Source organism: Populus trichocarpa, chromosome 19, assembly GCF_000002775.5.
Source record: "Populus trichocarpa isolate Nisqually-1 chromosome 19, P.trichocarpa_v4.1, whole genome shotgun sequence".
NCBI lineage: Eukaryota > Viridiplantae > Streptophyta > Magnoliopsida > Malpighiales > Salicaceae > Populus > Populus trichocarpa.
This window is the reverse complement of record NC_037303.2, coordinates 3,378,343-3,450,431: the sequence shown is the minus strand read 5'-3', so window position 1 is coordinate 3,450,431 and position 72,089 is coordinate 3,378,343. Positions and strand designations below refer to the sequence as shown.

Here is a 72,089-nt window from a genome sequence, read left to right as displayed (position 1 = left end):
ATTTTTTTATTCCCTACTCTAGCAGTGAATAAATAAATAAAAATAAATTTATTTTTAAGCATGCACATATTTTTTTTATTTTTCTAGCTAAATAAAATAATATAACGAATAAAAAAAATATAAATTTAAACCGGTATTTTATTCCTGACTCTGGCGTCAGTGAATAAACCAATAAATTTACATTATTTTTATTCATGCATACACATTTTTTATTTTTTAATTTTTTATTTATGTAGCCCGGTCTCAAAAACTTAAAATAAAGGGGTCGGGTCACTAGTCCAAACCAGAACCAGTGACCCGGTTTGGCCACTGTTGCATGCATGCGTGAGTCATGCATGCATGCAACAGTAACAGGGTAATTAATTTGACAAAAACAGGGAAGGATGAAGAACTTACCTGGCGAGGTTGCGGATGGAGGCGAAGTTGAAGGAGACGGTCATGCACTGCTCGCGGTTGAAGACCCGGTCTGCTGTTCACGACGGAGACATGATTTCTGTCATGAAAGAGGGTTTCCCAACGTTGCTATCATGGAAGACGAGAGGAGCACAGTGCAGCTTGCCTGTGCTATTTGCTGTTGCTGTACTGTGATGCTGGTGTTGCTCCATCTGCTGGACCGAAAGGAAGGCTGTTGCTGGACATGCAGGGGCGCGCATCTGATGCCGGTGGCTTCTGCTCTAGGAGGGGAGGAAAGGACATAAGGGTTCCCTCTGCTGCAACTGCTGGCTTGTGTTAGCTCCCGGTTGCTGGAACGAAAGGAAGACTTCTTACTGGTTCTGCCACTTGCTGGGGGAAAGTGCGGCTGAGGAGCACCTGTTGTCGCTGGTCTAGAAGGTAACCTTCTGCTGCTCACGATGGCAACTTGCTGAGAAGAGGATGCTCACAGTAGCAGTCTGTTGAGAGGAGCTGCTGGCGTTTGTTGCTGATGGTGTTTGAACAACAAGTTGCTGAAACCAGTGCCGCAGCTATATCAGAGGAGGGGGAATCATGGCAGCAATCGGAGTAGGAGAGCCGGTGTTTCGGTGATGAGGAAAGGAGGAGCGACTCCACTGTTGTCTGGGCTTCTCTGCCGCTACTGCTGCTGGTAAGAAGGGATGTCCATGGTGCAACTTTCCTGGTCTCGAGGTTTAGTGATATCCTGCTTTGAGGAGGACCAGGTTTGATAAGTTAACAGCATGCAGTAGAGTTCAACCGAAGGAGGGGTTACCGGGATAAGAAGATGAAGCTGATTTCTCTTTTCTTGGTGTTGGTGGCAGAGATATTTACAAAGAGAGGGTACTGGCTGGCATTGGTATTGATTGATTCTAAATATTAAAAAAAAGGCAGGGGATGGCGGCTGGTCTCAGCAGGTGGTTCGCCGCCCCTTTTTTTTTTTTGTAAATATCTTTTTTAATTTTTTTTTAAGTTTTTGGTAATGGTCTTCTGGGTCTCTCTGTTTTTAGGATTTCTCTCTAATTGTCTTCTCCTTTTTTTCATACCTTGAGATCTGTATTTATAGTGTCAGAGTTCTTTCGCGTGTGAGAAACCAAGTTTCAATCAAACTCATTCTCTTCTTTGAAGTTTGAATTTGATTAAGAATCAAATTTGAAAGCGGATAACTATCATTATCTTAAAGATAAGGATTATCTCAAAGATAAAGATGATCTTGAAGATAGGGATTATCTTGAAGATAAAGATAGAATGACAAAAGCACATTGTAGTCCTTAATTTTCATGGAAGTTTGACAAATCACACTTTTCATTGAAATAAATCTCTGATCTTTTAATATTTCATTTTAAACCCTGTAAAAATTAAATTAAAAGCCAAAGGGTCAAAATTGAGTTATGACAGTTGCCCCCTCTTTATAATATTTACGATGCAAAGATATTGAAAAATTTCATTTTCTTTGGCTTTGTGTAGTAAATTTATAAAGAAAAGTAGATACAGAAAGAATTTCTTTTTTTTTAGAGTCTTGAAAACTTCGAAAACAGTAGATTGACATATGACTTTTACAAAGAGAACAAGTTATTTGGAAGACGACCCTTTTTTTTTTTTGAAATGGATCAAATTGTTTTGGGCAACCTGCCCAATGATAAAAGAAAAGTGAAGAATTTCGCGTGGTCTAATTGTTCCAGGCGACCTACCCAATGATTGAAAAATACGAGGATTTTTTTTTGTGATGGTATATTGTAATGGGTTACCGGCCCAGATGGTCACATTGTAATGAGTTACCTGCCCAGTATAGGATGATATATTGTAATGGGTTACTGGCCCAGATGGTCACATTATAATGGGTTACCGGCCCAGTATAGGATGGTATATTGTAATGGGTTACCGGCCCAGATGGTCACATTGTAATGGGTTACCAGCCCAGTTGGTCACATTGTAATGGGTTACTGGCCTAGTATAGGATGGTATATTGTAATGGGTTACCGGCCCAGATGGTGACATTGTAATCATGAGTTACCTGCCCAGTTGGTCACATTGTAATGGGTTACCTGCCCAGTGGTTATATTGTAATGGGTTACCAGCCCAGATGGTCACATTGTAATGGGTTACCAGCCCAGTTGGTCACATTGTAATGGGTTACCTGCCCAGTGGAAAAATACGAGGAATTTTTTTTTTAATAAGACATGATAGGGCTCGAAGGCGTATTATTCAATAGATGGAAGCTCGAAGGAAATGAGGGCTTGAAGGCGCACTCAAAAGAAGATAGGATAGGAAATGCACTACCTTTGATGGTCGAGGGCTCGAAGGCGAACTCGAAAAGAAATAAGACGAGGGCTCGAAGGCGCGCTCGAATGTAGATAAGATGAGGGCTCGAAGGCGCGCTCGAATGAAGGTAGGATAGGAAATGCACTACCTTTGATGGTCGAGGGCTCGAAAGCGCGCTCGAAAAGAAATAAGACAAGGGCTCGAAGGCGCGCTCGAATTGAGGTAGGATAGGAAATGCACTACCTTTGATGGTCGAGGGCTCGAAGGCGCGCTCGAATAGAGGTAGGATAGGAAATGCACTACCTATGATGGTCGAGGGCTCGAAGGCGCGCTCGAAAAGAAATAAGACAAGGGCTCGAAGGCGCGCTCGAATGGAGGTAGGATAGGAAATGCACTCCTATGATGGTCGAGGGCTCGAAGGCGCGCTCGAAAAGAACTCAAAAGGAGGTAGGATAGGAAATGCACTACCTCAGGAGTGGAAATTGAAAGGTGGAAAAATAGAGAGATTTTTCAGGTGGCCTAATTCTCATGGGCGGTCTGCCCAGGTTGAAAAATTCTCAAGAGTGAAAATTTTTCAAAAGCAATTTCAATGTTCGCTATTTCAAGTTGGCCTTCCACTTGATGGATTCCGTTTAGAATTTTCTCTTATGAAATTTGCAAAACTCATTGTACAATGTCTCAAAGTTTAAATGATATGCATGCATCTTTACCTGATTTGAAATATAGCCCCCCCATTTCTTCTTAGTCTTCTCGTTGCTTGGTTGGTGAGATCTTGCTATCTGATTTGAGTCATCTTTGTCGTTTGGCTTTCTAGCCCACTCGAGTTAGCCCATGTAAGACTTTTTTCAGATTTGTTTGCACAACTCAGCCTTTGTGGTACCCATCGTGACCCACATGCTTGCTAAAGATTTTCGGACTCGTCAAATAATTTGAGAGGATCATTCATTACCCCTCGTCTCACTGCTAAAAACATTCGGTGTCACTAGCTGAAAGGATCAAACTGTCTTTTGTAAATCAAAATGCCAACTTGTCTTGTTGTAAAGGATGATAGATTTTCCTTAAACACAATGTTGCTTGTACTGGTCATTGCCCCCAAGTGTGCTATGTCACTGACTTAGATGAATAATGGTTTTAAGAGGCCATTCTCTCATTTGGTGAAGGAATATGGGTCTAGAATGAATCTTGAAATCTTGATCTTGCCTTTTGACAACAAAAATTGTTTTGATATGAATTTAAAACAATTTGCTTTTGAAATCTTGCAACTCTTTGGTTATTATCTTTCTTGGAAAAGAGATTATTTGCTCTTGTGTTTGGCAATGAGGTCTTTGATGAAAATACATCATGAGATGACCTTTTGTTTCAAAGTGAAGGGGTTGAGCAAAAGCTCGAGGTTTTGTACAAGAAAAAAACTTGTCTTTTTTTTTAACATTTATTTTTATCAACATGAATAATAATGAGTAGTTCTTTCTTGATGTCATGAATCCTATGAAAAAAATATTCTTTGCATTTTGAGAGCATTGTTTATTGTTCTAGGTTGCTTGCTTGCTTGATTAGAAAGGACTTCTATAGGCACGTAACGTAGGCTGTGGTTTTTTGCTATGAAAGAAAAGGATTCATAAGGCTCAAAGAGTGTTTCAGGGTTTCAAAGACTGAAGATCACGATTAATAGTTTGACTTTTGACGTCATTCATATTTTCTTTTGCCGCTCTTCTTTGATTTGCCCCCTTTTTTCTTTTTCATTGCTTTGCTAGAGCATACTCACTTTATCTTGGTTATCACTTTTTCTTGTGATTTGGGCATGCCCCCTAGCATTTGAATTTCTTGGGCTCTTTTGCCTTTTGGCTTTCTCACGGCTTTATCATTTTTCTTGATCATTGAAATTTCACTTGCCCCTTACTTTTTTTCTTGTGATTTGGGCATGCTCCCTAGCATTTGAGTTTCTTAGGCTCTTTTGCCTTTTGGCTTTCTCACGGCTTTATCATCTTTCTTGATCATTGAAATTTCACTTGCCCCTAGTGTAGGGTGTGATCTTAGTCGGGATTTTTTATGAAAGAAAAATTATTCAGGCTAAAAAAGGGATCGCAAGGGACGTACTTATTTCAGAACGTGAAAGGAATAACAAAGATGGCATTTCCTCATTTTAAGCGCAAGCAGCTATGATCAATAAACTTTGACCTCATCTAGTGTGATGGTTTAGTCTTTGCAAAGATGTATTTCATGAGTTATGAGCAACAAGTTCACTACATACCATTATTCATACATTTAAAAAAACATTATTCAAGAGTAATAGGGTATTTATTCATTTCTTTTTTTTTTTTTTAGAGTTTGGTCATCTCTATGAATGAGTTGCTTGATTCACTTGTCATTCTACAGGTAGAATGTCAAAAATATTATTTTTGAATAAACATCAAATTATTTTTGAAATCAAAATGCCAGATCAATTTTTCAAAACTCCAACAGGGAAACTGATTTTGGTAAAAGAGATGAATTATGTCTATGAGATTGTGCAAGGCTTCAAAGATGTGTTTGTGAGTCTTTATAAGAAAGTTCTCTCAGAAAAATGAATAAAGCTTAATCGTAAACACGATTGAATGACAAACTCATTATTTTCATTGAAACTTTGGAAAATAAATTCAACAACAAAGAACTTATGACAATATCTTGGGCTATGAATATTGGCATGATAACATATAAAGGGGCTAAACATTTAGCGATCATTGATTGGAATTTCTAGAATCTTTCAATCATTCATTCTTCTCGACAAGGGCATCTTTTCAACAGTCAATTGAAATCATATGTAGATCATTCTCGACCTAATATCACTATAGCTTTATCTTCAAGATAGTTGATTTCTAGGAGTCAATGTGAAGCAATTAGCTATAGGAACGATAAGTGCCTTGGCAACCACCTTCAGTGAAACCATTCTTCTCAGTTGGGTTAGCAATCTTACCTAACCCAATGGCTTGTTCAATCCTCTCAGCTATAACAACCAGGTCAGTGAAATGTTGTGCAGAGCTTCTAACCAAGTATTCAAAGTACGGAGCTTTAAAGCTGTTGGAAAATAAACTGATCATCTCTTTTTCCAACATAGGAGGGTTAACTTGTGCAACTACCTCCCTCCATCTTCAAGCGTATTTCCTTATGGACTCCTTGTTTTCCTTCTCCATAGCTTGCATGTTTAAACGATCAGGGTCCACGTCTATATTGAACTTAAATTGCCTCATGAAGGCATCAACTAAATCCTTCCATTTTTTAACTTTAGTATTGTCCAACTGCATATACCAAGTGAGGGCACCATCACTCAAGCTATCTTGAAAGAAATGAATCAGCAGTTTCTCATCATCAACCATCTTAGCCATTTTGTTGCAGTATGCTTTGAGATGAGTTATAGGGCATTGAGTTCCTGTATATTTAACAAATTCTGGCACTCTAAAATTTTTGGGAATGACAACGTTGGGCACCAAACTCATCTCAACAGCCTTTATAGGATCATATAGGCGAATTCCCTCAAATGCCCTCATCCTTTGCTCTAGGGCAAAGAATTTGTTCAGATCATCTTCTTTTACCATCTTGCCTTTTTAAGATTCCTTCTCGTTTGCCCCCAGATTCTGTGGAGTGAAGGGATTTACGAGCATAGGTTCAGGTTGAGCTATATGTGTTGCTTTTCCGGATTTCTCTCTCAAAGCTTGTTCGAGTATACTAGTAAGCCTTGCGACATCTTCTTTAAGATTGTCCACCTCTTTTTGGTGTTGGGCTTCCAACTGGGCTCTTTCTTCATTTTTCATTTGTCTTTTTCTCAAATGATTGTTATAGGTAGGTTTCAATGGGGGACCTATATTTCACCTGGAGTGCGGTATTATGACAGGTTATAATTATATGTTCCAACATGCATGAAGATTAATACAACATATTGGGTATGGATTCGCCTTGTGGGGGGTGACATAACGATTGCTATTCTTTAAATGTGTGGTCAGATCCGAATCCGATATTCATTGCAATGCCGAGAGGAGATCTATTTAGCGGTTTGTCATCTGAGCTTTCAGCCACATTCTTGGTGTCTTTTACTATGCATCTAATGTCTTTGAGTAGCGGTATCTCACCGACATCCAGTTTAAGGCAGTCTCCTCGGTCATTTGCAAGGATTCAGAATCGAATCCATACTCAACAGTTGTTATCTTAGGAATATCGGTCATTATGTCACCCAAAAGCACGTTTAAGCTTATCTCAATGAATTTACGCAGGGATTTAACCTAAATGATATGTTCTAGTCATTAAATGCATCAGGGTAGTTTTGCTATCTAGTCTCAACGGTCTTTCACATGCTTAGTGATCACCCTCGAAAGGTTGATATGAGGTTTACAAGCAGCGTGAAGATAGAGGCCCTGAGTAATATCAGTTTGGCGAGGTTGCGGATGGAGACGAAGTTGAAGGAGACGGTCATGCACTGCTCGCGGTTGAAGACCCGGTCTGCTGTTCACGACGGAGACATGATTTCTGTCATGAAAGAGGGTTTCCCAACGTTGCTTTCATGGAAGACGAGAGGAGCACAATGCAGCTTGCCTGTGCTATTTGCTGTTGCTGTACTGTGATGCTGGTGTGGCTCCATCTGCTGGACCGAAAGGAAGGCTGTTGCTGGACATGCGGGGCGCGCATCTGATGCCAGTGGCTTCTGCTCTAGGAGGGGAGGAAAGGACATAAGGGTTCCCTCTGCTGCAACTGCTGGCTTGTGTTAGCTCCCGGTTGCTGGAACGAAAGGAAGACTTCTTACTAGTTCTGCCACTTGCTGGGGGAAAGTGCGGCTGAGGAGCACCTGTTGTCACTGGTCTAGAAGGTAACCTTCTGCTGCTCACGATGGCAGCTTGCTGAGAAGAGGATGCTCACAGTAGCAGTTTGTTGAGAGGAGCTGCTGGCGTTTGTTGCTGATGGTGTTTGAACAACAAGTTGCTGAAACCAGTGCCGCAGCTATATCAGAGGAGGGGGAATCATGGCAGCAATCGGAGTAGGAGAGCCGGTGTTTCGGTGATGAGGAAAGGAGGAGCGACTCCACTGTTGTCTGGGCTTCTCTGCCGCTACTGCTGCTGGTAAGAAGGGATGTCCATGGTGCAACTTTCCTGGTCTCGAGGTTTAGTGATATCCTGCTTTGAGGAGGACCAGGTTTGATAAGTTAACAGCATGCAGTAGAGTTCAACCGAAGGAGGGGTTACCGGGATAAGAAGATGAAGCTGATTTCTCTTTTCTTGGTGTTGGCGGCAGAGATATTTACAAAGAGAGGGTACTGGCTGGCATTGATATTGATTGATTCTAAATATATAAAAAAGGCAGGGGACGGCGGCTGGTCTCAGCAGGTGGTTCGCCGCCCCCTTTTTTTTTGTAAATATCTTTTTTAATTTTTTTTTAAGTTTTTGGTAATGGTCTTCTGGGTCTCTCCGTTTTTAGGGTTTCTCTCTAATTGTCTTTTTTTTTTTCATACCTTGAGATCTGTATTTATAGTGTCAGAGTTCTTTCGCGTGTGAGAAACCAAGTTTCAATCAAACTCATTCTCTTCTTGGAAGTTTGAATTTGATTAAGAATCAAATTTGAAAGCAGATAACTATCATTATCTTAAAAGACAAGGATTATCTCGAAGATAAAGATGATCTTGAAGATAGGGATTATCTTGAAGATAAAGATAAAATGACAAAAGCACATTGTAGTCCTTAATTTTCATGGAAGTTTGACAAATCACACTTTTCATCGAAATAAATCTTTGATCTTTTAATTTTTTATTTTAAACCCTGTAAAAATTAAATTAAAAGCCAAAGGGTCAAAATTAGGTTATGACAACGCGAAAAGTACTTTTAAAAAATACCTTATACTACAATATTAAACACATTCTAAATCTAATTTCTACACTATTTTTACCTTCAAACACATTAAAATCATCTTTAAAATATTCTAATACTATTTTGAACTTCAAAGAGAGAGATGGTTGCTAATGACCTTTATTATGTGTTCAAGATAGCGTTGCTAGTATTTTTAATGAAATAAACCTAACTTGTAAGGCAATATCTCAAACATAAATACCCATAATACTAAAGAAATAAACAATTAAGCCTTTCCATTAGTTTTTATTATCTTCTTTTTAATATATTAATACATTTTAAAGACTATGAAATTGAAATTGATAAAATTTTAAAAAATGGAAGACAATAAAATCTTAAAAAAAAAATTATTATCTTCTTTTTAATATATTAATACATATAAGATTGTAACTCAAATGTAGATTCTTAAAAAAAAAATTCAATTTGGAAGATTGTAACTTAATTTTAACTATATTTCATATTAGTATTAATTAATAGGAATGACAATAAAATCTAAACTCAAACCAATTTAAATGGTTAGATTTTTCGAATAGTACTTACCATGGGTAATGAATAAGATATTTTAAAAAAGAATTAAGAATATTTTTTTTCAAATTAATTTTTTTTAGTTATATCATTTTAATATATTAATGTTAAAAATCAATTTTAAAAACTAAAACATATTTTAATATATTATTAAATAAAAAAAAATTTAAAAAATAACTAATAATTATTAAAAAAAATACTACAATTTTGTGAGTTGCATCATCATTTGCGGTTTGCATGTCACATTCAACGTATGCAACTTGAGACAATATGACAATAGCAACTTGCCAAAGAAAATCATATATGACAATATACAATAGTGACTTGTCTAAGAAATGTGTTCAAGGCATTTTTTCCAGACTCTCTACGCTAAAAAAATAAATATAACTACACAATTCATAACCCAACTTTAAAATTATGAAACATAATTTACGATTCATCATCTTACCAACAAGATTAAAAGATCAACCCACTTCACAATTCATTAAAATTAACAAGAAAAATTACATTTTATTAATTTTAAACTAAATGCTTAATTCTTATAATATTAAATCATATAATTTAACTATATCTAAAAACATCACAGCATGTGAACAGGCCTGAAGCGCTTGTGGACGGGCCTGAAGTACCATGACATTCTTAATCACCACATGTCTATATAATATAATACATAACTTAGTGTGAATTTCAATTACATATTGACAAAGCAAATCTAAAAATCAACTCCAAATACTAATCGTTTCTTCTTCAACAATAGCAAAACATAATAGATAAAACTCATTATTCATATCATAAGCAACTGCAATTAACAACTTTACCTTGTACTTACCATACATATGAGTGTCATCAATGATAATTAAAGAACAATAATATTGGAACCTATCAATTGAAGCACCAAATTCCCTCCCAAATGTTTCTTTATATCAACCATTTTATGATCTCAATCGACAACCGTTCCTAGATTTGAATTTCTTATGACTGTTATAGAATGTATAAAATGTGTGTGTGTGTGTGTAGGAATTACTGTACGATTATTTCAATGTTGTGATTCCTATAGTTACTGTAGTGTACTGTCGCATACATATAAATAGAAAAAGTTGGCTAAGAAATAACTCAAGTCATTCTATTATTCTCAACTTGGTATCAGAGCCATAAACAAATTAAAACACTTTCTCTTCTCCTCTTCAATGGCCTCTTCTTCTCAGCCGCCCGTTGCCGCCCTCTCTACAACACTGCCAGTGCCGGTTTCTTCCTCTGTCGTAGCACCAGTCTCCTTTTCTGCTTCTATTCTACTGTGGCCACAACCAACAGATGGTGGTCACGCTCTTTTCAACCCAAACAACACTCCTCTGTTGCAGCCTTCCTCTGCCGCTGCCATTGTCTCCCTCTCCCACACTTACCAAGTCATCTCTCTCAAATTAACAAATACCAATTATCTATATTGGCAAATGCAGATGAAGCCGTATCTCCTAGGCAAAGGAGTTATGCTGCGACTCTGATTATATTTTTTTAACATAATATATAGACTTTATTAACATGTTTTCTAATAGAAAATGATCTTAATCATTGATTCAAATGGGATGAAATTTTTTTAAAAAAAACTATTGAGACGACAATATACTGGATGATCCGGGTTAACTATGGTTAACTTGTCAGACCTGAAATTCAGGTCATAAGACAATGATAACTACATGAAAAGTAAATTGAAAAACAATCATGAAACTCAACTCCCGATCAACCAAATGTTAAAGAAAAAATAAAAAAATATTCAGTTCAAGCAACGTACAAAGAAAAAATCTGAGTGAACCCGAATTAACTTGCCAAATCGATCTGTGATTTGGGTCATGCACCTCACTAGGTTTAATAACTTTTTTATTTAATTATATGACAATAAAAATAGACACTATCAAAATTAAGTATCAACTGAATTCTGGGATTTTTGTCCAAAACCTTGAGAACCCCACAAAGAACAAACTAAAATAAATAAAAAATGCCAATTCAAAATAATCAAATGTTGCAGGATGGAATTGATAAAAAAAAAAGTCAATAAAAGAATTAATAAAATTCATGATATTGAAAAATATCAATTAAAAAATTCAAACAAAAAAAGAAAAAAGAAAACAAAGGGAAAGCATGTAAGCCAGGTGGCCCAGCACACAAAAACATCAATAAAAAAAATATAAAAGAGCATAAAAAAGGCCAGATGCATGGCTTGAGTGGCTTAAGGCGTATGTTCCTTTAAAAAACAACCAAAATGCATGGGCTTGCAAGCCCAGCCTGCGTGTCGTTTTCGGAGGAAGAAGACAATGAATAGCAATTGATGAGCGGTGTCGTTCTGGGTTGGAAATGGCAATCTCTCAATTTGGTCCTGCAATTTTCAACATTTTTTAATCAGGCCCCTAGATAGAATTTCTGTGCTTTTTACAAAATGGTCCCTGGACCTTAATCACTTGTAATTTTGTCCTTAATTAACTTAGAAATTTAATATTTATTCAATTATGCCCCTGATTTCATTAATTAAACTAATTCTAAGCCTAATTAAGTCCTCAAACTTATCCATTCTTCAATCAAATTCTCGATATCATTAATTAAACCCACTTAAAGTTTAATTGGAACCCCATACTAGTTAATTCTTTCAATTTCTTTCAAAATTAACTTCCAAAGTCATAAATCCAACATGATTAACCCCTAAAAGCTTTCCATTAGTGTTGCCCTGATCCAAACCTTAATTTTTCATTCATTTCATTTTTCCAATTTTTTTGAATTTTCTGTTATAAAAAATTAGGTTATGACAATTTTTCTAAATGAAAACTTTGACATTTATTTAAAAAAAATAAAAAAAAATTAGAATAATAAAAAAATTATTCATTTTAAAATTCCTCTATGTAGCCTGAATATCTAATTTTTGCATATTTTTGGCAGATTTGAGTCCTGATTCCAAACATGTCGCTTTTAAGAGTTAATTCACGATTTTAACAACAATAACAACTATCATTTAAGGTTCATCATTATCAAGATAAGGTGGATCCTAGCTTTGATGCTTTGTACCGGTGGATCACAGCTCTGGTACGATCTAATGTGGCAAAATCGTCTCATTCAGTTAAATGTTTTTTTCTTAAAAGATATATTAAAATAATATATTTTTATTTTTTTAAAATTATTTTTAACATTAACATTTTAAAATAAAAAAAAATAAACTCTTTAAAAAAATTAAAACGCAAAAATAAAACAATAATTATAAGCATATATATTTTTATTTTTTAAAAATTATTTTTTATATTAACATAAAAAAATTATTTTAAAACATAAAAATATAATTTAAAATAATTTTTTTTAATTTGTTTTTAACCGCAGAAATAAAGCAATAATTATAGGCACGTATATGACAAGAGCGACACTGTTGTTAGGTCCCACTGCTTTATGCGTGTCAAATCAACGTATAATCTGATGACTAAAGAATAAAGGATTCTCATACTTGTACTATTGATTTCAGTGGATCTCTCTCCCATGAATATAAAAGTAATGATGTGTTTTTTTTATTAACAAAAATGATGAGTATGTGAAAATAATAATTGCATGTGAAAATGATGTGTATGTATTTTTTATTAACATAACATCTAAAAGAGATGGGGTAAGTTTCACTGTTTATATAGCGATGAACCAGCTGATTTTTTTTATTTTTATCTAAACCCTTTAATTACAGCCTAATTAGATCTAGAGAATTAAAATGTAAAATATCGAGAAAATATATGCTTTAAACAACGAGGAAAGAAAAAGTAATTGGTTAACATTGATTCTAACTACGAAAAAAGGTTGATTTTGATGTCAACGAGTTCTATTTGACAAGACTAGTTTCATTGTGGAGTTCTTTGGCCTTCACCTTGCTTGAGATGGTAGATCTCGGCTTGAAAAGTTTTATCAATTCAAATTGATTTTTAGTGGCCACAACAGAACAAAAGCATATGAAGACAGGGATGCTGTGGTGGGGGAGGGAGTTGGCACCGCTGGTGCTGCAGAAGGAGAAGTAGCAGGCGGCTGTGATGAGGAGTCCATTGCAGAGAGAGAGAGGAGAGGAAGTGTTTTAGTTTATTAAGTAGCAGGCAGCTGTGATGAGGAGTCCATTGCAGAGAGAGAAGAGAGGAAGTGTTTTAGTTTATTTAAGGCTATGATATCAAGTTCAGAATAATAGAATGACTTAGGTTTAATCTTAGCCAACCTTTTCTATTTATATATATGTGGCAGAAAACGACATTAACTGTAGGAATCACAACATTGGAATAATCCTACATTAATTCCTATTCAGATATATACATGATATACATTCTATAATAAATTGTAAAATTAATAATAATAAGAATAATAATAATAATAATAATAATTATCATTAATAAATTTTAAAAAATTATTATTATTATCGTTGAAAAACATAATTTTTTTTGAAAGATTAAAAAAATAAATTTTTTTGACAAATAAGTTAAATATTATTATTAATATTATAAATATTATTGTTGGGTTTGACGTTGCAGTCAGACTCAACGCTTTTAAGTCTAACGTTACAGCCAAACTCAATACTATTGGGTCTTGGATTTTTATTATTTTTTTATTAAAATAAAAAGTGAGTTGGTGGTGTAGCGCGGGTCACCTAACTAGTCTATTCTATTCAGACTTTGATATTGAATTGAAATAGGATGAATCCAAGTTTTTTTTTTAATTAAAAAAATAAACAAAAACAAAAATGTTTTATTTAAAAAGAGAATTTTCATGCATGCACACTGTTTTTATTCATTATGAGCCAAAACTACTTCCATAGATAATTACTTTATTTCTGCTTCAGAAGAATTTATTCGCTCATCATCTGCTACACTGGAGTCTACTCCTTCTTTGTCATTGTGAGGACTATGTTTATGTGTTTTGTCTTCTCCACGCACAGATGTTCACCTACATGCTCTGCGTACCTCTTGAACAATTCATCCATTATTTCATCTCCAAAATGACTAACCAACATCGGTTCTGCAACTGCTCTTACAATATTTGCCACATTTCGTCCACATTGGTCCTTGTCAAACACAAAATTTTTGTTGCTGATATCATCATTAGCATCCCAGTTAATAGCAAACGTTTCTAGCTTGTTAATATCGAATGATCCCTCCATTTCGATAATTTCCCTCACTTCTCCTTCGTAAGGATTATAATATGGCAGATTGAAGGTATCAATATCGGCCTCTACAACAAGTCCCTGAAACTTAAATTAATTAATCTCCATAACCAACAAGGCAAGCAACTTGCTTAATTTAAATGAAAATAAACTAACCTTTGCTGCCAAGTCTAGCAGTGACTTTGCTAGCAGCTCCCAAAAAAGACAGCAATCTTTGCTTCTTGGATCGTCAATACTCCTGCCGAGGAATGTAAGAACTACACGTCCTCCTTGTATTATTTCCTCTGAGCGTAAGCGTAGAAACAAGGAGAAATCCTTCTGGAATTGCTCCAGGTAAGCTTTAAATACATTAGGAGGACTTGCCTTTGCCATGTATATGTTTCCCTTGTTATCTGATATACCTTCTGGCACCTAATGTCATGAAAATATATGGTCAGGCTTTGCCATGTATATGTTCACGCGTGACTAATTTCAACCACAACAGGCAACAGCACATTCTATAGTATTGATTCAAGCAATTGCTATTATTTATATGTATTTTGTATTTGATTCTGTAGTTATTTTAAGCTGTGATAAACGAGGTTTCAGGTTTTATATTAACTCAGTAATGGTTATAAACATCTTGTTTCTCTTCTTCTCTACCAATTTTGTTACTGGGATAAATCATTATTAACCTTAGGGATAATAATTATGAAAAAAAGACAGTAATATAACCTTAGAAAGCCAGTGTAGGCTGTAAGAGGAATGAAAGAAATGCAAACTCTTGCTTGGGAAGAGCCTGTGATAGAAAGAACCAGGTACTCCTGATATGTAACAGCGCTGTCCATACAAGTCTCCCTTTTCTTCTCCGAACTTCTCGTAGAAAAATGGCAGCGACTTGAAAACAGTATTGAAATCATTCCCTGGAAGGTCATTCAGAAACACCTGAAATTCGGGCAGTTTACAGTTCTGTTGTTGGCAAAGCTCATAAACGACGTCCATGATTTCAGAAACGAACAAGAGAGTATTGGGTCCTGAAGAGCAGCCCAAGTCTGCTAGTTTGAAGCAAGTGGGAAGGGCGGTGCTGAACATGTCCTTGATGGTATCTTCTAGGATTGGCCTAGCTTTTGATAGCACTGCTTTCTGCGAAACGAATTGTCAAACCACATCAGAATTAATCTGCAATACTAGCTTCCAGGAAAAAAATAAATCCAAGAATTACTAATATATTCGGTGAGATGTGATGCCAGGAAGAAGGAAATGCATGCAGCGATGGCTGTTTGCTTCCTTCATATCATTAAACTTCGCTTATCCTACCTAACTTAAAAATTTAAGTTGCTACGCGAGGTCTTCTCTACTTGCAATAAAATTCTAACACTACCAAAAAGAAAGGAAAAAAAAAGGGTAATTTGTCTCTCTAAATGCACTAAGACATCACATTTTTTATGAAATAATGTAGTAACGATAAGGTGTTAGAGGGGGAGAGAGAGAGAGAGACTTGAAAGAATGAATTCTTGGCGTAGCTGGTTTCACCATCTCCTGGATTCATGCAAAGAACGCTTTCCACCACCATGTTTATTGGCTGTTGCTTTGGTTCTGCTATCTGCTGATTTGTTCTTAGCTCGAACTTCTTATATAGAGTTTTCAATGCATGAAGTGTGTGGTTGTAATAGAAAAAAATAATTAAATAAATGCATGTGAAAATGATGTGTATGTATTTTTGTTTTTTGTAATCCCATTATTTCCTAGCTATTAACAAAACAATTAAAACAGATGCGACAGTTTAAGTGTTTTTATGAAAATATGGTAAATGTCGCACTGTCACCCGAGCGGCTTCTAGTTTGGTGATTTTTCATTTAGTTTGCTTGATTCATTTGTTGGAGTTACCATCTACTATTTAATTGAGGGCTACTAGAAAATCCGGGTAAGTTCTACCTGAGGTAAACTGCTTTATGGCTTTGATGTGTTAAAGAAGTTTTAAAAATTTTATCTTTTCATCAGAAATTACAAATACGACTTCCGTGTAAGTTCATAATTCTTGACCGTAAACAAATCAAAATATTAAATTCTTCTTTATTCTTTGAGATTTTATCATAAAAAAAATTCAAAAAAAAAAAAACAACTCATTCACTTTCATAAAAAGTTTTTTCTTTTTCTTTTTTTTTTACATCCACACTACAAATTATACAAAATTACAAAATAAACCCCAAAAAATCCAAAGCCTTCTGGAATCTGCTGGAACAGTGTTGAGGAAGATTTTTGGGCACGGGAACAGTGGCGGTGCGTCTTTTCCATGCACCACTGCCACTCACTCGCCGCTGCAAGAAAAGCCGGAAAAACGTGTGGATCTGAAACAGCTTCCTCCCTCCTTCCTTTCCTCGCCGGTAGTGACCTGCAACAAACAAAAAAACGCACACAACAATTGATTTTACTTTGTTTTCTGTTTTCAGATCTGTTTCCTCCGGTCGGTTCTTTACAATTTTTAGATCTGTGATCAGTTATTCCTCTTTCTGGTGGCTGACGGCTCCGAGGTGAGGGTGGACGCTGCCAGCTCTGTGGGCGTGCAGCTGGAGAAGGGCTGCTGCTTGCCGGTTGGCGAGATCTGGAGAGAGGGAACGCTGGGGGCGGCAGTTCACGGTGAGACTGAGAGAAGACCGGGAAAAAGACAGCGGGGGCAAAAATTTAAAGATACATTTAAAATTTCATGATCCGACGCTTAACATAACGCGAGAAATAACCTAGTTATATGCTAATATATACATGTTATCGGAATCTCTCCTTCAGTGTCATCATCTTGAGGGTACGATGGGAGAGATGCCACCCCTACCACCGCCTAATCTACGTACTGAGCTTAATAGCTTAGTGGCTCCACGCTATCAAAGGCTTTGATATATAATAATTAATTAGTGTCGTATGTGTTATTGTTTTCTGGTTTTAAAACGTCCACTTAGTCAAGAAACTTAGGTATTAAATGGGTAGCCGAAAGAGGTGGGTAAGTTTTGCATAGAATAAATAGAGGGTTATCAAAAGGTCAACTATTCAGAGGTAGCTAGATAAGTTTTTTAAATTATAACTCACATAGAATAAATTGTTGAGCAAAACCCATATAAACCAAACAATGCTAAAAAAAAAGAAGCAAATTAAAGTTACTTAAAAAAGATTAATTTTAAATAATCAAATGTTGCGGAATGAAATTGATAAAAAACAATTAATAAAAGAATCAATAAAAACTCAACGTCAAAGAATGATATTAAAAAAAATCAATTACAAAAGTCAAGCAAAAAAAACAAAGGCCAAGTTTGCGAGCCTGGGTACCTAGCATGCCAAAAACAAAAATCAGTAAAAAAATATCAAAGAACATAAAAAAAGCCATATGTGTGGCTTAATGTGCATTAACCTTTAAACAACAGCCAAAGCGCATGAGCCTTTCTGCTATAGTGAGTATCTAGTTTGTATGCTCGCACTATGCTACGGGGATTCAAAAACAATTTAAACATACAAAAATTTATAGGTCTCATAAAATATTTTGCTATTGTTATTAAACCAAAAAATACAATTGTTTTAAAATTTTCTTTCATCAATATTATAATTTTTTCTATTAACATATGTTTTGTTTATCGTAGCCAATACAATGTTTTAATAGGAATTATTATTTCTATTTAAAAAATATATATATAAATGTTAAAGCAAGTTAATAAACAATCTCAAAATTATATGTATATATTTTATGTGATTGAAAGCTAAACAAATCATATATGTAATAGAATCATGTTCAAAATCTATTTAAAAATTTTAATAGTAAAAAACCAATTCAATCAAGTTTCCATGAACAATTTTTCTTTTATTTCTCATCATCATCATTGTCACACCCTCGCGAAGTAGCGCGGCGTCGCGGCGACCCTCGATTTATTTCGAGGTCGTTTTTTGTTTTCGTTTTTGTGGATAAAGGAGTCGCCACCTAGTATTTTGATCACTAGGAACTCTAACTGGTCTTTTAGAGATTCTAAGGGAAGGGACTGGTTGCGTAAAGGGAAGGTATTAGTATCACCCGGGTAGGGCAAATGTAGTTGCCGATGCTTTGAGTAGAAAATCATCAGGGAGCTTAGCTCATATCAGGAGGTATGAAGACCTCTGATTAGGGAGCTGCATGAGTTGGTGGATGAAGGAGTCAGATTTGACCTTAGTGAAGCTGGAGCAATGATTGCTCATTTTCAGGTTAAGTCAGATTTGTTTGATAAGATAAAAGCAGCTCAGAAGAAAGATGATTCACTACTCAGGATCAGAAATGAGGTTGAGTAGGGTAAGGCTGCAGGTTTTGTGATAGGTGATGATGATGTGCTGAGATATAGGGATAGGCTTTGTGTACCTGATGTAGATGATCTTAGGAGAGAATTGATGGTAGAGGCACATCAGACAGTTTACACAATGCATCCAGGTTCCACCAAGATGTATAAAGACCTTAAGGTGTGTTATTGGTGGAATAGGATGAAGGCTGATGTAGCAGATTTTGTTTCTAGGTGTTTGACCTGTCAGAGGGTAAATGGTGAACACCAGAAACCTTCTGGATTGTTGCAACCATTGTTGATTCCAGAATGGAAGTGGAAAAGGATCACAATGGACTTTGTGACAGGATTACCTAGGAGTCAGAAGGGTTATGATTCAATATGGGTGATTGTCGACAGGTTGACAAAATCAGCCCATTTTCTGCCAGTTAAGATTACTTATGGATATGCAAAACTGGCGGAATTGTTTATTAGTGAGATTGGACGGTTGCATGGAGTGCCAATCTCGATAGTGTCTGATAGAGGTCCACAATTTACATCGCGGTTTTAGGTGAAATTCCAAGAAGCTATAGGTACTAAAGTGCAGTTGAGTACAACTTTTCACCCTTAGACAGATGGTCAATCTGAGAGGACTATTCAGATCTTGGAGGATATGCTAAGGGCTTGTGTTATGGATTTTGGAGTTGGTTGGAGTAAGTTCCTACCATTAGTTGAATTTGCTTACAACAACAGTTATCAGGCTAGCATAGAGATGGCACCTTATGAGGCTTTGTATGGTCGGAAGTGTAGATCACTGGTTTGTTGGTTTGAGGTTGGTGAGAAGAGGCTAATGGGACCAGAGTTTATTCAGATTACCTCAGAGAAGATAGAGGTAATTAGAAATAAGCTTCAAACAGCTCAGAGCAGACAAAAGAGTTACGCAGATAAAAGAATGCGTGACTTAGAGTTTTCAGTGGGTGATTGTGTGTTCTTAAAAGTATCACTGACAAAAGGAGTATTCAGGTTTGGGAAGAAAGGCAAGTTGAGTCCTCGATTCATTGGACCGTATGAGATTCTGGAGAGAGTTGGGGCAGTTGCTTATAGGTTAGCATTACCACCAAACTTGTCTGTTATTCATCCGGTATTTCATGTTTCAATGCTAAGGAAGTATATGTCAGATCCATCGCATGTATTAGAGGTTTATCCCATTTAATTGAGAGATGATATGGTTTATGAGGTGCAACCGGAAGCTATAGTCGACCGACAAGTGAGGAAGCTTAGGTCGAAGGATATATCTTCAGTGAAAGTGAAATGGAAAGGTCATTCACGTGAGGAAGCGACATGGGAGCTCGAGGATAAGATGCGTGAGGAGTATCCTCATCTTTTCGATAATCTCGGTAAGTATTCAATCTTTTCTATTAAGTTTCGAGGACGAAACTTTTATAAGGTGAGGAGATTGTAATATTTTGTATTAAAAGATAGGAAATGGCAACAAAGCCCTTGGTGGCTTAAAGTGTGGGTATAAATGAATGAGGGGTAGTGTGGTAATTAGATAAACATAATAAATATAAATAGAAGAAAAAAAAAACAAAAGAGGGATCTGAAAATTTGAGAGAGAATCGGCAGGAGAGAGAAGGGAGAAAGAAGAAGAAGAGAAAAGAGGGAAATTAGAAGGGAAATAGAAAGGAGTTGGAGGAAATAAGTTTAAAGGTAAGATTTAGGTTGTTAAATGTATAAATATGGGTTATTGAACTTTAATTTCAGTTTTGATGAATGTTAGGGTTTTGAAAATTTGTGTTTTGGGTTTGATTGATGAATTAAATTGAATGTTATAAGGTTGATTGTTGTGGGTAATGGATTGTTAAGTTGAATTTGAGAGATTGTAGATAAAAATGATGATTTTGAGTTATGGTTTTGTTTGAATGGTGAATTTGTGTTAGAAATCAGGGGATAACAGTAGGTAATATGTGAAAATTCTGGGTTTGAGGTTGAAGATGACAAAAATTCAATTTGGTCCCTCAATTTTGGAAAATTACAGTTTAGTCCACAAACTTTGGAAAATTTACAGATTGGTCCCTGGAGCCTATTCTGAGATTCTAAACAGAATAAAATATGAATTATGGGCAGAATTCCTGTATAGTTATGAAATTTTAACACTTTCAATTTGGTCCTCTAATTTGACAAAAATTACAATTTGGCCCTAAAAGTTTGGTAAAATTCCAGAATGGTCCCTGGAGTATAATGAGATATTCTGGACAGAATTGAGGATTAATTATGTTCAGAATTTCAGTATAGTATTGGATTTATGACAAATTTAGTTTGGTCCTCCAAATGGACAAAGTTACAATTTGACCTTTAAAAATATGATAAATTACAGATTGGTCCCTAACTGTAATATTAGCTTTTGCAGATTGGTTTGATGAATAATTAAGGGTTATTTAGTGAATTATTATCAATTTTATTATTTGTTTTATTATGGATTAGATTTCGGGAAAACCGTTAGATTTTGGGTTTTTAGAAAAATAACTAGTTTAGTCTAAAAATATATAGGGTTATGGAATATACCCTTAGATAAGTGTATTAAATAGGTTATATGTTCTTTTGAGTCATTCTTGAATATGTGTCCTTTATATTAAGATAATCCTGATATTTTACCGGCGGGACGTCAGTAGGATTTCCTTCGATATCAGCTTTGAGTTTTGTTGCTTTCGAGTCAGGTGAGTGGATAATTTTCCATATGCATGAGAAATATTATAAATATTTGATTTGTTAATATGAATTGGATCATGCTTCTTGATACTATATATGTTGATTATTATTCTTGTTATGATAAAGCATGATCAATTGTTAAATCTGAATTCTTGATATGAACCAGTATATATTTTGAATTGACTTCTGAATTGATAGCTTCTCATTTGATTGATGTCATGAGTTGAGGCTTGAGATATGAATATGTCTGTTTGATTATGATTATGAACCTATGGTATGCCAGTCAGAATACCCATGCTAACAGGGTAGTGTTAGTCTTTGTACACATCGTATCTGAACCCTAGTTGGTCGGGGGAGTCACCAATCTGTGTGGACTGATCATCCCACAGTACGGAGCCTCATGCTCATTACATTTTGATTTTCTGACGAGTTTTACCATATGACATTCTTTATTATGACCAATTTGAGAAACCTTTCTATAAGAACCTAGAGCCATACTTGTATATATATTTCTCATTGTTGTATTACCTCATGTGTGTATATTGAACGTTATCTACTCACTGAGTTGTTGAACTCACCATCTCATTATTTATCCTTTTCAGGCTTATAGCTTGATAGTAGGTCATTTTTGTTGGACCTTCAGAACCTGCTCTTTTGGTTGTAATTTGTACATTTTTCTTTATGTCTAGTTAGTGCTCCAAAACTATGAAATCATATTAACTCTTGTATTAAGACAGTTCCATTATATTATGAAGTTGATTTTGTTATTAATGCTGCGTTGAACTCTGATTGAGTTAGGATAAGTTTGTGTGTAAGTTTGGGTTCGCATAGGTATGGAACCTTGGAGGGGAACCTTGCCTATGTGCCGGTCATGGATTCGGGGATCGGGTCATGACAATAATATTCCTGTTTGTTTTTGCGTTTAAAAAGCACTTTTGAAAATTTTAAAACTTTTTATTTTTTTTGCTTCAAATTAATATTTTTTTGGTGTTTTTAGATCATTTTGATGCGTTGATGTCAAAAATGATTTTAAAAAAATAAAAAAAATATTATTTTAATACATTTCCGAGTAAAAAAGACTTTAAAATGAGTGTTTGGGAATGTAGTAACGGTTGTTTTTCAAAGTGTTTTTCATTACAAAACACATTAAAATAATATTTTTTTTTTAAATCATTTTGACATCAGCACATCAAAATAATCTAAAAATATCAAAAATATATTAATTTAAAAAAAAATTAAAATTTTTCAAAAACACTTTTAAATCACAATACCAAACACTACCTAAAAGTAACCAAATTATATACTAGGGTATGATAGGATAGATGAAACCTATTCGGACCACCATCTAATCAACCGAGGTTAAAAGTTGATTTGACATTTTAGGCAACTAGCTTAATGGCTCTATGCTATAAAAGGCTTTGATGTAAAAGTTGATATAAAGTGTCTTGTCTCTTATTATTGTTTTGTGGTTTTAAAACTTACACTTATTCAAGAAACTTTGATATCCTTAGTTGGGGTAATCATAGTTATTAAACCTGGACTGGTCTAGTGGGTAGATCCGGAACCCAGTTGACCTGGTGGCTGGACCGGTCCGGGTAAGACAAAAGACCAGGATAAGCAAAAACCTAGCAAAACCCGATTAACTTGCCGGGTTGACCTGTGCCCCGGACGACCCGACAAAACCCGATTGAGACCCGATTGTTTTTTCCCAAATGTGTCTTTTCTCCTAGCCAAAGACCAATCTTTATATATATATATATATATATATATATTAGTTGATTATTAACCCTTTTCAAAGTTCACTATATAAATACTAGAAGAATATTTTATTTTTTCAATGTGAGATTTGAAGCTTTTTAGTATATATACTCTATGTTCACAAGAAAAAGTTATGTTTTTTCAATGTGAGATAAAAAAAATTTTTAGTTTAAATACTTCAACTTAAAAGGATAACATACTAACATAGTATCTTTTCAATGTGGGATAAAAAACTTTTTGAAACAATCTTTTAAACTTCATTATTTATAACATGTATAGCCTATATTCGCATGGATTGTTTCTTAATTTTTTCATATAAAATATTAAAACTTCAAATATATTTTTTTAAAATTTTTCCGGGTTGACCCGGGTCAACCCATGTAAACCGGGACTCGGCTCCTTGGCCAGGTCAACCCCCGGGTCGGGTCTGATAACTATGAGTGTAATAATTGGTGACCCAAAAAGGTTTGTCTCATTGTCAATGATGGTACATACTCACTTTTTTAATATAATAATTGAGAGGATATACTAAAATAATTAGTGTTCGCAAATTGATAACGAATTAGCAAAAAAGAAAAAAAAACAAATAATTTGAAATAATAACATAAATAATCCCCAATGTCAGGGATGGTATATACTTATAGATGGATTAACATATTTTTTTTATTTGTTGGATTCTCATTTAAAGGAACCATAAACCAGATAATAACCCAAAACATCACTTGGGCTCAGCCGAGCGCTGAGCCCAATCATGTACGAGTCTCGCAACCTGTCAGACCCAACATCTTTTAGGGTTAGTCAAACGTTGAGCCCAAGTATGAAAAGATATTTTTCCTCCAGATAAGTCAGAGATGTTTTTTCTTTAATCAAGTTAGAGATGTTTTCCCTATGAATAAGTCAGAAATATTTCTCTCGCAATACGATATAGAGAGGGAGGTAGGATCTCCTTTCTAGATGCATTTTTATTTTGAGCTTACCTCTTTAGGATATGATGGCATCTTCTCTAAAAAAATATACTAATTTAAGCATCAGAGAGTTCTCAAGCTCATAAAAGAGGATCTTATACAGGTATCAAGCACCAACTACCAACCACTTCAGTAGGGGAGAAGAGATTGAGTTGCTAGAACTAAAAGATTAACCTATTATTCAATACATAAGCCTTGTTCTCAACTTATTTGGATTTTCTTGCTTGTCATCAATGGCATCATCTGTGGGGAGCTGATTAAAAAGCCATCGATAGTTCTTTCAGGCTTGGTTTATCGACGTCCCCAATCACCATCTAAGGATGATAATCAAAACACTCCTAGAATGAGATGTGTCGTGGGCCTTTCTACAGTTGTTGGCACATCTATTCCATTAAAGTTTTAACAACTCTTCAACGAGAAAAAAAGGATAGGCATCAAATTTAATTTCCCTAAGTCAATATGATTTTTCTATTTGCATATGGGCTTGATAAGAGTACCAAATTTAGGCCAGACATTTGCGAATTTCACGAATGCAGTTGGAGCCTCGAGTTTTTGGAATGCTTTAAAAAAATACTAGTGGATTGTTGGTTCAAATCGTATAACATGTGAGGTCACTTGTCAACAAACCAAAAGACATCTATTGAATAAACTTTATTGTGTCCTTTTTATAAGCTGAAAATATGGTCTCAAAAGAAATGTCACTAAGATGATTATCCCTCAAAGGGCAATAAAAATGTAACATGGTTAATGACTAAAAATGTAAATTTCTTATAAATGAATTACATTATTCATAATAACAATGTCTTTTTTAAAGTGATATTCAAGGCAACGACCTCCCACCCTTCCAGGAATGAGAAGAACTCAGTCTGCCTAGTGTAATTGCATAATTTACCTTGGAAATGATCAACTCAGTCTCCTTAGTATGATTGCATAATTTATCTTGGAAGGGATGAATCTGAAGCCTTCCTAATGTGATTATACAAATGTTCAAGAATGAGATTGACGCGACATCTCTCTAGAGCAATGACCTCTCATCCTTTCAATGATGGGATGGACTCGGTCTCTCTAGTGTAATTGCACAATTTACCTTTGAAATGATGAATCTGAAGCCTCTCTAGTGCGATTGCATAACTTTTCAAAGATAGCGTTGACATGACATCTCTCCAGGCAATGGCCTTCCAACCTTCTAAGGATGTGATGAACTCAGTCTCCCTAGTATGATTGCACAAATTACCTTAGAAGGGATCAACTCTTTCTAGTGCAATTGCACAATTTACATTGAAAATGATGAATCTAAATCCTCCATAGTGTGATTGCACAACTGTCCAAAAATGAGATTGACATGACATCTCTCCAAGGCAACAACCTCAAAACCTTCCAAGGATGGGGTAAACTACTTCTACAATGATGGTTTGTCTAATAACAACAACATCGATCCATACTTCCTGCCTATCAGTTTTTTAACAATCCACTATATTGCTTTATTTGGATTGACAAACATATACCTGAAAGTAGGATTCCCTCTCGGTTGCAGGTAAGAGGTATATCCCTTCTAAATCCTAATTAAGTACTAGGATATTACTCTTAATACTTGATCGGTTTTTATCTTTGGGTAGTACATCAAATTAATATTATTTGTGACATCCCAAGTGTCAACATCAATCAAGCAAAATCAATAACATTTTTAAATCATGTGTTCATGCATGCAAAACCCATCATCTATTTCTGATCCATCTTGAGTCTCAAACTCATTATCTATCTTTTCTTCCATTGTATCTTCTCAATCCACAATACCACTAACAACTATTATTATTAATGCATGCAGCGATGGCTAAAAAAATAATGAAATATCACGTTTTAGATTTAGAGGCGACAGCTATCATTTAAGGTTCATTGTATCGAGGTAAGGTGGATCCCAGCTTTGATGCTTTGTACTGGTGGATCGCAGCTCTGTGCGATCTCTCGTGGCAAAATCTTTTAGCATTAGTTAAATATTTTTTTATTTAAAAATATATTAAAATAATATATTTTTATTTTTTTTAAATTATTTCTAACATTAACATTTAAAAATAATTAAACTCTTTCAAAAAAAATTTAAACGCAGAAATAAAGAAATAATTATAGGTATATATATTTTTATTTTTTAAAAATTATTTTTAATATTAACATAATAAAATGATTTTAAAATATAAAAAAATAATTTAAAATAATATTTTTAAAATTTTTTTAATTTGTTTTTAAACATAGAAATAAAGCAATAATTATAGGCGCTTACATGACAAGAACGGCATTGTTATTAGATCCCACTGCTTTATGCGCGTCAAATCAACATATAATCTGATGAATAAAGAATAAAGGATTCTCGTACTTGTACTATTGATTTCAGTGGATCTCTCTCCCATGAATACAAAAATAATGATGTGTTTTTTTTATTAACAAAAATGATGAGTATGTGAAAATAATAATTGCATGTGAAAATGATGTGTATGTATTTTTTATTAACAAAATATTATAACAATGAACCAGTTGATTTTTTTTTCTTTTTATCTAAACCCTTTAATTACAGCCTAATTAGATCTAGAGAATTAAAATGTAAAATATCAAGAAAATATATGCTCACCTCATATTAGCAATAATTTTTATTTTTGTCTGAAAATTTATTTTTTTATTTTTTATTCACTAAGTTAAGAGAGAAAAGAGAGAAATTTGCTTGAAACGACGATGAAAGAGAAAGTAATCGGTTCACATTCATTCTCACTACAAAAAAATTGATTTTGATGTCAACGAGTTTTATTTGACTAGACGAGTTTCATTTGACGAGACGAGTTTCATTGCGGAGTTCTTTGGCCTTCATCTTTACTTGAGATGGTAGATCTCAGCTTGAAAAGTTTTATCAATTCAAATTGATTTTTAGTGGCCACGGCAGAATAGAAGCAGAGGAAGACAGGGATGCTGCGGTGGGGGAGAGAGCTGGCACCGCCGGTGCTGCAGAAGGAGAAGTAGCAGGCGGCTGTGATGAGAATAATAGAATGACTTAGGTTTAGTTTTAGCCAACCTTTTCTATTTATATATATATGTGGCAGAACACGACATTAACTGTAGGAATCACAACATTGGAATAATTCTACATTGTAAAATTAATAATAATAATTATTATTATTATTATCATCATTAATAAATTTTTAAAAAATAGTATTATTATTGAAGAAAAACCATAATTTGTTTTTAAAAGATTAAAAAAAAAAATTCAGACAAATTAAATATTATTATTAATATTATAAATATTATTGTTGGGTTTGACATTGCAGTCAGACTCAACGCTTTTAAGTTTAACGTTACAGCCAAACTCAATACTTTTGGATCTTGGATTTTAATGATTTTTTTATTAAAATAAAAAGTGAGTTAGTGGCGTAGCGCGGGTCACCTTACTAGTCTATTCTATTGAGACTTTGATATTGAATTGAAATCGGATGAATCCAAGTTTTTTTTTAATTAAAAAAATAAACAAAACGAGAACAAAAATGTTTTATTTAAAAAGAGAATTTCCATGCATGCACAGTACTGTTTTTATTCATTATGAGCCAAAACTACTTCCATAGATAATTACTTAATTTATTTCTGCTTCAGAAGAATTTATTCGCTCGTCATCTACTACACTGGAATCTACTCCTTCTTTGTCATGGTGAAGACTATGTGTATGTGTTTTGTCTTCTCCACGCACAGATGTTCACCTACATACTCTGCGTACCTCTTGAACAAGTCATCCGTTATATCATCTCCAAAATGACTAACCAACATCGGTTCTGCAGCAGCTCTTATAATATTTGCCACATTTCGTCCACATTGGTCCTTGTCAAACACAAAATTGTTGTTGTTGATATCATCATTAGCATCCCAGTTAATGGCAAAAGTTTCTAGCTTATTAATATCGAATGACCCCTCCATTTCGATAATTTCCCTCACTTCTCCTTCGTAAGGATGATAGAATGGCAGATTGAAGGTATCGATATCGGCCTCTAAAACAAGTCCCTGAAGCTTCAATTAATTAATCTCCATAACCAACAAGGCAAGCAACTTGCTTAATTTAAATGAAAATAAAATAACCTTTGCTGCCAAGTCTAGCAGTGACTTTGCTAGCAGCTCCGATATAAGACAGCAATCATTGCTTCTTGGATCGTCAGTACTCCTGCTGATGAATGTAAAAACTACACGTCCTCCTTGTATTATTTCCTCTGAGCGTAAGCGTAGAAACAAGGAGAAATCCTTCTGGAATTGCTCCAGGTAAGCTTTAAATACATTAGGAGGACTTGCCTTTGCCATGCATGTATATGTTCCCCTTGTTATTTGATATACCTTCTGGCACCTAATGTCATGAAAATTTATGGTCAGGCTGTGACATGTATATGTTCACGCGTGACTAATTTAAAGCACAACAGCACATTCTATAGTATTGATTCAAGCAATTGCTTTTATTTATATATATTTTGCCTTTAATTCTGTAGTTATTTTAAGCGGTTATAAACGAGATTTCAGGAATGGTTTTAGGTTTCATATTAACTCAATAATGGCTATAAACATCTTTTTTTTCTTCTTCTCTACCAATTTTTGTTCGTCTTTGATATTTTTCTATCTTAACTAGGCATTCCAGTTACTGGGATAAATCATTATTAACCTTAGAGATAATAATTATGAAAAAAAGACAGTAACATAACCTTAGAAAGCCAGTGTAGGCTGCTAGAGGAATGAAAGAAATGCAATCTCTTGCTTGGGAAGAGCTTGTGATAGAAAGAACCAGGTACTCCTGATATGAAACAGGGCTGTCCATACTAGTCTCCCTTTTCTTTTCCAAACTTGTCGCAGAAAAATGGCAGCGACTTGAAAACAGTATTGAAATCATTCCCTGGAAGGTCATTCAGAAACACCTGAAATTCCGGGCAGTTTACAGTTCTGTTGTTGGCAAAGCTCATAAACGACGTCCATGATTTCAGAAACGAACAGGAGAGTATTGGGTCCTGAAAAGCAGCCCAAGTCAGCTAGTTTGAAGCAAGTGGGAAGGGCGGTGCTGAACATGTCCTTGATGGTATCTTCTAGGATTGGCCTAGCTTTTGATAGCACTGTTTTCTGCGAAACGAATTGTCAAACAACATCAGAATTACTAATATATTTGGTGAGATGCGATGCCAAGAAGAAGGAAATGCATGCAGCGATGGCTATTTGCTTGATTCAGATCATTAAACTTCGCTTATCTTACCTAACTTAAGAATTTAAGTTGCTACGCGAGGTCTACTCTACTTACAATAAAGTTCTAACCCTACCAAAAAGAAAGGAAAAAAAAGGGTAATTTGTCGCACTAAATGCACTAAGACATCACATTTTTATGAAATAATGTAGTAACGAATAAGGTGAGAAGGGGGGGGAGAGAGAGAGAGAGAGACTTGAAGGAATGAATTCTTGGCGTAGCTGGTTTCACCATCTCCTGGATTCATGCAAAGAACGCTTTCCACCACCATGTTTATTGGCTGTTGCTTTGGTTCTGCTATCTGCTGATTTGTTCTTAGCTCTAACTTCTTATATAAAGTTTTCAATCATGCATGCATGGATGCCTGAAATGTGTGGTGGTAATAGAAAAATGTAAGGTTCCTATTGCTAAGCATAATCGAAACTTTCAGGGAATATACTAAAAACGTTTCCCTTTCTATTTTGTGGTACAGATACAAATTAATTGTACCTGACTTTTCTTTCCTTCCATAAATGTGTCGGTGTGGTCGTTTAAAAACAGGAAACGCCACTCCGGTGCTGTGAATTTTAGCCGCTGTTTTAAAAAACAACTAAAACGCAGAGGCTCGCAAGCCCAACCTGCGTCTCAGGTTCTTATCTTTATTTTTTTATAATATTAGAGGGTGGACTATATATGCATTGTCCACCCTTTAATTATATTTTTTAAAACAAACGACGCGTCCAATGCTGGTAAAGAATTTGATGATCGGAGTGTCGTTATAAAGTTTTTGCAGGATATTTTAACTCAAAACTCATTTTTTAAAACCCTACTTGACCCCAAATCACTTTAAAAAAAAATCATAAATATCTAAATGAATCTATTTATAGTCTCAAATAACTAAAAAAATTGATCAAAAAATAAAAAAATCAACCAGACTTAATTTTTTTTTTTTTTTTTTTTGTTATCAAAACTAGCTATACTCTCTTAAGAAAGGTGAAGGCTAAAGAAAACCATAATATAACTCTTCTTAACGAATATAATATATTTACACCAATATGAATTTTTTTTTATGGTTGAAATTATTGTTAATGATAATTTCTCTCTCTTCCACCAAAATTCAATGACTTCCGCTCCTATCATAAAAAATAAAAATATAAATATAAATATGGAAGATCAAATTTTGAATCAAAAGTTAAATTTGGAAATTATAAGTACTTAAAATGTATCAATTGGAGGACTAAAGTTAACTTTTCATGCTAATTTTGAAATTATCACCTGGTTTCCTTGAGTTTTTAACCTTTTCCTTAAATTGTAAGTACTCAAATGTAGATTCTTAAAAAAAAATCAATTTGAAAGATTGTAACTTAATTTTAACTATATTTCATATTAGTATTAATTCATTAATAGGAATGACAATAAAATCTAAACTCAAGCCAATTTAAATGGTTAGATTTTTTCAAATAATACTTACCTTATATGATTATATGATGGATAATGAATAAGATATTTTAAAAAAAATTAAAAATATTTTTTTTCAAATTAATTTCTTTTAGTTATATCATTTTAATATATTAATGTTAAAAATCAATTTTAAAAACTAAAAATATTTTAATATATTATTAAATAGAAAAAACTTTAAAAAATAACTAATAATTATTAAAAAAAAATACTACAATTTTGTGAGTTGTCATCATCATTTGCGGTTTGCATGTCACATTCAACGTATGCAACTTGAGACAATATGACAATAGCAACTTGCCAAAGAAAATCATATATGACAATATGACAATAGTGACTTGTCTAAGAAATGTGTTCAAGGCATTTTTCCAGACTCTCTACGCTAAAAAAATAATACACAATTCATAACCCAACTTTAAAATTATGAAACATAATTGACGATTCATCATCTTATCAACAAGTTCACAATTCATTAAAATTAACAATTAATAATAAAAAACAGTAAGAAAAATTACATTTTATTAATTTTAAACTAAATGCTTAATTCTTATAATATTAAATCATATAATTTAACTATATCTAAAAACATCCCAGTTTGTGAATAGACCTGAAGCACTTGTGGACAGGCCTGAAATGCCATGACATTCTTAATCATCGCATGTCTATATAATATAATACATAACTTAGTGTGAATTTCATTTACACATCGACAAAGTAAATCTAAAAATCAACTCCAATTACTATTCGTTTCTTCTTCAACAATAGCAAAACATAACAGATAAAACTTATTATTCATATCATAAGCAACTGCAATTAACAACTTTACCTTGTACTTACCATACATATGAGTGTCATCAATGCTAATTAAAGTATTATATAAAGCACCAAATTCCCTCCCAAATGTTTCTTTATATCAACCATTTTATGATCTCAATTGACAACCATTCCTAGATTTGAATTTCTTATGACTGTTATAGAATGTATAAAATGTGTGTGTGTGTGTGTAGGAATTACTGTACGATTATTTCAATGTTGTGATTCCTATAGTTACTGTAGTGTACTGTCGCATACATATAAATAGGAAAGGTTGGCTAAGAAATAACTCAAGTCATTCTATTATTCTCAACTTGGTATCAGAGCCATAAACAAATTAAAACACTTTCTCTTCTCCTCTTCAATGGACTCTTCTTCTCAGCCGCCCGTTGCCGCCCTCTCTACAAAACTGCCGGTGCTGGTTTCTTCCTCTGCCGTAGCACCAGTCTCCTTTTCTGCTTCTATTCTACCGTGGCCACAACCAACAGATGGTGGTCACGCTCTTTTCAACCCAAACAACACTCCTCTGTTGCAGCCTTCCTCTGTCACTGACATTGTCTCCCTCTCCCACACTTACCAAGTCATCTCTCTCAAATTAACAAATACCAATTATCTATATTGGCAAATGCAGATGAAGCCGTATCTCCTAGGCAAAGGAGTTATGCTGCGACTCCGACTATATTTTTTTAACATAATATATAGATGTTATTAACATGTTTTCTAATAGAAAATGATCTTAATCATTGATTCAAATGGGATGAAAATTTTTTTAAAAAAACTATTGAGACGACAATATATTGGATGATACGGGTTAACTATGGTTAACTTGTCAAACCTGAAATTCAGGTCATAAGACAATAATAACTACATGAAAAGTAAATTGAAAAACAATCATGAAACTCAACTCCCGATCAACCAAATGTTAAAGAAAAAATAAAAAAAAATATTCAGTTCAAGCAACGTACAAAGAAAAAATCTGAGTGAACCCGAATTAACTTGCCAAATCGTTCTGTGATTTGGGTCATGCACCTCACTAGGTTTAATAACTTTTTTATTTAATTATATGACAATAAAAATAGACACTATCAAAATTAAGTATCAATCGAATTCTGGGATTTTTGTCCAAAACCTTGAGAACCTCACAAAGAACAAACTAAAATAAATAAAAAATGTCAATTCAAAATAATCAAATGTTGCAGGATGGAATTGATAAAAAAAAAAAGTCAATAAAAGAATTAATAAAATTCATGAAATTGAAAAATATCAATTAAAAAATTCAAACAAAAAAAGAAAAAATAAAACAAAGGGAAAGCATGTAAGCCAGGTGGCCCAGCACACAGAAACATCAATAAAAAAAATATAAAAGAGCATAAAAAAGGCCAGATGCATGGCTTGAGTGGCTTAAGGCGTATGTTCCTTTAAAAAACAACCAAAATGCATGGGCTTGCAAGCCCAGCTTGCGTGTCGTTTCCGGAGGAAGAAGACAGTGAATAGCAATTGATGAACGGTGTCGTTCTGGGTTGGAAATGGCAATCTCTCAATTTGGTCCTCCAATTTTCAACATTTTTTAATCAGGCCCCTGGATAGAATTTCTGTGCTTTTTACAAAATGGTCCCTGGACCTTAATCACTTGTAATTTTGTCCTTAATTAACTTAGAAATTTAATATTTATTCAATTATGCCTCTGATTTCATTAATTAAACTAATTCTAAGACTAATTAAGTCTTCAAACTTATCCATTCTTCAATCAAATTCCCGATATCATTAATTAAACCCACTCAAAGTTTAATTGGAACCCCATACTAGTTAATTCTTTCAATTTCTTTCAAAATTAACTTCCAAAGTCATAAATCCAACATGATTAACCCCTAAAAGCTTTCCATTGGTGTTGCCCTGATCCAAACCTTAATTTTTCATTCATTTCATTTTTCCAATTTTTTTGAATTTTATGTTATAAAAAATTAGGTTATGACAATTTTTCTAAATGAAAACTTTGACATTTATTTTAAAAAAATAAAAAAAAATTAGAATAATAAAAAAATTATTCATGTTAAAATTCCTCTATGTAGCCTGAATATCTAATTTTTGCATATTTTTGGCAGATTTGAGTCCTGATTCCAAACATGTCGCTTTTAAGAGTTAATTCACGATTTTAACAACAATAACAACTATCATTTAAGGTTCATCATTATCAAGATAAGGTGGATCCTAGCTTTGATGCTTTGTACCGGTGGATCAAAGCTCTGGTGCGATCTAATGTGGCAAAATCGTCTCATTCAGTTAAATGTTTTTTTCTTAAAAGATATATTAAAATAATATATTTTTATTTTTTTAATTTATTTTTAACATTAACATTTTAAAATAAAAAAATAAACTCTTTCAAAAAATTAAAACGCAAAAATAAAACAATAATTATAAGCATATATATTTTTATTTTTAAAAAATTATTTTTTATATTAACATAAAAAATGATTTTAAAACATAAAAATATAATTTAAAATAATTTTTTTTAATTTGTTTTTAAACGCAGAAATAAAGCAATAATTATAGGCACGTATATGACAAGAGCGGCACTGTTGTTAGGTCCCACTGCTTTATGCGTGTCAAATCAACGTATAATCTGATGACTAAAGAATAAAGGATTCTCGTACCTGTACTATTGATTTCAGTGGATCTCTCTCCCATGAATATAAAAGTAATGATGTGTTTTTTTTATTAACAAAAATGATGAGTATGTGAAAATAATAATTGCATGTGAAAATGATGTGTATGTATTTTTTATTAACATAACATCTAAAAGAGATGGGGTAAGTTTCACTGTTTATATAACAATGAACCAGCTGATTTTTTTTATTTTTATCTAAACCCTTTAATTACAGCCTAATTAGATCTAGAGAATTAAAATGGAAAATATCGAGAAAATATATGCTTTAAACAACGAGGAAAGAAAAAGTAATTGGTTAACATTGATTCTGACTACGAAAAAAGTTGATTTTGATGTCAACGAGTTCTATTTGACAAGACTAGTTTCATTGTGGAGTTCTTTGGCCTTCACCTTGCTTGAGATGGTAGATCTCGGCTTGAAAAGTTTTATCAATTCAAATTGATTTTTAGTGGCCACAGCAGAACAGAAGCATATGAAGACAGGGATGGTGTGGTAGGGGAGGGAGTTGGCACCGCCGATGCTGCAGAAGGAGAAGTAGCAGGCGGCTGTGATGAGGAGTCCATTGCAGAGAGAGAGAGGAGAGGAAGTGTTTTAGTTTATTAAGTAGCAGGCGCTGTGATGAGGAGTCCATTGCAGAGAGAGAAGAGAGGAAGTGTTTTAGTTTATTTAAGGCTATGATATCAAGTTCAGAATAATAGAATGACTTAGGTTTAATCTTAGCCAACCTTTTCTATTTGTATATATGTGGCAGAAAACGACATTAACTGTAGGAATCACAACATTGGAATAATCCTACATTAATTTCTATTCAGATATATACATGATATACATTCTATAATAAATTCTAAAATTAATAATAATAAGAATAATAATAATTATTATTATTATTATTATTATTATTATCATTAATAAATTTTAAAAAATTATTATTATTATCGTTGAAAAACCATAATTTTTTTTGAAAGATTAAAAAAATAAAAATTTTGGCAGATAAGTTAAATATTATTATTAATATTATAAATATTATTGTTGGGTTAGACGTTGCAGTCAGACTCAACGCTCCTGGATCTGACGTTACAACCAAACCCAATACTTTTGGGTCTTAGATTTTTATGATTTTTTTTATTAAAATAAAAAGTGAGTTGGTGGCATAGCGCAGGTCACCTTACTAGTCTATTCTATTAAGACTCTGGTCTTGAATTGAAATTGGATGAATCCAAGTTTTTTTTTTAATTAAAGAAATAAACAAAAACAAAAATGTTTTATTTAAAAAGAGAATTTTCATGCATGCACACTGTTTTTATTCATTATGAGCCAAAACTACTTCCATAGATAATTACTTTATTTCTGCTTCAGAAGAATTTATTCGCTCATCATCTGCTACACTGGAGTCTACTCCTTCTTTGTCATTGTGAGGACTATGTTTATGTGTTTTGTCTTCTCCACGCACAGATGTTCACCTACATGCTCTGCGTACCTCTTGAACAATTCATCCATTATTTCATCTCCAAAATGACTAACCAACATCGGTTCTGCAACTGCTCTTACAATATTTGCCACATTTCGTCCACATTGGTCCTTGTCAAACACAAAATTTTTGTTGCTGATATCATCATTAGCATCCCAGTTAATAGCAAAAGTTTCTAGCTTGTTAATATCGAATGATCCCTCCATTTCGATAATTTCCCTCACTTCTCCTTCGTAAGGATTATAATATGGCAGATTGAAGGTATCGATATCGGCCTCTACAACAAGTCCCTGAAACTTGAATTAATTAATCTCCATAACCAACAAGGCAAGCAATTTGCTTCATTTAAATGAAAATAAACTAACCTTTGCTGCCAAGTCTAGCAGTGACTTTGCTAGCAGCTCCCAAGAAAGACAGCAATCTTTGCTTCTTGGGTCGTCACTACTCCTGCCGAGGAATGTAAGAACTACACGTCCTCCTTGTATTATTTCCTCTGAGCGTAAGCGCAGAAACAAGGAGAAATCCTTCTGGAATTGCTCCAAGTAAGCTTTAAATACATTAGGAGGACTTGCCTTTGCCATGTATATGTTCCCCTTGTTATTTGATATACCTTCTGGCACCTAATGTCATGAAAATATATGGTCAGGCTTTGCCATGTTTATGTTCACGCGTGACTAATTTAAACCACAACAGGCAACAGCACATTCTATAGTATTGATTCAAGCAATTGCTATTATTTATATGTATTTTGTATTTGATTCTGTAGTTATTTTAAGCTGTGATAAACGAGGTTTCAGGTTTTATATTAACTCAGTAATGGTTATAAACATCTTGTTTCTCTTCTTCTCTACCAATTTTTGTTTGTCTTTGATATTTCGCTATCTTAACTAGGCATTCCAGTTACTGGGATAAATCATTATTAAACTTAGAGATAGTAATTATGAAAAAAAGACAGTAACATAACCTTAGAAAGCCAGTGTAGGCTGTAAGAGGAATGAAAGAAATGCAAACTCTTGCTTGGGAAGAGCCTGTGATAGAAAGAACCAGGTACTCCTGATATGAAGCAGTGCTGTCCATACAAGTCTCCCTTTTCTTTTCCAAACTTGTCGTAGAAAAATGGCAGCGACTTGAAAACAGCATTGAAATCATTCCCTGGAAGGTCATTCAGAAACACCTGAAATTCGGGCAGTTTACAGTTCAGTTGTTGGCAAAGCTCATAAATGACGTCCATGATTTCAGAAACGAACAAGAGAGTATTGGGTCCTGAAGAGCAGCCCAAGTCTGCTAGTTTGAAGCTAGTGGGAAGGGCGGTGCTGAACATGTCCTTGATGGTATCTTCTAGGATTGGCCTAGCTTTTGATAGCACTGTTTTCTGCGAAACGAATTTTCAAACCACATCAGAATTAATCTGCAATACTAGCTTCCAGGAAAAAATAAATGCAAGAATTACTAATATATTCGGTGAGATGTGATGCCAGGAAGAAGGAAATGCATGCAGCGATGACTATATATTTGCTTCCTTCATATCATTAAACTTCGCTTATCTTACCTAACTTCAAAATTTAAGTTGCTACGCGAGGTCTTCTCTACTTACAATAAAATTCTAACACTACCAAAAAGAAAGGAAAAAAAAGGCCGGTAATTTGTCTCTCTAAATGCACTGAGACACAACATTTTTATGAAATAAGGTGTTAGAGAGAGAGAGAGAGAGAGAGAGAGACTTGAAGGAATGAATTCTTGGCGTAGCTGGTTTCACCATCTCCTGGATTCATGCAAAGAACGCTTTCCACCATCATGTTTATTGGCTGTTGCTTTGGTTCTGCTATCTGCTGATTTGTTCTTAGCTCCAGCTTCTTATATAAAGCTTTCAATCATCCATGCATGCATGAAATGTGCGGTTGTAATTAATAGAAAGATGTAAGGTTCCTACTGCTAAGCATAATCGACACTTTCAGGGAAAATACTAAACACGCCAAAAAAACGTTTCTTCTTCTATTTTGTGGTACAGATACAAATTAATTGTATTCACTTTTCTTTCCTTGCATAAATGTGTCGGTCATGGTTATTAAACCCGGTCCGAGATGGACTCGGTCAAGGGGTCAGGTCCCAGGTTTCATAGATCAACCCGGGTCAACTCGGGTCAACTCGGATTAACCCGGAAAAATTTTAAAAAAATTAAAGTTTTAATATTTCATATGAAAAAATCCATATAAATATAGATTATACATATTATGAAGTTTAAAAGAATATTTTAAAAAGTTTTTTATCCCACATTAAAAAGATATTATGTTAAGCTTTTAAGTTAAAGTATTTAAACTAAAAAAGTTTTTTATCCCACATTGAAAAAACATAACTTTTTTCTTGAAAACATAGAGTATATATACTAATAGATTTCAAATCCCACATTGAAAAAACATAACTTTTTTCATGGGAACATAGAGTATATATATGAAAGGGTTTCAAATCCAACATTGAAAAGATAATATATTATCCTTTTAAGTTGAAGTATTTAAACCAAAATGTTTTTTATCCCACATTTAAAAAACATGATTTTTTTCATGGGAACATAGAATATATATATGAAAGGGCTTCAAATCCCACATTGAAAAGATACTATGTTATCCTTTTAAGTTGAAGTATTTAAACCAAAAGGTTTTTTATCCCACATTGAAAAAACATGGTTTTTTTCATGGGAACATAGAGTATATATATTAAAGGGCTTCAAATCCCACATTGAAAAGATAATATGTTATCCTTTTAGGTTGAAGTATTTAAACCAAAAGGTTTTTTATCCCACATTAAAAAAACATGGTTTTTTTCATGGGAACATAGAGTATATATATGAAAGGGCTTCAAATCCCACATTGAAAAGATACTATGTTATCCTTTTAAGTTGAAGTATTTAAACCAAAAGGTTTTTTATCCCACATTGAAAAAACATGGTTTTTTTCATGGGAACATAGAGTATATATATGAAAGGGCTTCGAATCCCACATTGAAAAGATACTATGTTATCCTTTTAGGTTGAAGTATTTAAACCAAAAGGTTTTTTATCCCACATTGAAAAAACATGGTTTTTTTCATGGGAACATAGAGTATATATATGAAAGGGCTTCGAATCCCACATTGAAAAGATACTATGTTATCCTTTTAAGTTGAAGTATTTAAACCAAAAGGTTTTTTATCCCACATTGAAAAAACATGGTTTTTTTCATGGGAACATAAAGTATATATATGAAAGGGCTTCGAATCCCACATTGAAAATATATTATGTTATCCTTTTAGGTTGAAGTATTTAAACCAAAAGGTTTTTTTATCCCACATTAAAAAAACATGATTTTTTTCATGGGAACATAGAATATATATATATATATATATATATATATATATGAAAGGGCTTCAAATCCCAAATTGAAAAGATACTATGTTATCCTTTTAAGTTGAAGTATTTAAACCAAAAGGTTTTTTATCCCACATTAAAAAAACATGATTTTTTTCATGGGAACATAGAATATATATATGAAAGGGCTTCAAATCCCACATTGAAAAGATACTATGTTATCCTTTTAAGTTGAAGTATTTAAACCAAAAGGTTTTTTATCCCACATTGAAAAAACATGGTTTTTTTCATGGGAACATAGAGTATATATATTAAAGGGCTTCAAATCCCACATTGAAAAGATATTATGTTATCCTTTTAGGTTGAAGTATTTAAACCAAAAGGTTTTTTATCCCACATTAAAAAAACATGGTTTTTTTCATGGGAACATAGAGTATATATATGAAAGGGCTTCAAATCCCACATTGAAAAGATACTATGTTATCCTTTTAAGTTGAAGTATTTAAACCAAAAGGTTTTTTATCCCACATTGAAAAAACATGGTTTTTTTCATGGGAACATAGAGTATATATATAAAAGGGCTTCGAATCCCACATTGAAAATATATTATGTTATCCTTTTAGGTTGAAGTATTGAAACTAAAAGGTTTTTTATCCCACATTGAAAAAACATGGTTTTTTTCATGGGAACATAGAGTATATATATGAAAGGGCTTCAAATCCCACATTGAAAAGATATTATGTTATTCTTTTAAGTTGAAGTATTTAAACCAAAAGGTTTTTTTATCCCACATTAAAAAAACATGATTTTTTTCATGGGAACATAGAATATATATATGAAAGGGCTTCAAATCCCAAATTGAAAAGATACTATGTTATCCTTTTAAGTTGAAGTATTTAAACCAAAAGGTTTTTTATCCCACATTGAAAAAACATGGTTTTTTTCATGGGAACATAGAGTATATATATGAAAGGGCTTCAAATCCCACATTGAAAAGATATTATGTTATCCTTTTAGGTTGAAGTATTTAAACTAAAAGGTTTTTTATCCCACATTGAAAAAACAAGGTTTTTTTCATGGGAACATAGAGTATATATATGAAAGGGCTTCAAATCCCACATTGAAAAGATATTATGTTATCCTTTTAAGTTGAAGTATTTAAACCAAAAGGTTTTTTATCCCACATTAAAAAAACATGGTTTTTTTCATGGGAACATAGAGTATATATATGAAAGGGCTTCAAATTTCACATTGAAAAGAAACTATATTATCCTTTTAAGTTGAAGTATTTAAACCAAAAGGTTTTTTATCTCACATTGAAAAAAACATGACTTTTTTCTTGGGAACATAGAGTATATATACTAATGGGTTTCAAATCCCACATTTGAAAAAAAAGAAACTCCGGGTCTCGTCCGTGTCGCCTGGGTTTGGCCGGGCTGTTGTCACAGCCGGTCTTTTATTAAACCCGGACCGTTCCAGCCACCGGGTCGATCGAGTCCCGGGTCGACCCGCCGGGCCGGGCTTAATAACAGTGGTGTCGGTGTAGTCATTTAACTTTAAAACAGGAAACGCCTCTCGGGTGCCGTGAATTTAACCGCTGAGTGATTGTTTCCTGCCTGTTGTAGAGTCGCTTGTGGGCGAACCTCCCTCCTATACAAGTGCCACTTGAAAAATAATAATTGAATAAGAAATAAAATAGATAAAAATAATGAATATACAAGTTGATCAGTTAGTCTCTGTTTATCTAATTACTCTATCAATCATAATTCAATTTAACATTTTATACATGTGTTTTTTGCCTTTAATGCTGTTTTAGATTTAGAGGGGACAGCTATCATTTAAGGTTCATTGTTATCGAGGTAAGGTGGATCCCAGCTTTGATGCTTTGTACTGGTGGATCGCAGCTCTGGTGCGATCTGACGTGGCAAAATCGTCAAGCATTCAATTAAATGTTTTTTTCTTGAAAAATATATTAAAATTATATATTTTTGTTTTTCGTAAATTATTTCTAACATTAATATTTTAAAATAATTAAAAATAAAAATATTTTAACTCTTTCAAAAAAAATTCAAAGCGCAGAAATAAAGCAATAATTATAGGCACCTATATTTTTATTTTTAAAAATTTATTTTTGATATTAACATAATAAAATGATTTTTAAATATAAAAAAATAATTTAAAATAATTTTTTTAAATTTTTTTAATTTGTTTTTAAACGCAGAAATAAAACAATAAATATAGGCACGTATATGACAAGTGTGGCACTATTGTTAGGTCCCACTGCTTTATGCATGTCAAATCAACGTATAATCTGATGACTAAAGAATAAAGGATTCTCGTACCTGTACTATTGATTTCAGTGGATCTCTCTCCATGAATATAAAAATAATGATGTAATTTTGAAGGATATAACTCAATTGATTAGGTTTTAAATTTGCTTCTAAGAGATTATTAATTTGAGTTCCATAAATTTTAGGGCCACTGGAGGCTTACATGGTCGTTAACTTTAGGGTTCATGGGATTAGTCAAGGTGTGCGCAAGTTGACCCGAACACCCACGTTAATAAAAAAATTAATAATATGTTTTTTTATTAACAAAAATGATGAGTATGTGAAAATAATAATTGCATGTGAAAATGATGTGTATGTATTTTTTATTAACAAAACATCTAAAAGAGATGGGATAAGTTTCACTGTTTATATAACAATGAACCAACTAATTTTTTTTTTTTATCTAAACCCTATAATTACAGCCTAATTAGATCAAGAGAATTAAGAAAATATATGCTCACCTCATATTAGCAATAATTTTTATTTTTTGTTTGAAAATTTATTTTCTTTATTTTTTATTCACTGAATTAAGAGAGATGAAAGAAAAACTTGTTTGAAATGTTGAGGAAAGAGAAAGTAATTGATTGACATTAATTCTAACTATGAAAAAAAATTGATTTTGATATTAACAAGTTCTATTTGACGAGACGAGTTTCATTATGGAGTTCTTTGGCTTTCACCTTGCTTGAGATGGTAAATCTTGGCTTGAAAAGTTTTATCAATTCAAATTGATTTTTAGTGGCCACGACAGAACAGAAGCAGAGGAAGACAAGGAGCTGGCATCGCCGGTGTTGCAGAAGGAGAAGCAGCAGGCGGCTGTGATGAGGAGTCCATTGTATAGAGAAAGGAGAGGAAGTGTTTTAGTTTATTTAGGGATCTGATACCAAGTTGAGAATAATAGAATGATTTAGGTTTAGTCTTAACCAACCTTTTCTATTAACATATAAATGGCAAAACATAACATTAACGGTAAGAATCACAACATTGGAATAATCCTGCATTAATTCCTATTCAGATATATACATGATATACATTTTATAATCAATTGTAAAATTAATAATAATAATAATAATAATTATTATTATTATTATTATTAAAATTTAAAAAACTATTATTATTATCGAAGAAAAACCATAATGTTTTTTGAAAGATTAAAAAAATAAAAATTTTGCAGACAAGTTAAATATTATTATTAATATTATAAATATTATTGTTGGGTTTGACGTTGCAGTCAGACTCAACGCTCTTGGGTTTGACGTTACAGTCAAACCCAATACTTTTGGGTCTTAGATTTTTAATTTTTTTTTATTAAAATAAAAAGTGAGTTGGTGGCGTAGCACGAGTCACCTAACTAGTATATTCTATTCAGACTCTGTCTTGAATTGAAATAAGATAAATCCAAGTTTTTTTTTAATTGAAAAATAAACAAAACTAGAACAAAAATGTTTTATTTAAAAAGAGAATTTTCATGCATGCACACTGTTTTTATTCATTATGAGCCAAAACTACTTCCATAGATAATTACTTTCTTTCTGCTTCGGAAGAATTTATTCGCTCATCATCTGCTACACTGGAATTTATATATATATAAATTCAACAAACATAATTTAAATTTAAGATAAATTAATTATAAATTATGCAATACAAACACAATGCCAAACAAATATAATTTTAAATTTTAAAATATTTCTAAATAGTCAAGATTAAATAGATCTTTAACTTAAAGTAATTCAACTTAAACAAAAATATCAAAATATTATGAAAGTAAAATGTTTTAACACAAATATTTTAAATATAAAGTTAGGTCAATGTTATCAAGGCTAATGGAATCTAAAGCATCCTTTGTTTTGCTCAAATTCCTACAAAGTATAAACATGGAAAAGATAACATGAATATAAATCATATATATTAGTGATAAATCTAATTTTATAAAATTAATATCATTGTTAATGAAAATAGTAGTAATAATTTTCAATATTATTATTAATATCATTGTTATTGAAAATAGTAATGAAAAATAGTTTTTTATACTTGGGTGGTTTAATTAATTAAATTAAACAAGGTCCAATGGCTTTTCAAGAGCGGAACGAAATATGTGGAATGAAACCGGAACGTTCCGGCCGAAATTTAGCCAAAAAATCCGGAACGGACCGAGATTTAAAATGAGATGAAAATTATTCCGTTTTGTTCTATTTTTTGAATTAGTATGGAATATTTCGGCCATTCCGGACGAAACGGAACGGAATTGACAACTTTGGATTGTATATAATGTTTCTATTATTGTTTTTTAAAATGGTTTTTATTTAAAAATATATTAAAATAATATTTTTTTAATTTTTTAAAAATTATTTTTAATATTAGTGTATCAAAATAATTTAAAAACATTAAAAATATATTAATTTAAAATAAAAAATAATTTTTTTAATTGTTTTTAAAATATTTTTAAAACATTAAAATAAATATATGATAATAACTCCGGTGATGTGAATTTTAGCCGTCGTTTCGTGCTTAGAGTCGCTTGTGGGGCAAACCTTCCTATACAAGTTGCTAAAATGCAAAAATAAAACAATAATTATAAGCGACATGAATGACAGGTGCGACACTGTGGTTAGGTCCCACTGTCTTCTTTAAAAGATTTATGATTTTGTTTAACATGTTTAATATATTTTTTATATAATTGTATTAAATTTATCAATATTTATTTTCTTCAACCATATACAAAATATTATAACTTTGTTTGAATGTTTTATTTTAAATTTTATTTAAGACAATAATGAATTTTTATTTTGAAAACAATACTTTTAATTTACAAAAAAATCTCAATATTAAGTTGAACACTAGTTTTATAAATATCTATTTTTATATCATTAAATAAAATATAATTTGTAAAACTGAAGGTGAAGTTTTTTAAGTTTGATATAATAGACTAAATTTAATAACAAAATAAAAAAAATCCCTTGCACTTGTGTTTTTTTAACTATTTTTTAAGTTTGATATAAGTTTTATGGAATTTTAACTATTTTTTTCTAGCTAATATGTGTCTAATATGAAAAACAAAACGCATGAATATTTAATTAATATAAGATTTATGATTTTTTAAATATTTTTAATACATTTTTTATATAATTTTATCAAATTTATCAATATTTTTTTTCTTCAACCATATACAAGATATTGTGACTTTGTTTGAATGTTTTATTTTAAATTTCTTTTAAGATAATAATAGATTTTTGTTTTGAAAACAATACTTTTAATTTACAAAACATCTTTGATATTAAGTTAAACATTAATTTTATAAATGTCTATTTTTTATATCATTAAATAAAATATAAGTTGTAAAACAAAAATGTCAAAATAGGAGTTTTTCAAGTTTTGTTGGAAAACCAGGAACAATCAAAAACTAATTTTTGCCATATCACAATTCATAAGTCTCAATCATTTTTCCTCTTTGTGCAATCAAAAATGGAATCAAATAGTAAATAAAATAATGCAAACAATTACGCAAAACAACACTAAGAGTTTTACGTGAAAAATCCGATGTGGGAAAAAACCATGGGACCGTAATCCACCTAAAAACTTCCACCTTCAACAAATAATGGGTTCACAATTGTTCTTCATCAGATTTAATTAAGGGCTAGAACATGCATATCATCAAGAACAATCTATTCTTGGAATACAACAATATTAAAGGAGAAATATTTGAGAAAAACTCACAATACTGACAGCCTTGATTTTTTAACCAAACAATCAGCTTATACATAACAAATCTTCGATCCAACCGTCCAGAATAAAGAGTAACATGTTTAGAAGCTGTTTTTAAAATCTCAGCCTGATCCAACGGTTAACGAGTTGGAAAACAAAGAATGAAGACAGACCGTTTAACTGCCTCCTTTTCTTTTCTTTTCTCTCGTGTTCTCTGTTGTATTTTTCTCTTATTTAATTATGCCGCTACAGTGGCAGACCTATTTTAATTCCAAAGAGGCAGTCATGCTTTCTCTTAAAATTTAATGTGGTGGCCCTTGTTACATGGTGCGGAGACTACACACAATAAGTTTGATATGATAGACTCAATTTAATAACAAAATAAAAAAAATTCCCTGCAGCCTGTGATTTTTTTTTTATGTTAAAAAATTTATTATTTAGCCACAACCACAACCTAACAATAATCCTGTTTGTTTTTGTGTTTCAAAAGCATTTTTAAAAAATTTTAAATTTTTTTATTTTTTTCTTTGCTTCAAATTAATATTTTTTGATGTTTTTTATCATTTTGATGCGTTGATGTCAAAAATAATTTTTAAAAAATAAAAAAACATTATTTTAATATATTTTCGAGTAAAAAGCACTTTAAAAATGAAAAGAGGGTATTTGAAAGTGTGGTAGCGGTTGTTTTTTAAAGTGCTTTTCATTCCAAAACACAATAAAATAATGTTTTTTTATTTTTTAAAAATTATTTTTGACATCAGCACATTAAAATGATCTGAAAATATAAAAAATATATTAATTTAACAAAAAAAATTAATTTTTTTTAAAAACACTTTAAAATCGCAATGCCAAACACGGTCTAAAAATAACCAAATTATATGCAATTATGATAGGATAGATGAAACCTATTTGGCCCACCATCTAATCAACCAAGAAAACCTTAATGGCTCCATGATATCAAAGGCTTTGATGTAAAAGTTGATATAAAGTGTTATTATTGTTTTGTGATTTTAAAACTTACACTCATTCAAGAAACTTCGGTAATCCTTATCTAGTGTAAAAATCGGTGACCCACAAAGGTTTGTCTCATTGTCAAGGATGATACATACTTATTATTTTAATATAATAATTGAGAGGATATACAAAAATAGTTAGTGTTAATTAGCAAATTGATAACGAATTAGCAAAAAAAAGAAAAAAAACATATAATTTGAGATAATCGCATTAATAATCCCCAATGGTATATACTCGTAGCTGGATTAATATATATTTTTTATTTGTTTTTATTTGTTAGATTCTCATTTAAAGGAATGAGAGACAAGATAATTGTAAAATTTCTGGGCAAAAAATTATAAATTGACTAGTTTCATGTAAAACAAAAGGAAAAACATTTGTAACTCCCGATCGGGTTATCAGAAAATTCTGAAAATTTACGTGGAGCCTTCTAATATAATTCCTTAGCTTGGGTTAAAATTTCAGAATTTTTAAAAAAATTCAGAAATTTGACGAAAAATCACAATTTGACTAGTTTGACGTTATTGGACGTAATTTTAAATCCGACCATCAGATTGAGCTGAAATTTTATGAGAAACCTTAAAATATATTGAATAAAATCTGGTTAAAATTTTAGGATGAACGGAGCTCGGTAGTGCTATCAAAGAATAAGGACCGTCAAATGGAAGCAAAAAGACTCATCAAGAGTAAAGTAGTAAATTGCCATTAAAAATAAAACAAGGCAGCCCTCTTTTCTGTTATGAACTGCCGACTGGGCAGTAACAAATGTGGAAAGAAAAAAAGAAAGAAAATAAGAGAAGAACGTGAGAAGTTAAGAGAAAAACAAGAAAAAGTGAGAGAGAGCTTTGAAACTTGTAAGATTGAAAGACTTGGAACATTAAATTAAGGAAGAATCAAGAGAAGGAAGATATAAGAAAGGTGAGGAGGGCTGGCCACACTAGGAGGAGAAGAACAGTTGGGAGAACTTAGATTGGTAAGCATGAAAAGTTTAGATTCTTACTTGAATGAAGTGTTTTTGGGTTTATTTGAGTAAGTTATCAAACAATGACAATTAAATTTGATTTAATTTGTCATAATCTTGATTTTTTAAAATTAGGGTTCTTATGAGAATTTGGGGATTTTGAGAAAAAAAGTAAACATGATGGAATTGAGGTAGAATAGTATAGAAATAGTGAATGTAAGTAGTAATTAAGAAAGAAATTGAATAATGTTGAAGAAAAGAACTTGTAATTAAGGATGAGGAAATATAGGAATGAGGTTTTGATTGTTTTATGTTTGAGAAATGATGTTCTTTATCTTATTTGAAGTATTCAAAATATAAATAAGTGAAGAAACATCATAAGAATGTGAAAAGAAGGAATAAATAAATGGTAGGAAAAGTTCATGGGAGAATTCTTTAAGTGAGTTAAAAGAAGAAAATTGATTAAAACTATATGTTGAAAATGAGGTGACAAATGAATGAAAATTTTGGTGTAAACCCCAATTAAATAAAAGATATTACATGCTTTAAATTTAAGCATGTAGGAGAAATGATAATGGATTAATAATGTAGTGCAATCTGATTGATTCAGGAGTTGTACCGGGAGCAGGGCATCAAGCAGGAGGAGCTGGGCCATTACGAGCAGATGGTAAGTGATTCATCACTTTCTTTTAAAATTCAAAGTTTCATTATTAGTTATGAGTTGTTTATGACATGTTGATATGAAAGAAGTATTGGTTGGTTAGTATGGAATTATTGGTTGGTATGGAATTACCGGTTAGTTAATATAGAATTACCGGTTGGTTAGTATGAATTACCGATTAGTTGGTATGGAATTACCGGTTGGTTAGTATGAATTACCGGTTAGTTGGTATGAATTACCGGTTAGTATAGAAGTACCGGTTGGTTAGTATGGAATTACCGGTTGGTTAGTATGAATTACCGGTTAGTTGGTATGAATTACCAGTTAATATGAATTACCGGTTAGTATAGAAGTATCGGTTGGTTAGTATGGAATTACCGGTTGGTATGGAATTACCGGTTGTATTGGCTATTGATAGAGAATAGCTGGATGTTGGGTAATTGGGTAATTCGTATGAAATTACCTGGTGTATTGGCTATTGATAGAGAATAGCCGGATGTTGAGTAATTCGTATGGAATTACCGGTTGTATTGGCTATTGATAGAGAATAGCCAGATGTTGGGTAATTCGTATGTGATAGAGAATAGCCGGATGTTGGGTAATTCGTATGGAATTACCGGTTGTATTGGCTATTGATGGAAAATAGCTGGATGTTGGGTAATTCGTATGGAATTATCGGTTGTATTGGCTATTGATAGAAAATAGCCAGATGTTGATAGTTGGTTATTTAAGAGGGTTAGTCGGGTTTGAGGTAAAATTTGTGAATTATCAAATTAAAATTAAGCAATGAGTGTTGGTCATAGAGGTCCTATAAGTATAGGATTAATAAATTATGAATGAGTTATTAATGTTGATATATAGTAAGTTGGTGATGAAAGATAATTTGATATAATTTTGAAGACTTGTGAACATAATAGCTTTATCATATTTAATGTGTTATCTTTCTTATTTCTTTTTAATGTTATGTATACAGGTTTTTCACGAGGTGATGCGGAGCGTTAAATATGGGCTTTGTGTTTTAATCTGTTTATTTTGTGGAATGTAATATATTTGCTTTATATGTAATTTGTATTATATGTAGATTGTAATATATGTATCCTGAATATGTTTTGCTTTTGGTACTTATACATTTAAAATGTATGAGTAAGGAACTAATATTATTAAACTATTCAAAAAGAAAATTTAGTAATTATAATCTGGCATGTGTAGAAGATGAATGCATGTTAATGTAATAATTAGTTCAATATGAATCTTTTGAGTTTATAATTGTTTGTAGTTAATGTGTTATTTGTTGATGATGTAAGGTTGAGAAAATACAATGAAGTATAGTTATGTGAAATATTGTTTGATGAGATGGGATATGATCCAGGATGGTTGGATCAAAGTGGAAGTTTTGAGTATTGTGATTGAATGAAGTCTAGTCGATAACTTGGTAACATCAGAAAACAAAGGAAACTCTGTCGAAATTTCAAAAAAAATAATCCCATAATCTTAGTCATACTATTCAATACTTGACATTAATAAAGAAATGTTTGAGATTTCATAACATTATAATTTGAGGGTGTTACAATAATAATCCAATATCACTTGGGCTCAGTCGAGCGCTAAGCCCAATTATGTTTTTTCTTTGATCAAGTTAGAGATATTTTTTCTTATGAATAAGTCAAAAATATTTCTGTCTTTCTTGAATGGAGAGGAGGGAAAAATACGATATAGATATAGAGAGAGAGGCAGGATCTCCTTTCTAGATGAAATTTTTATTTTGAGAATACCTCTTTAGAATATGATGGCATCTTCTCTAAAAAATATATTGATTTAAGTATCATAGAGTCCTCAAGCTCACAAAAGAAAATCTTATACAGGTATCAAGCACTGTCAAAGAACCATCTCAACCTAAAAGCTTAAACTGTTAGGTGAGGTCCCAAGATATGATTTATATTATTCTCTAACACACCCCCTTAAGTGAAAACCCTTTGAACTTGAAACTTGCACAGACCCACATTACCTTGTGCTTGATTTTTATCAAATAAATGAGGATGGTGAGATTCGAACTCGTGACCGCTTGGTCAGCAAAGCTCTGATACCATGTCAAAGAACCATCTCAACCTAAAAGCTTAAGCTGTTAGGTGAGGTCCCAAGATATGATTTATATTATTCTCTAATAAGAACCAACTACCACCCACTTGACAGGGGAGAATAGATTAAATTGCTAAAATTAAGAGATTAACCGATTATGCAATACATAAGCCTCGTGCTATTTGGATTTTCTCGCTCATCATCAGTGGCACCATCTGTGTGGAGCTGATTAAAAAGCCATCAATAGTACTACACAAGCACACTTTTTACTCACGAAATCATTGCACCAAGAATTCTTTATTGTGTTTCCAAAACTGTACATGATCTGACATGTTCACAAGGATTCTTAGAATTTCAAAGTTTTAGCGAAATTAAGCACCAACCAAATTAATTGTGGAATTTTTGTCTTTAATTTAATATGTATTACATAGTATTAAATACAATGTGAGTATTTGATTTTTTCTAGTTTAAATATATCATATGATTTTGATCAATAAAAACTTAAAACACATAATTAATTATTTATTTCTCACTAAAATCAAATTAGAAGAGTCATTAATCAGCAAAAACTAATACTGAAAGGGTGGTAAATCAATGTATTTGGAGGGGTCTTTGATTTTAGTTAATGGGTATATAAGAAAATCACAAAATAACCATTAACAATTGAGAAAAAAACTTCTTTCGAAAAATAATAAATATTAAAAATATAAGAAACAAAATAAACAAACAAAAGAAAGGATTGAAGCATCATCACGTTTACAATTTCTAACAACCTAAAAATCATAAAAAAACAAATCGGGGTTCACTACTTTTGACACTCTAAGGAAATACTTGTTTTTTTGTATTTGGAACTAAATTTGAGTGTGTTTTAAAACTATATATGTTTAACTTGAAAAGGTTTCAAATTTATATATTTTTAATGTTTTATGATAGTTTTGATGTACACAATTAAAAAAATCTAATTTTTTGATGTATTTTTAAGCGAAAAATAATTTTAAAAAACACCTTACACTACAATACAATATACACTCTAAATCTAATTTCTACACTCACTACATCATTAAACAGTTTTACCGACGGATTAATTCTGTCGGTGTGAGGCACGAAAACCATCGATAACCTGTGCGTTGTCATAACCCAATTTTTGAATAAATAATACAAAATGAATGGATAAAAATATATTTGGGAATGGGGTTAAAACAACACAAATTCAAAGTTCATGGATGAAATTATTAGATTTGAGAGTAAATTGATCAGAAACTGAAGAATTAATAAGTTTGGAAATTTAGTTAAAACTTGGATTAGTTTAATTAATGAAATTAGAAGAATTAATAAGTTTGTAGACTTAATTAAACTTTGATTTAATTAATTAAATAAATTCAGGGATTTAATTGAAATTAATCCAAGGGGAAAAATTAACATTTATTGATTAAGGGACCTAATTGATACATTTCAAAACATCAGGGACCAATCTATAATCTGTCATTTTCCATGCCAAATGACGCCGTTTTAGAATCTTTCTGTTCATCATCTGCTTGTCGAAGACCGGTTCAACAGGGAAGCGGGAAAATCGGCAACAAAGTCGAACCCATCGTGACCATGTCTTCTGCCACGATCCCGGTCGTGGAGGAGACGGTTTTTGAAGCTCTCTGGCCTTATAAAAGGCAGGGGGAGAAACAGAACAGATGGGGGGGGGGGGAACAACCCAAAAGACAGTGGAGCCACACCGGGAAACAAAAGAAAACAGCCACCGCGCCATCGTCTTCGGCGCCGTCCTCCGCTGCACAGGTAAGTTTCCATTCTCTGCATTCAATAAAACTTTCAAATGCAGTGTGAAGGTAATTTAATTACCTTCACACTATTCATGCACGCGTGAATTTACTTCACGCGTGCTTCTTCTTCTTTTGCCCAGCCGGGCTGGCTGGGTCTAGCCCAGCCCATGTGGGCTGAGCTGGGCCCAACCCCAAAAAAATAGAAAAAAAATAAAAATAAAAATAAAAAAGGTAGAAAAAAAAATAAATAAAAAATGTGTATGCATGAATAAAAATAATGTAAATTTATTGGTTTATTCACTGACGCCAGAGTCAGGAACAAAAATACCGGTTTAAATTTATATTATTTTTATTCGTTATATTTATTTTATTTAGCTAGAAAAATAAAAAATATGTGCATGCTTAAAAATAAATTTATTTTTATTTATTTATTCACTGGCGCTAGAGTAGGGAATAAAAAAATATTGATCTAATTTAATTTATAGCTACGTAATATTTACCAACGCCAGAGTTGAAGATATTCGTAGTTGAATATTCACTGATGCCAGAATCAGGAATATTATAAGCAAATTATCATAGCGTAAACTAATAAACATTTAGAAATTTAAGACAAAACCAGCAATGCAGTCTGCCTCAGGCAGAACGTTTAAGGAGTGATAATATCTTCCCTTTTACGTAACCAATCCCGTACCATATAATCTCTGTTGACCAGTTAGGGTTCCTAGTGACCATAATACTAGGTGGCGACTCCTTAAACAAGACCGTTCCCCATCAAAGAATAGGATGCCAGAAATCCATTCTTTCCATGATATAGATTTATTTTTAAGGCCGCCGCGATGTCGGGTCCGACATGCGTCTCTACAAATAGCTCCATTGAACTCAGCTCATGTACAAGAGACGTAGTCTGTAAGGAAAAAAAAGATTGCAAGTTAAATATATTGATAAGCAACAACAAATTAATTAACGATATATTTCATTTAAATTAATCTTACCATCCGTTTCGCATGTGCGCTGAACGGGACGAAGCTGGCGGTGTGCGTGGTCACCGAACCATGAATTTCTGGTTCCGATTGTCGGCTCCGGATTGTGAGCGCCATGAGAACCACTCAGACGTCACGTGCTCAATATATGCCACCCATATATCTCCCGAGATGAATGGTGGTTTGAATTCCCGCCAAACCGCCCCCTCATTCTATCCTTCAAGACCGTTGTCCCTCGCATATCTTTTCGCCTTTTTTTGGGTGTCATACCAAAAATCAAGCAACCTACTTCCATAGTAACTAATTAGAATTTAGAACATAACATTATAAATAAAAAATAAATATTATTTTCGATGTTACCTAGTTGCCACATGATTCTCCCATACCCTTCTAACAACATTGTTGTTCGCGCTATCCCACTCAAATTTATTCTGTGTATATAAATAATTCATTGAAAATAAAAATAGTACAAGATATAAAATTACAAAAATTATTTATTAAAAATAAAGTAGAAATTAAAAATTAACACCTACCTGAAATCGCTGAAACCAAGCATCGATATTAGGTCTCTACTCAGGATGTCTGGAGACCTGACTCCATTGAAACAATGAAATCTCCATCGACGATTTAAACGCCAATGTAATTGTCCTAACAACCTCAATGTTTGTGAACTTGAAATTAAATAATAAAAAATTAATTAGTTGTTCATAAATTATGTTATGAGTATATAAAAAAAACTAAAACCTAAACAAATTTACATTGAGAGGTCATCCTTCCATTGTGTCTGGTACTTGCGAGTGAATTGACCCCACTGTGAAGGCACACCGCCTCTGTGCTGTGAAACCGCGCTTGAAGAGGCAGCATCACAAGTTGACGCAGATGCATCGCCGTGATCAGCACTTAAGGAAATGTCCTTCTCGCTACTAGAAGAACTAGTTACAACCGTCTGCTGATGACGTGCTGTAGATTTCATTCGACGCATCTACACAAATGTATATGAATTATTACATAATTAACTTTGATTATTTAAAAACAATTCGACAACACCTCCCCTATACTGGAGACTACTTACAGTTTTTGAACCTGCAATCTTTACAATAACCACAATCCAATTGACTCCAGCAACATCATATATACAACCTAATATCTATAGAAATTCAATCATTAACAAAAATTTGGCAGCACCTCCCCTATATTGGAGACTATCCACAGTTTTCAAACCTGCAATCTTTACAATAACCACATTCCATATAATCTCCAGCAACATCATATATACAACCTAAAATTAATATAAACTAATTAAATTTAATTCTATATTTCAATTCACATTTAAAACATAAATTCAACAATAACAATTATTGCAATACAAACAATAATATCCTAAAATTAATATAAACTAATTAAATTTAATTCTATATTTCAATTCACATTCAAAACATAAATTCAACAATAACAATTATTGCAATACAAACAATAATATCCTAAAATTAATAAATAAAATGAAAAAACTAAATAACACTACACAAAACATCCTAAATATAAAACAAACAATACACAAAACTAAAAAAACACTACATCAATTCAAAATAAATTTAGGAATAAAAAATGCTTACCTTAATAGTGTGTTGATTTTAAGATTTTATCTACAAACAATACACAAAACAAAGAACACCAAAAAAAAAATCATAATTAAAATTAAAAAAATAAAAAATATACAAAGATAAAGAAAAAAGATTACATACCTTCTAATATGTTTAAAACTACCACCAAAACAAAAAAATCTCTTCCAAAAACTAAACTCAAACGGAGAGGAGAAGAGAAATAGAGATGAGAGCCGAGAGATAAAATGAACCAAATGGGGGGAGGGGGGGTTTTATATACCAATTTTTCTGACAGTGTTACCGATAGACAATTAATTGTTGTCGGTGGCATTAAATTCCGTCGGTAATTTTTGGCGGTAATAAATTGATATTCGCACCAAAAGTTTTGAAAATCCCGCCTGACTTTTCTATCCGTCGGAAATAGTGTCGCCGGCGATTCCATCGGTAAACGTGCCGATCGACCACGCCTTTGACAGGCGTGTGCTTCGGGATGTGAGCTTTCTGTCGGTGAATCCATCAGTGTACTCGTCGGTAATTGTGGCACAAGTCCGTAATTTTTCCAACTCTTGGTAAAATACCGATGGGTACCAATCCGTCGGTGTACCCATCGATGAAACTGTCAATATTTCTACAGCTTCTCCATGTATTTTTGTCTATCCTCCTGCATAAAATCTTGAATTGCAAACTTACAGCACACACAATACAATAACAGGAGCTAACAATTAAAGAATAATAAATATTTCATGTTCCAAAATATTACATTATAAAAATAAGGCTTTACAACATGTTTAGTCAGAATTTTCATCTTTGTCCTCAATTGAATTGTTATCATCAGCTTCATCGCACTCTTCAATGTGGTTATCATCTTCTTCATCAACATTCTCTAGTCCACTAGTAGAGCTCAAAACAGCATTCAACTCCTCTGCGTCAAAATCAACAAGACTATCGTCGAAAACATGAAAATTTGAATTTTCTTCTAAGTCAATCGAAGGAGCAACTCGGTATGGTTCAACCAACTCACTAGCTTGAAAGACTTCATCTATCACACTTGTGTCTTCGTTCTCATCTTGAACAACCTCGACACGACCCCTGGGTTTTGTTTTTAAAACGGATAACCAATCAACTCTTGATCGGTCCTTTCTAAAGGAAGGGGTGTATGTGTAATAAACTTGTGGCATTGCTTTGTGAAAACAAAGACATCGTTTACGTTGCGGTGTCTAGCTTTTGAGTTGATTTCAACGAGACCATAGTGAGGAACTACTCTGAATTCTCTGTCAGTTGTGTCATACCAATAACATTTGAATAAAAACACTCTATTCTGCTCGCTATGATATTGCAGTTCGATGACCTCTTCTGATCTACTGTAGTAGTCAACTTCAAACTCACTAGAAGTCGATCCCTTAATACAAACACCGCTGTTGTATGTCTTTCTTCCATGCCCGTATTCTTTAGTATGAAAGACATATCCATTGACAAAATACTCGTTATAGCACTTGACTTTTCTTTCAGGGCCTAGGCTTAGTAAAGACAGTGAAATAGCAGCACTACCTCCCATTTGATAAACCTTGTATATTAAATACATCAATAATCAATAAACGGATATTATGTAATATTGACGTACACTTAATTACATTGCAAGAGATAATGAGTTTGTGATAAGACTTACATATGTTCTAAACCATGTGGAAAATTATTCATCTTGTAATTGAAAGATCTGGGATTCGGTTAGCTGTGAGTTATTGGACAGTAAGTATCGTCGATGTTGCCTGCAAGGTTGTTCCAAATTATATGAGTTTATGGTATCATAAAACATAAATAGTACACTCTTGACAAAGTTTAAGTCGAACATCAACTTACTTAATAAAATTAAGGTCTCAGCTCATTACAGTTAAATAGGACATAAATAGTACAATCTTTTTTTTAAGACTGAACAAGTACCTGCATATATATATATAGAATTAATAAAAACTTATCAATTAAAAAAATAAAAAAACATTTAATTATGAATTACATAGCAACTGTAATATCTAACCTCTCGAATGGATACATCTATCTGTACTGGACCAGTCCTCCAACTTTTACCTCAAACGATAAATGTACGGGTAGATGCTCCATTGAGTCAAAAAATGATGGAGGAAATATCATCTCAAGTTTGCATATTGTCTCGATGATATTCGTTTCAAGCCTCTCAATGTAATCAACATTCAACTTGCTGGAGCATATATCTCTGAAGAAATGACTGATCTCTGTTAGTGCATCCCATATCCTCTTTGGAAACAAATCACACAAAGCTAATGGGATGATTGTTTGCATAAACACATGGCAGTCATGACTCTTCATTCCATATAATCTGCATTCCTCCGTAATAACCAGCCTTGATATGTTCAAGGCATGCCCATCGGGGAAACACAAACTCTTAAGCCATTTATAGACTAGTAGTTGTGTGTTTTTCTCTAACAATGCAGCTGGTTTTGTGACCCGTGACCCATCACAAACCAACTTCATATTTTTACGGTTACAGAACAACGCTACATCCAATCTAGCCTTAATGTTGTCCTTTGTCTTCCCTTCACATCCATGACGGTGTTGAAAATGTTCTCAAACACGTTCTTTTTAATGTGCATGACGCCAAGGTTATGACGGAGAAGATTGGTCTTCCAATAAGGAAGCTCCCAAAAGATACTTCGCTTCACCTAGTTATGGGTCAAACCAAAACCAGGAGACTTCTGCTTACCTGATTGGAGACCAAACACAATGTCACCATACTGTGACACAACATCAAGCAAATCTTCACCGGAAAGACACGGGGGTGCAACATCCTTTTCAACTCTGCCAATAAAGAAATCCTTTCTGTTCTTTCTGTACCTGTGATTTGGTGGCAAAAAATGACAGTGACAGTAAAAAAAAGAAGCTTTATCCCGTTTGTTAGCTTGAATGCCTTGTTGTTCTCCATACAGTATGGACATGCTAGCTTTCCATGCGTGCTCCAACTAGAAACCATTCTATAAGCTGGAAAATCATTGATAGTCCATGTCAAAGCCGCTTTCATAAAAAAATTCTGTTTCCTCGAGATGTCATAAGTCAAAGCTCCAGAGGACCACAACTGCGTCAACTCATCAATCAATGGACGAAGACAAACATCTATATTCCGCCCCGGACTGCTCGGATCTGGTATGACCATAGATAAAAATATGAACTCCGACCTCATACACATCCCCGGTGGCAAGTTATAAACCGTCAGTATGACCAGCCAACAAGAATAAGGAGCAACAAATGAACTGAATGGGTTGAATCCGTCTGTACACAACCCAAGAAGCACGTTCCTTGATTCAGCTGAAAAGTCAGGATGCACACTGTTAAAGTGTTTCCAGGCTTCGCCGTCAGAAGGCTGCACCATCACTCCATCAACCACATGATGTGATTGGTGCCATATCATGTGCTTAGCAGTCCTTGGTGACATGAATAACCTCTGCAGTCTAGGTGTGATTGGGAAGTATCTAAGTTTTTTTATATGCCACGAGAGTCTTCCCTTTACCAATTTTGGGTTTGTAATGAGAATGCCCACATGTCATGCACTCGGTCAGCTCAGCATTTTCAAGGTAGTATAACATGCAGAAGTTAGGGCGCATGTCAATTTCTTGGTATCCTAAACCGAGGGGTTTCATCATGGACTTGGCAGCATAAAAGTTCTCTTTCAGCCTGTTCCCTTCAGGTAAAATGCTTCTTACCCATTCGATAATCTTGTCATAACCGGCATCACTCAACCCGTGATCTGACTTGATGGTGAACACCTGTGCTACAGCCGATAATTTACTGTGGTTTGTGCAGCCATCCCATAATGGTTCGTTAGAATCTTTCAACATATCAAAAAACCTTGCTGCATCTGCATTAGGTTCTTCATCTACGATTGGACATTCACTGACATTACCTTCACTCATTCTCATTGCATCCATAACCATGTTCCTGTAAGGATTACTGTTGTCATTTCCAACTTCATGCATGTTGCTAGCACTAGAAGTTGACCCAACCACCCTTTCTACCATGCTCTCATTAGGAACAAATAGTTCCCCATGTGCATACCAACACATGTAATCCTTCATGAACCCTTTGGTTAGAAGATGCATCGTTACAACATCTTGATCCAAAAACTTTTTATTTTTACACTTCCTGCATGGACACCTAATACCGCCATCAGTAAAATTCCTCGGGATAGATGTTGCGAACTTAATAAAACCATGAACCCCATTACAATAATCCATCCTCTGCAATCCTTGGGGTGAGTCCCGATACATCCATGAATGATCATCCATGACTTCTATCGAACCTCTATAAAATTATGACGACAACATGTATTAATTAACTATGTTACATAAATAAACATAACAAAAATATTGGTTTGCCCCGACATTATCCAACAAACTAAAAAAACACTTATGTTAAATATTCATTATCAATTATCAACTATCAACTATCAACATCCATATAAATTTATACATATATAAATTTACAGAAATCACAACTTTGCAATAAAATTGATAAAAATTAAAACGGACCCGTTAAACAAATTATTATTTATTTCATCACAACACATCTAATTCGGTGTAATTCAAACAAAGTTTCAACAATTTACAAACAAATATAATTTGACAAAATCTATAACAAACTATAACAACTACAAAATTATACATTCATACTATAAGTTTCTTTGACAAATGACAATAAAAAAAAGTACACACGTTAACAAAAAACATATACTAAAAAAACAATAAAATTCACATTTAAATGTTAAAACTAAAAAGGATAGATTTACTTACAAAAAATGATAAAATCCACAATAATGGATATTGTTCTGACCACGTACAAAAGTATAAGAAACTTGAGTGCTAGCTTGTGTTGAGAAGAGGGGGAGAGTTGGGATGGGTGGTTGGCTGCATTTCGGGAGGGGAGAGGTGGGATGGGGAAGAAGAAGGAGAAATAGAGGAAGAGAGTGTCGGTAGAGTGGGTATATATTGGCTTTTACCGATGGAATCACTAACAGACACGTTCCGTCGGTGATTCCGCCGGTGAATGTGCCACGTCGCTGTACGGCTATCCCGGTTTGAATCCCTCGGTCATTTTGTCGGTAAAATCGTCTGAAAAAGATCCACGTCATCACACCATTGCAACTTTCCAAAAAACTATTTAATCCGTCAGTGATATGGTCGGTATATACCGACCGTATCACCGACGGATATTTTCTGTCGGTATATACAGACAGAATTAGAGACGGAATTATTTCCGTCAGTAAAAATTACCGACGAAAAAAGTTCGTCAGTAATTCCGTTGGTTTTCTCCGGTTTTCTAGTAGTGAACCCAACCCACTATGATTTTGTGTGTGTGTGTTCTCTCAACAACAGGCCCCAACGTTAATAATAATTATCATATGATAAAAAACTTTTATACAAGTATATACCCGCTGCCTTTAAACTTCAATAAATATAGTATAATACAATAGCCCTAGATCGCCGAAACCTAGTTCTCAGTTTTCCCTACTCATGGGTCTTTCTCTCCGACTTTTTTTCTTTTCAACTAAAGTTTGCAAATCGATCGATCTACCACTTTCTTTATTCAAGAAAGCAATAGATTCTTCAATGGCTGACGTTCCTGTTGAAGAATTAATGCGTCTCTTCCTTTTGGCGGTACTTCCTTGTGATGATGAAGATTAAGAAAACATGGAAGAATGTTTGATGGATATCGAGTCAACTATTGACGAGTCCAAGACCAATGATGGGTTATCTGAGGGCTCAGAAGGTGTTACTCTTGAGGGTTTGATGGCGGATCTGATAAAAGATTTCGAAGCAGCTTGTAAACAAAAGGAAGTTGATGATGATATTGAGTTGATTCTTGCAGAGATTTTAAGGGATGATGCGTATTCTTTCCCATCTAATGATGGCCAAATTTGATTATTACTGATGTAGCAGTGTCACCTTTAAGGTTAATTTGCTTCTGTATTTTTTAACGCGTAAGGTTAGATCATGTTCATTGGGCAAGGGGTCTATAGAAAAGACATGGAAATTAAATTTCGATGATCCTCATCCAACTGTAGCTTTATCTTTTTCTATGGAATAATATATTTTCATAAGTATGATTGTTAAATTGATTATCTAGCCTTCCTTGGGTCAGATTGCCATAGGCTCTGTTGTATGTTTTAGTTTTCTTGAGTTCTTACATCCAGATATATCTAACCATTTATGTAACTAGATACATCTCTTGAGACATTACAGAATGCTCAGAGGGTACAGAAGATACAGCAATAAACCTAGAATTAATGGCAACCTGATCCTATTTCTATCATAAACAGAAGGTTATAGCACCATGCTGCTATTAATTCTAGGGTTTTTTTTTTTTTTTTTTGTCGATAAAACGAGAAGATTTCACAGAAACAGGATCAGGTTGCCATTATGTTACGGGTGGGAACTTATGGTGCCTATCTGGATGGGATCCAGCGGGGGGAAATGGGAAGGTTAGCTGACAGGAAATGGGAGAAGAGGAGTGACTCTTAGACTCAGCCATTGATGCTGAGAAAGATGGGTAGCAGGACTTTGTTGGTTTTCCTGAATTCCAGGAGGGTCATTAACTTTTCATTTCTTTTCTGATGCCTTTCCTAGGCAAATTCGTTACATATATAGCCGAAGCCCCTATCTAGAATTGTTCCCATGAACATTCGGGAATTGGAGTAGCTTTAACAAAACGGTGCATAATTCAACTGAAAGAAAAAAAACTTATTTAACTACTTGAAATGGTGCACTTTAAGGACATAAATGAAACGGTGCGTAGGATGCTGCAACGGCTATGTTAGTTTGAATTTGAAGGATTAATTTCTTCCTCTTCATCTTCATCTTCTTTGGCTAGTAACAATTGCCTCCCGTTGAAGCAGACCTTGTCCTCAAGGTTGAATTGTGGAAACTGTAGCTTCAACTCATCAGTGAATTTTCAAGTTGCATTAGCAGGAGAGAGACCATCCCAATAAACTAGGACTTCAGTGACCACCTTGTTCTTTCATCTTTCAATTCATCTTTCTAATATGGTCCTCTGTTGGAGGTCAGGTGTTCGAGGCAATATAGGAAGGGTGCTCTGCACTGCATGATTTCCTACATGCTTCTTGAGTTGTGACAGGTGGAACACCAAGTGAATCAAGGTTGAAGGAGGCAGATCGAGCTCGTACGTAGGCCACTCTTCCTAGTTTTGTTACCACCTGGTAAGGCCCGTAATATTTGGCAGCTACTTTTTATGATGATCTGTGAGTAGCTGATTGTTACCTGTATGGTTATAGCTTTAGGTACGTAGGCGTATAGTCCTTAATCTCGAAGCTTCTGTCACTTCTTATTTTTTGTTTGCCATCATGGTCATCCTGTTCTGGGCATTTTAGAGATGAGTTCTGACCCTTTTAATAACCTCTTTCTTTGTAGATAAATATTCATCCACTGAATTCACCGCTGAATCTTTAGGGAAGTAAAGAATGTGTATAGGAGGGGGGAATCCGTATAATACTTTATAAGGTGTCATCTTGGTGGCGGAATGGTAGTTGGTGTTCTACCATTATTCGGCCAAGGGTAACCACTTCGCCTACTGATTAGGGCAGTTCCTGGTCAATAATTTTCTAAAACATTTATGAACTTTGGGACAATGGTACATGAATAATTTGGGACAGCAACATTTATCGAAAAAATTAATTCAATTTTCTAAAAAAGATTGTGAATTTTCAGAGGGCTTATAATAGAATTTAGCAAACAGTTTAATTGGATATAGGAGTATCAAAAAGACATTAAATATGAAGTACCTATTTCCTAAGCAATTTCTTCTTCCTTGTAATTTCTCCACCTACATGGATAGAGAATGAAAAGAAATGCTTGTAATGTAAGTATGGAGCACTGATCACTTATAAGCCATCTACTAGGCTTTACTTGTAGAACAAAAATCCACTGAATTAAGGAATTCTATTCGGGGGAAACATAAACAAGTAGATATCTCATGCCAGATGATTGAGAAAGGAGAGAAGCACATATCAATTGACTTAGTTGAGTGTACAATGTTCTCAGAAGCTGCAGAGTGTGATCTCACCATAACATTTGGCCTGGAAATTCTTTTATTGCTGATAAAGATTCACTAGCAATGACTTTTTCACCTATACTTGCCTGAAACGAAAGGATGTTGTTAAGTACCATACTGGATAATTTTTTTTTCTTTTTCTACGAGAATCAGAATGGATGGATAGTGTTGAGTATGCCGAATTATCATGCTTTTATATCTCTGAAACTATATAGCAGGTGTTGAAACATTGTTACAGCAGGAAACACTTAGGCTACAAACAGATTAAAGTCTCGACTGTTATAAAAAAAGAGAGAAAAAAAAGCTATTTAGTAACAACAGTACTTGTAGCTATCTCATTCGTTTGGATCAATGATGAATCTAAAACCTTTATATCACAGGATGAACCTGTAAATGTCCAAGGAAATAGCGATTTGTGTTCATTAGTAAACCTAGTTATCATTGTTTCTGAAATTTTTTCCTCTTTCTAAGATTTCATACCTCATTTACCAATGTTTCATTTGTTTTTTTATATAAAAATCGAGTGTATTAATAAAAAAAAAATCATTTAGATGATGACCTCTAAAACTTTGAAAGATCATTTAGAGAAAAAAAAATGAATGTGTTAGAAAAAAAGAAAATAGGAAATAAAGAGAAATATATAAGGAAAGAGCAACCAAATTAATAATTTGTATCTGTCCACATCCGAATTCTTTCTGCATAACGAATAATTTCATTACCAATATAGCTGAAATTAGGTTCACTACACTTTAGCTAAACTGATAATCTATGCAAGATCAAAGAGAAACTAGAATTTCAATCTGGCTTCACCTTGTTAAAAACTAAATAATTTATTATGAGCCAATCATTTTATGCTATGCCAAATGAAAGGAAATTCCAAGCCCGAGTCTGAAATGTACTTTTCACTAAAAAATACCATGACTAATAAAACAATCTAGAGTATGAGGGATGCATCATTGTAAGATTTTTACCCATAATGCCAAGTACTAGAACAATGAAATAACAATGATTTGAAGTCTCTCATTCTACTATACAAAATGAACATATAGATTGTTTTACTAGAAGTAACCTGTGTTTGAGAAGAAAGTCACTTGTATAAAGTTGAGTTGGGACCCCCTGCAGCCATATAAATGTTTGTATTTTGGGTGAAGCTATTTTAATCAATACATTAGATTTGAAATGACAAGATCCTCCAAAAACAATCCTATCAATAAGACAACTGCTTAATTTGACATAGTTGTCATCCTTGCCTAAACTCTAAATCTTTCGATCTAATTTATTTTGTGAAAGGTGCACTTCTTCTAGAGTAACATAAATTTTATGCATGTTCCTGCTAAAAAAAATAATTTCTAATGCTAATGAAGCTTCCATGTCCGTAATTCATTTAAACACAATCCCATGTCACTTACCTTTCCTTCTTCTCTGTTAGATAACTTATACAAACACGAGAACTGTAATTTTAAAGGCCTATCTCTTACCCAAAAGTGCTCCCAAAATGATGTAGTCTTACCTTCTCCCGTCTTGAACCTAGCACAATTTGTAATTGCATTTGATACCATTTCCTCTTACTTAACCACTAACATTATGCCTCTCCATATATCTGAGAGGTTATTATCAAATAATGCCAATCCATTCATAAAACTGAGCTGGTACTTCGACAACACTAATTCTTTCCATCTAGAATCTTCTATTGAGCTTAATTGTCACATCTATTTATAAAGCATTGTTTTGTTCTTACTCAACAAAGAACCAATACCCAAACACCTCTATCTTTCTCTCTCATTATAATACTCCATTAAACCTTGTAATTTTTTCCCTATTTAGAGACACTCGTCTATAGAAATCTTCTCTAAATGATGGTAAGAATCCTTGCGACACCCTCTTGATTAAGCATATTCTTCTGGCCATACCAAGCAATTTTCCTCTCCACATTGACAACATGTTTCTAAATATCACAATAATTGGTTTCCAAGTAGACATACTTTAGGTTTACATTCTAAAGCCATCCCCAAGTAAGTGACAAGCAATAAGTCATGTCTACAATAAAATGAGTTTGCCAAAGTTGTACTCTATACCTCATTTATTAATATTGATCACTGAACTATTATAAAAGTTTATTTTGAGTTTAGAAAATAATTCAAACCACCGGAGGATCCTCTTGACTATTTTCAGAGAGTTTAGATCATTTGGAGAAAAGAATAAGGTATCGTCTGCATACTGAAGGTGAGAAATCATATCACCATTATTCATCTGAATGCCTTTAAACAAATCTTTAGCTGAAGCCTAGTGAAATAGGAGTGAAAGCCCCTCAATTGCAATGATGAACAAAAGTGGCGACAAAGGGTTACCTTGGCGAATGCCACGACTAACCTAAAACTCTTGACAGGGAGAACCATTAATAAGGATAGACATCTTTGATGTTGATAAGCATTCATGAATTAGTGATCTTTATTTTTTTGCCAAAGCCCATATAACCCATTTTTTCATCTATGAACTCACATAGAATAATATCAAAGGTTTTGTGGAAGTCTACCTTAAAAATCATACATGTGCTGCCGTTTTTCTTCAAGTTGTGAATTACTTCATTGGTCATCATAAAACCATCAACAATCTGTTGACCTGTAATGAATGCTGTCTGATTTTCACTGATTTTCCATCATTTGTATATATCGTTCACCATGCTAATAGGTTTGTAATACAAGAATTCCATTTGTGTTTTTTTGTAGGGATTAAAGTAACACATGGATCGTTTACACCTTTCGATAGCTTGCCTGATTGGAAGAATTCATTCATCATATCATATAAATCATAACAGATCAAATTCCAAACCTTTCTAAAAAATTTAAAATTGAAACCGTCTGGTCACTTGTGATGTGGTCTTTCCATTGAAACTGGTCTTTCCAGCCAATAAGCTTTCTTTACACTTATCTTCTTATAGCCCACCTCTCCTAGTGAAGCTTACTTGTGATGTGGTCTTGTAAACAAAACTAAGAAAAAAGAAGATGTTGCCTCTTTAATTTTTGAAGAGGAGGTGTGAAGGCATCTGCATAAAAGAACTTTGAGAAAATGTTTTTGTTTCTTTTCATGTTAGCAACTATATAGAAAAACTTAGAATTACGATGAAATGGTTCAACAGGATCACCGTTGATTTGAATGTCAAGCCTTATTAAATCACTTTTCTTATACCTAGCGATGAAATTTTAGAACAAAATGTAAATTGTTACAAGTAAATCATCTCTGGTAATTTGTAGGAATACATATAAGTTAAAAGTCCATGTCATGTAAAATATGAAAATGATATAATATATGACATTCATCAGGGAAAACAACTACAAAAGAATACAAGTATGTTCATGCCAATAAGAACAAAAGCTATCATGCTTGTATTCAGACATGCAAATAGTTGTAAGAAAATTGGTATGGTAGGTGTTTATGGACAACAAAAAAAAAACAAAAAAATCACAAAGATATGATGATCGTTTGGTCATCAAGGCTCTGATATCATATCAAATAATCATCTTAACTTAAAAGATTAATCTTTGGGGTAAGGCCCCAATATATTATTTATATTATTCTTTACCACATCTCTTTAAGTGAAAGCTATTTGGGCTTGAAACTTGCATAGGTTCACATTACCTAATTAGATTTGAATTAGAAGAGAGAATGTGTTATTAATTAAATTTTAATTAGAAGAGATAATGAAGGTGGTGAAGGCTTCATAATACCTTGTGCTATTAATTAGATTTGAATTAGAAGAGAGAATGAGGGTGGTGAGATTCAAATTCGTAACCATTTAGTTATCAAGGCTTTGATACCATGTCAAAGAACCTTCTCAACCTAAAAGCTTAAGCTTTTGGGTGAGACCCCAATAAATGATTTATATTATTCTCTAACACACCACATCAAATGAAAGTCCTTTGGTTTGAAACTTGCACTAGTCCACACTATCTTGTGTTATTAATTAGATTTTAATTAGAACAGAGTATGAGGGTAGTGAGTCTTTTGCTATTAATTAGATTTTAATTAAAAGAGAAAATGAGGATAGTTAGATTAAAATTCGTAATCATTTGATCATCAAGACTCTAATATTATGTCAAAGAATCATCTCAATCTAAAAATTTAAAATTTTATGTGAGAACCCAAGATATGATTTATATTATTTTCTAACACAAACTATATGTTTTTTTCTTTTTTTCTTTTTATAGTAATTGAAGAAATATTATTAGGATTCCAAGGCCATTAAGGAGATGGCAAACTAGAAAACAAGGAAAACATTATCTTGGTTACATGGAAATTAAAAAGAACAAAGCAAAGCAGATGAAGACGTTCTAAACAAAAAAGTTCTACATATGGGTCCATTCTAAAATTCCATCTGGACCTCTAAAAAGATCCAAACTTGTATACATAAATTTAGCTTCAAAAGTCTTTAATCATAGAGCAAGACAATGGAGAATTAATTCAAAGGTTGAATCCAAATCTGGTAATTGATACTTAAAGACCAACTTAATTATTTTTAATTAGCCAAATACCCTAAAAAATTTCATAACCTAGCAAAGTAATATATCCTCTCGATTATTATTAAAAAAGGACAATAAGGTCACAATCAAAGGAAAGTTGAAACAAAATTCATGTCTCCACAAATACATATGGAGTTATGCAAAATCATAAGCATCAAATATCCATCTATTGAGTATCAACATCCAAGTACAATTCTTGAAATATATCAATTATTAATTGTTACTGGATCCAGGAGCTAGCAAGAAAATTGCAATATCATTGTCCATACAATTCACTTTGTATACCATACTTGGAGCAGTAATAATTAAACTTAAAGCATGTTTGACATTAAGATAGTTGCTTGAATTCCAACTAAGAGGAACAACTTTTTCATGGTGGAGACTAAATTTGGTCCTCAAACTTTTGATTGCTATATATTTTGTTTGAATCTTTTTTTTTTCAATTTCATCCCTTAAAATTTGATTTAATATCATCTTAATGTACATTAGCCTTTAAAAAACAGCCAAAGCGCATGAGCCTTACATGGTTTTACATATTCAGATTGGGCAGGTAGTGTTGATGATAGAAAATCCACAGGTGGTTATCTTGTGTTCTTTGGCCAGACACCGATTTCGTGGAAATCAAGTAAGCAACGTACAGTTGCCCGTTCTTTCGCTGAGGCTGAGTACAAAGCCTTAGCCGATGGCATTGCTGAGGTTATCTGGCTTCAGTATTTATTGATAGATCTTTAGATTCCATCTATTTCTGCTCCTATCATTTGGTGTGATAATCTTGGTGCCACTTATTTGTCTGCGAATCCTGTTTTCCATGCTCACACAAAACATGTTGAGGTTGATTATTATTTTGTCCGAGATATAGTAGTGAAGAAGGAGATTCAGATTCGTTTTATTTCCTCTCAGGATCAACTAACAGATGTCTTCACTAAGTTGTTTCCTACTGCCTCGTTTACTGCTTTTCGTTTCAAGTTACGGGTTGATCCTCCACCCTCAGCTTGAAGGGGTATATTATAGAATATAACTATATAGAAAATATTGTGTGGTAACCCCCACCATTCCTATTGTATATTGCCCTACACATATATATAGAAATGGTTGGCTAATCAATAGGTTAAGCCTCCTAATTATTCTCAACTACTTGTATGACATCTATGGACGATGAATGACTTACCTATTCCAAAAGATAAACTGAGAAGATAATTCGTGTCTATGAAAAAAATTACGTGGATGTTGTGTAAGTGATCATTATATTTAATTTCACCAAATTATCTTATATAAGGAATGCTATATTTAGATCCTCACTAAATATGTTTTTAATAAAAAGTAACAAATAAGCATATATTGAGTATAATATAAACTATATGAGAGAAGATATGATTCATCATCCTAGAAAAAATAAAAAAAATATTCCATATGTCCTCAAATAATATTGATTATAAAATCCTTGTGCAAAATAAAATAGGATTTGAAAAAGGATCTTATTGAAGAGCCAATGACTATGGTGTTGAGAACTAACATGATTTAACAAAACATACAAACTCCATGCTCAAATGTCTAAATCAGAACATTCTAAATTAAAAAATATTAGTTACACTAAGATACCAATCGCTAAAAAAGCTAAGTCAAACCATATATGGTTTTTTTATTATTTGAGAAAAATCATGAGATGTTTCTATATATTGCACTTGATTTTCAAATATAAATTAACCAATTTGTTGAGTTGATAACAAGTTAAATTGTTTAATTTATTTAATTCTGTTTGAGTTACGATTATGATTTATACTTGAATCGATATATCAAGAATCTAATAGGTCATACATATTAAAAATCATTGGTAAGAATTAAACGGACGACTAATAATCAAGTATAACTTGAATATAAATAAATTTTAAGAATTAAGGACTATAGAGTAATTGATACAGATGATTACAATTCTAGATCTAGAAAAATCAAGTAAGAACTTAATTGCATAAATTTTTAATAATTGTCTTAAAATAAAATATGTTATATTTTTCAAGGTGCAAAGTAATATTTTATCATTAATAGGGATATTAGGTTTCTTCTATAAATAAAATGATATGTCTCATATTCTTTTCTAATAGAGAGTTCATAGAGAGAAGAGGAAGTAAAAAAAAAAGAGTTAGCACTCTAAGGTATGAGAATCCCTATCTCCTAAAATAGTTTAAGAGGTTTTTGATCTGGTTATTTGTGTGAATTATTATTTGAGGCTAAATAATTAGATTATTTATGGTTTGTTAGAACCAACCATGAAGAATTGATCAAGCATAGAAGGAATAATTTCTCATTGCAAATTAATTCTATGTGGTCTAAATTGAAACTTCCTTTCTCAGAAAAAGAAGAAGAAGTCATATCCAAAGTTAGGCCACTTCTTAAAGACTAGTATCAAGAACATGTTCGTTCAACAGTCTTTCCCACATGTTTTCAGCTAGCAGACTTGGGTTGGATCTTCCTGAAACCATGGATGCCATTTATGAACATTGCCAGCAGATGCAGTGTAAATTGCCAGGATTTCAGGTGTTTCCAAGTCGCTGCCATCATTCTATGAAGAGCTTAGAAAGAAGAGTGAGGAATATTTGGGCTGTCCTGTTTTATAGACTAGTTATTTCTATATTTAACACGAGTTACGTATAGCATAGTTATACAACATCATGAGGAATCTATTTAAGACTCTGGTTATGAATCGAAATCGGATGAATCCAAGTTTTTTTTTTCACTTAAAAAAATAAACAACACCAGAACGAAAATGTTTTTTTTTTAAAGAGAATTTTCATGCATGCACACTGTTTTTATTCATAATGAGCCAAAACTACTTCCATAGATAATTACTTTATTTCTGCTTCAGAAGAATTTATTCGCTCATCATCTGCTACACTGGAATCTACTCCTTCTTTGTCATTGTGAGGACTATTTTTATGTGTTTTGTCTTCTCCACGCACAGATGTTCACCTACATACTCTGCGTACCTCTTGAACAATTCATCCGTTATATCATCTCCAAAATGACTAACCAACATCGGTTCTGCAGCAGCTCTTATAATATTTGCCACATTTCGTCCACATTGGTCCTTGTCAAACACAAAATTGTTGTTGGTGATATCATCATTAGCATCCCAGTTAATGGCAAAAGTTTCTAGCTTATTAATATCGAATGACCCCTCCATTTCGATAATTTCCCTCACTTCTCCTTCGTAAGGATGATAGAATGGCAGATTGAAGGTATCGATATCGGCCTCTAAAACAAGTCCCTGAAACTTCAATTAATTAATCTCCATAACCAACAAGGCAAGCAACTTGCTTAATTTAAATGAAAATAAACTAACCTTTGCTGCCAAGTCTAGCAGTGACTTTGCTAGCAGCTCCCATATAAGACAGCAATCATTGCTTCTTGGATCTTCAGTACTCCTGCTGATGAATGTAAAAACTACACGTCCTCCTTGTATTATTTCCTCTGAGCGTAAGCGTAGAAACAAGGAGAAATCCTTCTGGAATTGCTCCAGGTAAGCTTTAAATACATTAAGAGGACTTGCCTTTGCCATGTATATGTTCCCTTTGTTATTTGATATACCTTCTGGCACCTAATGGCATGAAAATATATGGTCAGGCTTTGCCATGTATATGTTCACGCGTGACTAATTTCAACCACAACAGGCAACAGCACATTCTATAGTATTGATTCAAGCAATTGCTATTATTTATATGTATTTTGTATTTGATTCTGTAGTTATTTTAAGCTGTGATAAACGAGGTTTCAGGAATGGTTTCAGGTTTTATATTAACTAAGTAATGGCTATAAACATCTTGTTTACCTTCTTCTCTACCAATTTTTGTTCGTCTTTGATATTTCGCTATCTTAACTAGGCATTCCAGTTACTGGGATAAATCATTATTAACCTTAGAGATAGTAATTATGAAAAAAAGACAGTAACAAAACCTTAGAAAGCCAGTGTAGGCTGCAAGAGGAATGAAAGAAATGCAAACTCTTGCTTGGGAAGAGCCTGTGATAGAAAGAACCAGGTACTCCTGATATGTAACAGCGCTGTCCATACAAGTCTCCCTTTTCTTCTCCGAACTTCTCGTAGAAAAATGGCAGCGACTTGAAAACAGTATTGAAATCATTCCCTGGAAGGTCATTCAGAAACACCTGAAATTCGGGCAGTTTACAGTTCTGTTGTTGGCAAAGCTCATAAACGACGTCCATGATTTCAGAAACGAACAAGAGAGTATTGGGTCCTGAAGAGCAGCCCAAGTCTGCTAGTTTGAAGCAAGTGGGAAGGGCGGTGCTGAACATGTCCTTGATGGTATCTTCTAGGATTGGCCTAGCTTTTGATAGCACTGCTTTCTGCGAAACGAATTGTCAAACCACATCAGAATTAATCTGCAATACTAGCTTCCAGGAAAAAAATAAATCCAAGAATTACTAATATATTCGGTGAGATGTGATGCCAGGAAGAAGGAAATGCATGCAGCGATGGCTGTTTGCTTCCTTCATATCATTAAACTTCGCTTATCCTACCTAACTTAAAAATTTAAGTTGCTACGCGAGGTCTTCTCTACTTGCAATAAAATTCTAACACTACCAAAAAGAAAGGAAAAAAAAAGGGTAATTTGTCTCTCTAAATGCACTAAGACATCACATTTTTATGAAATAATGTAGTAACGATAAGGTGTTAGAGGGGGAGAGAGAGAGAGAGACTTGAAAGAATGAATTCTTGGCGTAGCTGGTTTCACCATCTCCTGGATTCATGCAAAGAACGCTTTCCACCACCATGTTTATTGGCTGTTGCTTTGGTTCTGCTATCTGCTGATTTGTTCTTAGCTCGAACTTCTTATATAGAGTTTTCAATGCATGAAGTGTGTGGTTGTAATAGAAAAAAATAATTAAATAAATGCATGTGAAAATGATGTGTATGTATTTTTGTTTTTTTGTAATCCCATTATTTCCTAGCTATTAACAAAACAATTAAAACAGATGCGTCAGTTTAACTGTTTTTATGAAAGTATGGTAAATGTCGCACGTCACCTGCGCGGTTTCTTGTTTGGCAATTTTTCGTTTAGTTTGCTTGATTCATTCGTTGAATTCGCTACCTAATATTTAATTAATAGCTACTAGAAAACTTGGATGTACTGATCTTGTTAGAGATTCACGGATAAAAAACTAGTTGTGGTTAGGGATGATATTAGCACCCTTAACACACCCTACCTGAAATAAACTGCTTCATGACTTTAATGTGTTAAAGAAGTTTTAAAAATTTTATCTTTTCATTAGAAATTACAAATACAACTTACGTGTAAGTTTATAATTCTTGACCGTGAACAAATCAAAATATTAAATTCTTCTTTATTCTTTGCGATTCTATCATAAAAAAACATTTATAAAAAAAAAAACAACTCATTCACTTTCATTATATATATATATATATATTTTACATCCACAGTACAAATTATACAAAATTCAAAATAAATCAAATACATTTCAAAAAAATTACAAAATAAACCCTCAAAA

General features: G+C 33.1%; 1 protein-coding gene and 2 long non-coding RNA genes across 9 annotated transcripts; 2 read left to right on the top strand and 1 right to left on the bottom strand.

Moving 5' to 3' along the window:
* Nucleotides 1-13,797: 13,797 nt before the first annotated feature.
* On the bottom strand, nucleotides 13,798-71,438 carry LOC18108185 (probable methyltransferase TCM_000331). Of its 7 annotated transcripts, none has more exons than XM_052449724.1 (5): nucleotides 71,280-71,438; nucleotides 70,518-70,925; nucleotides 69,907-70,161; nucleotides 69,534-69,831; nucleotides 13,798-14,015 (listed from the first exon to the last, which is right to left on the bottom strand). In XM_052449724.1, the coding sequence occupies exons 1-5, from the start codon at nucleotides 71,352-71,354 to the stop codon at nucleotides 13,948-13,950; spliced, it is 1,104 nt and encodes a 367-aa protein (XP_052305684.1). In that variant the 5' UTR covers nucleotides 71,355-71,438; the 3' UTR covers nucleotides 13,798-13,947. The 7 variants fall into 7 exon arrangements, with proteins under 7 accessions (XP_052305684.1, XP_052305682.1, XP_052305681.1 ...); XM_052449723.1 differs by lacking the exon at nucleotides 13,798-14,015 and adding an exon at nucleotides 35,302-35,519; XM_052449722.1 differs by lacking the exons at nucleotides 69,534-69,831; nucleotides 69,907-70,161; nucleotides 70,518-70,925 and adding exons at nucleotides 14,389-14,643; nucleotides 14,947-15,354 and having other exon boundaries at nucleotides 13,798-14,313; nucleotides 71,280-71,386.
* Nucleotides 46,724-48,724, top strand: LOC112325185 (uncharacterized). The gene is made up of 3 exons (XR_002979247.2): nucleotides 46,724-46,886; nucleotides 47,485-47,541; nucleotides 48,509-48,724. It is a non-coding gene; the product is annotated as an uncharacterized LOC112325185 (long non-coding RNA).
* LOC112325170 (uncharacterized) lies at nucleotides 51,301-65,055 on the top strand. The gene is made up of 3 exons (XR_002979223.2): nucleotides 51,301-51,399; nucleotides 61,050-61,201; nucleotides 64,779-65,055. It is a non-coding gene; the product is annotated as an uncharacterized LOC112325170 (long non-coding RNA).
* Nucleotides 71,439-72,089: the final 651 nt, after the last annotated feature.

Excerpts from the sequence above, each read along its gene's own strand:
- LOC18108185 (XM_052449724.1), bottom strand. The coding sequence starts at position 71,354 with ATGGTGGTGGAAAGCGTTCTTTGCATGAATCCAGGAGATGGTGAAACC. Across the intron at positions 70,162-70,517 it reads GCCTACACTGGCTTTCTAAG|GTGCCAGAAGGTATATCAAA; the intron begins GTTTTGTTACTG and ends TCATGCCATTAG. Across the intron at positions 14,016-69,533 it reads GAGGTACGCAGAGTATGTAG|GTGAACATCTGTGCGTGGAG; the intron begins GTGAACATCTGT and ends CAGAGCATGTAG.